Source organism: Vigna radiata, unplaced genomic scaffold (assembly GCF_000741045.1).
Source record: "Vigna radiata var. radiata cultivar VC1973A unplaced genomic scaffold, Vradiata_ver6 scaffold_442, whole genome shotgun sequence".
Classification (NCBI taxonomy): Eukaryota; Viridiplantae; Streptophyta; class Magnoliopsida; order Fabales; family Fabaceae; genus Vigna; species Vigna radiata.
The window spans coordinates 11,837-65,819 of record NW_014543601.1 but is presented as its reverse complement, the minus strand read 5'-3'; the positions used below and the strand labels follow the sequence as shown (position 1 = coordinate 65,819).

General features: G+C 36.3%; 3 protein-coding genes across 3 annotated transcripts; 1 reads left to right on the top strand and 2 right to left on the bottom strand.

The window, feature by feature from the left end:
* Positions 1-4,870: 4,870 nt before the first annotated feature.
* Positions 4,871-45,688, bottom strand: LOC106754589 (probable acyl-activating enzyme 16, chloroplastic). The gene is made up of 18 exons (XM_014636628.2): positions 45,319-45,688; positions 44,790-44,981; positions 44,413-44,527; positions 43,780-43,867; positions 35,343-35,545; positions 27,644-27,762; positions 25,906-26,055; positions 25,576-25,643; positions 22,493-22,598; positions 21,931-22,089; positions 20,891-20,944; positions 20,721-20,801; positions 20,233-20,370; positions 19,880-20,039; positions 5,971-6,050; positions 5,730-5,875; positions 5,282-5,339; positions 4,871-5,190 (listed from the first exon to the last, which is right to left on the bottom strand). The coding sequence occupies exons 1-18, from the start codon at positions 45,532-45,534 to the stop codon at positions 5,098-5,100; spliced, it is 2,226 nt and encodes a 741-aa protein (XP_014492114.1). The 5' UTR covers positions 45,535-45,688; the 3' UTR covers positions 4,871-5,097.
* Positions 16,570-19,868, bottom strand: LOC111241148. The gene has a single exon (XM_022777995.1). It carries the CDS (start codon positions 18,223-18,225, stop codon positions 16,702-16,704), a length of 1,524 nt encoding a protein of 507 aa, XP_022633716.1. The 5' UTR covers positions 18,226-19,868; the 3' UTR covers positions 16,570-16,701.
* Positions 28,059-30,068, top strand: LOC111241149. Its single transcript, XM_022777996.1, has one exon. It carries the CDS (start codon positions 29,117-29,119, stop codon positions 29,723-29,725), a length of 609 nt encoding a protein of 202 aa, XP_022633717.1. The 5' UTR covers positions 28,059-29,116; the 3' UTR covers positions 29,726-30,068.
* Positions 45,689-53,983: the final 8,295 nt, after the last annotated feature.

The following is a 53,983-nucleotide window of genomic DNA, read 5'->3' as shown; positions in this document are numbered from 1 at the left end:
TTCTCATCTTTGCTTTAATGCTTTTATTGTTTAACTCATTCATTAAAAGTTATTTGTCTTTATCGATATGGGGACGTACGGTAATGTCATGAACTCGTGAGAAATTCCTTGATTATGCTAATATCGCCTAGGGATAGGGGTAGGACGGCCAATTGTATTTGCTTCCGAGCGCATTGCATTATTGGTTACTAGGGGAGGCTAGGGATAGCAAGCCGGTAATTAAAAATAGGCTTTTTTCATCAAGGGATGGGGTTAAGGGTAGACTAGAAAGTTTGCAAGGAAATTGGATAAATAAGTGAAGTAAATAAGAAGAGTATATATATGAGAGTGGATATGATGAAATTGTAAACCCCAACAACACCATTCATACATAGTTTCTTAAAACCAATTGAATCAACTGCATTTGCATGTTTATTTTTTTTATTTGCATATAACCACCAAACTAATTATTTTCTCATGTCTTACGCGATTTGTTTACATGAAAAGTAAGGCCTGAGAGTCCTTTGGGAAGAACGATATTGGGTTTACCAATTATATTACTTGATAACGATCTGGTACACTTGCCAGTGGCTTAACATTGCCTCCTAGGTAGCGTTTGTTTAACGTCACGAGCCTGACCCAAACTCTTTCTAGCACTCATCAGTAGGGGCAAACCTTACCATCACCCATCAGTAGGTGTACCTTCCTGTATCCTTCAATGAATACATAGTCATCTAGCATCCCTCAGTAGATGCTGAACAACATCCATCAGTAGATGTTGTAATTACTGTAAAACAAAAAAAAAATCAAAACCATACCACACAAATTGAAAAGAAAAAGTTAGAAACTGGGTTGCCTCATAGCAAGCGCTCTTTTAACGTCATTTAGCTTGACCCGGTAAAGCCCAAACACCCATCAGTAGGTGTTGATATTTTGTGTTGGTGTTTTTCCTTCCTTCATGACACCAACAAAAACTCGGAAATTTCCTTGTCACCAACTGTAAGGATCCTCAATCTCAAGAACTTTGTTTTCTTTTATAGTCTTGACAACCTATAACTTATTTTTTCGAATTTCACTAGTATGTCAGGTTTAGGTTTGTCACTTTTCACATTAGGGTGTTGGTGAACCAATTTTCCTTTCTTACTGCCTCCTGATGATCTTTTGCTCCTAGTACAAATTTTATCCTGCACACACTAAAGAACACTGCATTAGAGCACAAAATTAGCCCAAAAATAAAAACAGTAAAAGATATTTTTTTTCAAAAAACATAAAAACAGTAAAAGATATTATTTTTTTCATTTTTTTTAGAAAGATAAAGATAAAAAGATAAAAATAAAAAGATAGAAAGATAAAAAGAAAGATAGAAAGAAAAATAGATAGAAAGATAGAGAGATAGAAAGATAGATAGATAGAAAGATAAAAAGCATAATTAGTTAAGAATCACACACATAGAATAGTTATACCATGAGTCCCCGGCAACGACGCCAAAAACTTGTTAAGACTCTGGCAAGTGTACCGATCGTATCAAGTAATAATAAGTGGTAAGACCAAGTATCATTTTCCCAAGAGGCTCACGACACTAAACAATTGTGCTTTTGCTTAACCAATCAAGACTATAAGAACAATATTTTGAGGTTTTTGAATGCAAAACAATAAAAATAAATATGCATGCAATTTGATCCATTGAGGTTAAACACAAAAGTGAATGGATGATGTTGATAATATGAGATGAATATGGTATTAGGGTTCAGATTTCACCTAATCACTCTCATGCATAAACGAATTCATCTTCTTCATTATTGTTAATGCAACTTTCTAAATTACCCTAAACCCGATGTCTCGACGAAGAGAGCCTACTCCCAATTACTAGTTTACTATGTCTAGTCTCCCTAGCAATTAGTCATGCATTTCAGTGCACAGAAGCTTAAAGAAATTGACCGTCCTATTCCTATGTCTAGGTAATATTGCTAATCAAGAGAATTCCCCATATCGTGATTTGTAGGTATCTCATGATACCAATCTTAGGGAGAGAAGAGGAGAGTTGTCACCTTCCCCAAATCCACCAACCCTAAGAGTACGATATCTCCTCATGATACTTACAAATCATAAGATTTATTCCAAGCATTTGAGTAAAGAAGAATGTCTCTAATAATTAATTAAAGAAGCATATATATATATATATATATATATATATATATATATATATATATATATATAATAATCAATTCAAATACAAAAGAGTTTAGAGGTTACATCTTCCCCAATAACAAATGAGATTAGTTCTCCATCGTCATGGTAGAACTAGGTGTGCAATGGAACGGAAGAGATAGAAACCCTAGAAAGAGAAAATGAGAGTTGTCAATTCTTCAAATTTGCCCCCAAAGGGGTGAAAAATATGTTTATGTGCTTAAGCCATCAAAAGATAACTTCTCTAGGGTATCTAGGTCTTTAAATAGGTTGAAAAATAACAGAAAACGGGTCCAGGCCCAAAACAGATCATAAAAATAACAGAAAAAATGGCCTAGGTCCACGAAAATGGCGCTCAGTGCTACAGTACTACTCAGCGCTAGGTACGGCACTTAGAATGGCCCTCAGCGGTGTCGCCCAGGCGAAAAACAGTGAAAAACTAGTCTAGAGACTGGCGCTCAGCGCCACCTGCGATACTAAAACTGCACTCTGGTTGACTTTTCAACATCCTGGTTGACTGGTTGACTTTCCTGATTGACTGGTTAACTTTTCTAATTGACTGATTGACTTTTCTACATTTTGGTTGACTTTTCTGTAATATAACTCCTTGATACTTCAACCCTTCTCTCAAATCATTCAAAAAACCTACAAAATCAAGGGAATTTAGTAATAAAATCATTAAGTATATCCTCAACTCTCTTATTCACAAAACTAAAGCAAAATCATGAGTCCAAATTAGTTTCTAAGTCAAAAAGGATGCATTAAATATCAAAATTAAGTATCAAAATAACGGTTTTTGAACCGTTGTCATGCACACCCTAGATTTATTCCTAACATCTAGAAGCCCACAAGAAAACTGATTGGATCATAACTTTAAAGTAGTTTCCACTAAATCTCAAGCCAATTATACAATATGAGTGATAAGTTCATCCAACAACAAGTATAAACTAATTGACAAACAAATTGAATGAAGTCATAAATAAATATCTAAAAGGTATAAGTACACAAAGTTATGTTGAGTACATCTAACCTCAACACGAGATAGTTCAAATACTCATATAATATTGAAATGCAACCCTAACAACATCTAAACATAATATTTATAATGAAAACATCTCTTGCAAGCCTCAGACCCATTCTTACTCTATTACTACATATTTGGTTCTCCACTTAATGCTTAAAATGAAGACATGAGGTCTATATTTATAATTGTCGAAGGTGTGGGTCGAGTTGCAACTTTTGGCACTTAAGCCATAGAGGATTTACTTTAAATCTTTCTGAATCTCCTTTTTGCAACTTCAACTCATGGAAACAAAACTCTTAAGGGAAGGTTTTTCATCTTTAACTTTTCTCCATCTATCATTGAATTTACAAATTTTAACTTGCTTTTCAAAGAAATTGTCATTCCATATTTTCAACAATTACAACTTTCAGCACATGGCAATTCACAACTTGAGTTATGGATATCTTTAAGGATATCACTAACTCAAGGCAAAAATAAAAATTTCAAAAGAAACAAGGTTTCTTTGCAGTATTAAATTTGAAAATTGCAAAACTAGGAAGCCTTCCTCATCTACACATTATTTTTTACATTTTCATGGTCAAATAAAACTAATTAGAGATATGTTTGATGTCTACTGTAGATTGATATTTGATCCACGAGAAATTCTTGTAAGACCAACAAAAATAAGTCTTCATAATAAAGGCGACCCATTAGATTTGATAAAATAAAAAAGTATTATCATTTAAAACACTTTTGAAGCGTCTTAAAAAAAAGTTCATAATACTAAAGACTAGTTATTTGAATCAATGTTATTCAAAATTTAGGAGTTCATTTCTCTCGCTCAGTAAAAAATAATTATCATACGAACTATTTTCCTTAAACTTGTCAAATTTAACAAAATAAAACAAATTAGATGGTAAACTAGAACTAGAGAATTGTTGTTTTCAAACTCGTCTCCATTAGCCATTCTGTACATAAAATTAAAAGTAACAATACACATTGATAAAAAATCAATTTAAGATTTAAGTTTACGTAAATTTGAATGCTTTTAAATATTTTTTGTTGTGCAGAGTGTTAAAAAATGTTACACTTGTTGTTTGAGTATTTGCATAATTTTATACACATTTATCTTGACTATTTGTATTCAAGTGGTAAGAAAGGTTAGTCTTGTAGTTAATATAAAGATAATGATATTTAGAGAACATTTTTTTTTACAACATTTGAACATTGATTACGTGTCAATCTGTGATTAGTCAAAAATCACTCTACAATAATGTTTATGATTATTATTATTGATTGTGGAGTAATTTTTGACCAATCACAAATTAACACGTAATCAATCTTTAAATGTTGTCAAAAAAATGTTGTCTAAATATCATTATTCTAATATAAAATAATATTATAATGAATGTAAAATGACAACCTTGTTACATTACATTACCTATAATACTATTTTATATTAATAATAAAATCTCACATTTAACCAGTGAAAATTCAAAGTAACAGTCATGTTACCTAGTTATTGAATAAATTAAACATCACATGTTCCATTAAATATTATAAAATTTTTGAGTATTCATAAAAATATTAATAAAACCTTAATTAAAAATATTGAAAATTAAGATAGTGTAACTGACAAATACTGATTCTTTATTCAAAAGAAATATGCATTTTATCATATTCAATATCTAAGGCAAAAACATTTTGCGCAATTTAACTTTAATTTAATAAACAATCATCTTAGTTCAAGCCAAAAACTTCTTAACAATCAGCTTCAATGTATTGTTGACAATTGTATGTTCCATTTTCCAAGGTACCAAAAACCATATATAAAGTTTGCGATCCTAGGATTAGGACTTTGCATCTAGCCTTACAACTGTTAGAGCTCTCTTGTCTCTGTATATATGATGTCATTGACACTCAGTAGGTCACTTGTATAGGTTGTCTATTTGATCCTTGTATTGAGTCACAACTCTATCTCTTCTAATTTTCATGGTGGGTGTCATTAAACCATTATCAATCTGCCATTGTAGAAAAGGAATAACCAAATATCAGTTTTCTTATCTGAATAACAAAAAACATACAAACTTTGAATTCGATTCAAAATCTGACCGTGAAGGGTTCATTTACAAGAAGGATTGGTCCAATTTGAAATGGAGATTGAGACATCCTGCATGATGAATAGGAAACAAAGAATGGGAAAAATGCAAATTATCAAGATTAGGGTATAGAAAATAAAATGAAATGAATGAACACCAATTCGGGAACATGTAAACTCTTTCTTTTATCTCTATTCTATTTCGGTTATCAACAAAATTAGCATGTGATATCCTACTTAATGAACTAGCTATAGGATTAATGAACTCGATTTTCTCTTTCTGTGTGCATCAAGGATATTATTCCCCACCGATAGTGTGAAACCAATTTCTTTCAAAGCAACTCTCCTTGAATCTTCTCAAAACTTTTGTTTAAAGATATAGTTGACACCGTCTTTCCATAACATAATAAGCAGAAACTTTATCACACATTCAAGAGAAACAGAAGTGAAACCAAGTCTTACCAGGTTTGTAATTCTTTATAAATTAGGCTCTTCACTTTTTCCTCACTGACATATGAATTCTCGGAATTTACAATTGAAAACTTCCTTGCTACCTTCAAGACTTCTTCTTTGTTAGGAACTATTACAGCTCCTAGACGTCGCTTATCCTTACAGTTATTAACAAGTTAAATCACTACATTATAACTGTCTGAAATACATTTTATACGTAGTGCTTGATCCATAAGAAATTGAAAGAGTTTACCTGGCCAACAACAACAATTTGTTCAATTAAGCTACTCCTCATTGCAGCTTCTTCAAGTTCCCCCGGTTCAACATTTTCACCTTCTCTTATTAGAACAAGTGGTTAATACTTGAAAAGAAAAAAAAAAAAAGTAAAAATCTGGTATCATAAGGGATTTGTGCATAGGAAGAAATTAAAATTGAGGCTTAAAAAATATATTTTAAGATTACATGGTTATGTTAACAAATTAAAGAGCTTCTTGTTTTTGAGCCTAAAAACATTATTTGATAGTGAATTTTACATTTATAAAACAAAATTCAATTTGTTTTTATAAGGGTGCGTGTGCCCTTGTACGTGCATACATGTGCGTGTGTCTGTGAGTGAGGATATATGTAAAGAATAATTAATTCACCTTTCTTATGTAAACTAATGGGCTCTCGGGTTGGGTAAATGGATAAATTAGCTGCAGAGTTTAGGCTTTATATTGGTTAGATAAAATCGATCTATAAAATAAATTATTTTCTTTTTTACTTATACCACATTCAACGCTTAAAAGATTTTCTACCTATCTTATCATCTTCTTTGTTTGGAAAGCCAAGGGTGCGTGAAGATGAAAAAGAAAAAACGAAGGGAGCTGCCTTCAAATTTGAAACCATAAAGAAAAATAAGATTTCAGATTGCGAGAATCTAAACTTAATGATTAAGATGTTTCACCACTTCGGTCTGCCCATTAGTTTCAGGGTGATATACCGTACTCATTTTCAACTCAGTCCCCTGCCCCTTGAATAACTCTCTCCAGAAAATGCTAAGAAACAATGGATCCTGGTCACTTACGATAGATTGAGGTACCCCATGCAGTCTTACTACCTCCCGTATGAATACTTCTGCCACGGTTCTGGCTGAATATGGATGTTTGAGTGAGATAAAATGAGCGTATTTGCTCAATCGGTCCACAACCACCAAGATAGCATCGAACCATTGCGATTTCGGCAACCTCACAATAAAATCCATGCTCAATTCCTCCTACACAGCATTCGTAATTGGCAATGGTTGTAATAATCCTTGAGGAGAAGAAGCGAGATATTTATGTTGTTGACATACAACGCACCTGGCTACAAACTCCGTGACGTCCTTCTTCATTCCAGCCGATTACAAGGACTGTGCTACGCGTCTATAGGTTCGGTAGACTCCCGAGTGACCCCCCCTCTGTGTTACGTGAAATTCGGCCATCAATTTAGGGATCCACTTTGATTTTGCCAACAGTACCAATCGACCTTTATGGTGCAGCCTCTTAATGTCCTCCTTCACTTTCTGTAAGAATTCATCACCTTCTACTTCTCGTACCACCTCCTCAAAGTCCTGCCAGAAGGGTCTAGCCACCACTCCCAACTCTTTCCATTCTTTCTCTTCTCCTTCATACTTTCTGGACAGGGCATCTGCAGCTTTATTTGCAGCCCCCGATTTGTAAACAATATCGAAGTCATATCCCAACAATTTTGTGATCCAGTCCTGTTGGTTTTGGGTTGTAATTCGCTGCTCCAAAAAATGGCGGAGGCTCTTCTGGTCTGTGTGAACGATGAACTTTTGCCCGACAAGGTAGGGCCTCCAATGTTGTATGGCCAGCACCAGGGCCATCAATTCTTTCTCATATATCGACTTGCCCAGCTTCCCCTCAGATAGCGCTTTGCTGAAATAGGCTACCAGCTTTTTATCCTGCATCAAAACTGCTCCCACTCCCCGTCTGGATGCATCACACTCGATGTGGAAGGGTCGCCCAAAATTTGGCAGCGACAGAACGAGTGTTGTCGTCATAGCCTTCTTCAATGTTGTCCAAGCTTCCTCTGCATTTGCATTCCACGTGAACCCTCCTTTTTTTGATAATTTCGTCAACGGTTTTGCTATTTTCCTGTAATCTCTGACGAATCGTCGGTAGTATCCGGTCAACCCCAAGAACCCCCTCAAGCTTTTTACTGTTTTCGGCCTTTCCCACTCTACTATGGTCGTTATTTTATCTTCATCCATTTCCGAGCCCCTGTTGGATATAACGTGCCCCAAATATTTGACTTGGGTTTGTCCGAATTCACTTTTCTTTATGTTTGCCACCCACCGTTCCCGTTGCAACGTCGAAAATACGCTCTCAACATGCTCAAGATGTTCTTTCCAATCACGGCTGTAAATCAGTATGTCATCGAAGAATACCAAGACATACTTCCGCAAATAGGGTCGGAAAAGCTGTTCATGGTACTCTAGAATGTCGCCGGCGCATTGGTGAGTCCGAACGCCATGACTACGAATTCGTAGTGCCCTTGATGTGTTCAGAAAGTTGTCTTCTCAATGTCCTCCTCGTGCATGCGTATTTGATGGTACCCCGCTTTCAAGTCGATTTTAGAGAAGACAGCTCCCCCTTCAACTCGTCCAGCAACTCTTCTATGACGGGGATGGGAAACTTGCCCGGCACCGTCGCACAGTTGAGAGCCCGGTAGTCTACACAAAAATGCCAACTACCATATTTCTTCTTCACCAGAATCACCGGGCTCGAGTAAGGACTATGACTTGGTCGGACCACCCCCGTTCGAAGCATCTCGGCGATCTGCTGCTCAATCTCGGTCTTCAACACATGCGGGTACCTATATGGTCTGACATTGACTGGGTCGCTCCCTTCTTTAAGCGTTATTCGGTGTTGCATGTCCCTGCTAGGTTGCAAACAGTTGGGCTCAGCAAACACCACGTCATAGCATCTGAGAAGCTTCTCCATTTCTTCTTTTTGCACCATCGTAAGGCCCATAAAGCTTTGTTTGTTGTTCTGGGCCACAATTGGGCCCAATTCCCAGACCAACATCCAAGCTTCTGTATCATTCAACTTTAATAAGGCTTCGAGTCCCACCACCTTACGTTCCAATTGGGGATCCCCTCTCACCGTTATCTGCCTCCCTTCTACCCAATACACCATTGTCAGTTTTCTCCAATCCACCGTCACTTCTCCCAACTTTTTCAACCACTCAATGTCGAGTATGACTTCCACTCCCCCAAGCTCAAACAAGTAAAATTTCTCGACCACCGCGGTGTCCCCCAACTCCAATACAACTTGCTCGCAGCACCTGCTGACCCTTCGCTTCTGACCGTCTCCCAAACTCACGAAATAAGGTTGGGTCTCCTTCACCGTCATACCCAGCTCTTCTACCAAGCCTTTGCTAATGAAGTTGTGGCTCGCGCCACTGTCGATCAACACCAACACTTCTCGGATCCCTATTCGCCCTTTTAATTTCATCGTCTCGGAAGTAGTCAGGCCTCCCGCCGATAAGGTCGATAATTCCATCCCGGCGAGCTCCACTGTTGGTTCCTTTTTGCCCTCTTCTTCCTCCTCCTCATCCACCATGATCAACATGCGAAGTCCTCTTTCCGGGCACCGATGACCGAGACTAAACGGCCCTCCGCACCGGAAGCATTTGCCCTGCTCTCTTCTTTTCAAATATTCCGCATACGAAATATTGCGCGGGCCCCGATCTCTTCCTTCTGTGGTGGTTTTGGCGACACCTCCCCCTTGGGTTGTCTCCCTCCTCACCGAGCCGACACTCTCAATGGATCCCCCCTTATTCGGTGTTTCTCGCGGTGGATCAACTTGCCTAACTACTCCCGTCGAGCGTCCCCATGCACTCTGAGTTCTGAACCTCGATCCTTCTCCCGTCTTTAACAGGCTACACAATTTTTCCACGTCCCTAGCTACCCGCATCGCAGTCATTAGGTCTGGAGGGTCATGCGATCGCACATGGTTGCTCACCTCTTCCTTGAGCCCCGCCATAAAGTAGCCCAATATTTGTTCCTCTGGGATCTGAGTCGTCTGACCCACTAACACCTCAAAGTCCCTAACATAGTCTTCCATCGGCCTCGTCTGTCTGATCGCCGATAATTTCTCATAGACCGTTCCTCTAGTGCCTCCGCCAAATCGAATTCCCAACGTCCTCTTCAACCCTTCCCAAGAATAATTCTTGGTCTTCTCCCGCCAAAATCGGAACCAACTTCCAGCGTACCCCTCCATGCTGATAAACGCCAGTTGCATCTTCTCTACCTCTTCTACTTTCTGTACCTCGAAGAATTTTTCCGCCCGACTCATCCAATTCCATGGTTCGCCCCCTTCAAACACGGGCAATTCCACCCGCTTCCGCCAATTGATCAGCACCCCCATACGTCCTGCTCCGTTTTGTCTATCCTGTTTACAGACGATTCACTACCATCTCGCCGCACCCCTCTATTGTCTATCTTGCGGTCCTTTAAGATCGTCAAGATTGCTTGGATATCTTGGCGCATCATCTCACAGTTCTGTCGCAATGTTCCTGTTTCATGCCGTAAGTAAATTGTCTCCGCCTTCGTTTCTACTAGCGCCACCTCCACTGCTTCAATCTGTTCCACGACAGTCGTCACCACTCTCCCCTCCATCACGATCGATCGACAATTGGATCCAACAGGTCGGACCAATTGATAGGTTTTCAATAGGAAAACTGAGTCAAGCATTCTCCTTACCCTCTCAACAGAAGAACACAGAGAAAGGAAAAGAATAGTTTTGTATTATTCACAAAGAATATGATGTGCAGCAACAATACAAGAGGCTTAACCCTCCTCCACTGGACTTAACCAGTCAATCCAGTAAGTATCCAAAGGTGTCTCAACTAACTAAACAACTACTATTTATACTAATCACCTCTCCAGGCCACTTAACCGACAGTTAAGTGCCTACGCTCCCCCAACTAACCCCTCTAACTAAATCTTTTATTTCTCCTCTCATAAACAATCCACCCCTGTTTATCTTTAGGCCTATCAGGTTAGTTCTTGAACAATACCATTATGAGACAAAAAAAAATTGAGAAATTCATGTTTCACATATTCAGTATCATTATCAGACCTAATTCTTTTGATATTTTTTCCAAATTGATTTTGGACAAGACTGAAAAAATTAACAAAAATTTGAAAGACTTCGGATTTATTTTTCATAAGGTATGTCCACGTGACACGGGTACAATTGTCAATAAAAGTAACGAACCATTTGGCTCAGGAAATAGGATCTACGAGAAGACCCCAAACATCAGCATGAATTAAATCAAAAGGAGAAATACTCTTTTTATTAGTAATCTCACAATTAAAAGACTCAACAGACTCCTTGGTAAACAAATGGGAAAACAAGGACTTAATAAGACTAAATGACCCGATGCCCAAGCCTTTGGAGACGTAACAATATTTGGGATTTTGCCCATGCCTCAGATGTAGCTTGTTGAATCATGATTTGTGTGTTGCTTTGGTCATCAAACTCTAAAATATACAACCCAATCTACTCCTTAGCAGTTAAAATTGTCTTCCCTTGACAAGGTCTTGAAAAACACAATAAATTGGAAAAAATGTTACTCAACAATTTAAATACTTTGTGAGTTTTGCACAGAGATAAGACTATTAGCTAATTTAGGAACATGTAAAACATACTTCAATATAATATATGAGTCCACAAGTGTATTCCCAAAGTCGCATATAAGTATACCCTGACCATTTGCAACTGTAATAAGTTGTTCTTTATTGTTTTTTCCATATGAGTCGAAATACCCACTAAAATGTGTCATATGATCAGTTGAACCCGAATCAAGGATCCAAATACCTTGAGACATATGACCAACAGTATTGAGACAAATCTTACCTTTTATGGACAGAGTACATGATCCAGAGGGCTTACTCATTGATTCAACCATTGCTTCCAAGCGGTCGAGTTTCTCCTTATAAGCTTTCATATCAAGATCTGCTGGTGGTGGTGGTGGTGGATTAGACTGGGAAGGACTAGATTAATTGGTGGCTTCCCATTCTGAGGTAGTATGATTTACCCATCTTTGAGTAGACCCTTTGTTGTTTCACATGCGCTCGAGAACATTCTTTCTTCCATGGAGTTTGAAGCTTGTTTCCTTGGTATGTCCACATCTTTTACAGTATGAACAATAGTCCCCATGAGTACTTCTTTCAAACGTCTTTCCCCCAACATTTGTTCCCTTGTGGACTCCCTTTCCAATTGTCATGGCAAAGCCTGTGTTGGAGATCCCTCCATGAAGTATGATAGTTCTCCGAGTTTCTTCTCCTCTTACCATAAAAAAAAAAAAGAAAGTTCTAATAGGGGTGATAATTTTTCTCTTCCAAAAATTTGAACCCAGATTGAGTCATACTCATGATTCAGGCCCTGAACAAATTTAAAGATTATTTCCCTTTTAATGAATTCTGCAAGAGCGGCAACATCTGTTTTACACATCTTTATTGTTTTGATCTAATCGAGTTCCATCCAAAGACCATTCAGGATTCCGTGACATTCTGATACAGAAAGGGAGCCCTGATTTGTGTTCAATATCCCGTTCTTGATGTCATAGAAAGCAGCAAGATTATTTTTTAAAGAAAAAGTACTCTGTAAATCATCCCATATTTCTTTTGTAGAAGAATGAAACATATAATTTCTCCTTATTTCAGGAGTCATGGATTGCCACATCCTAGTCATAATTAATGAATTTTCATTGTCCCAAATTGAAAAATGAATATTGTCTGGTCCTGGTCCTCCTCCATCTATGTGATCAAGTTTTGAATGGCCCTTGAGAACCCTTCGAATAAATTGGCTCCATTGTAAGTAATCTTGACCATCCAAACAATAGGTACTTCCTATATTTGGTAGGTCATTAGGTACCCCCAAAGGAATACTTTTTACTTCAGACATCCCGTACCCAAGAAAAAGAGCAAAAACTTCAAATTCACATCTACTCAAATAAAGGCAAAACGGGTTGTCACCAACCCTAGGAACGGACTTAGGAGGCTCCGGTGACCCTACGTGTGGTGACGGCCAGTGGGTCTCACCAGAGGTGGGTGCGTGGGCTACACGGGCCGGCAACGATGACGGCGCATGACAACTCCTCTCACGGAGCAACTTCCAGCGTTGTGATCATCGGTGTTGGGCGCACCTTTCTGCCCTATCAACGACCCTAACCGGCAAAGGCGGTAGCGGCGACATGGTCGAACAGCGGTGGCGATGCGACTTGTTGCAGCGGAATCGAGCCCCAAGATCAGGAGCTCTAACACCAAGTTGAAAATAAGACTAATTTATTATTCTCAAAAATGAAAAATGCATTCTCATACCCTCTATTTGTAATAATCTAGTTCTCCTAAAAAGGGAAATAAGGAAACTAGGAATACGAGGAAAAATAAAATAAGAGATTATGTATCGATTTCCTCTAATTAGGAAGATTCTAAAGATATTATCTCAAATTACAACAGGAAGTTACACGTGTTAGAAAGTCGAATGGAAGGGAGGATAATCGCGATCGAAGACAGGATTTGGGCGTTGGAAAATACGAGGGAAGAACTGAAGGCAGAAACGATGGCCATCCATCAAGATTTGAAACAACTAACACAAGTCATTGGGGGGTTGGCTGAAACCTAGAATGAAACTTAGAAGGGAGCCAAGTTTCGGTTAACGAGAATCGAAGAGGGAGAAAGGAGAGCTCAAAAGAAGAATTGGAGGATGACCGAGGAGAAACTCAACCAAATTTGGTGAAACAAGTGGAATTACCCACTTTCAAAGGAATCGATCCAATAGGGTAGGTTGCTAGGGCGAAAAAGTTCTTCAAGATATAGAGAGTTTTCGAAAGGGAGAAACTCTGATTATCCTTTATCTGCATGGAAGGTAGCGCCAACTATTGGTTCAGATTTTGGAAAACCAAGGTCACGAATACTTCTTGGGAGGATATGCAAGAAGCACTAGTACGAACGTTCAGAGGGAAAGAGAGGAGCTGTGTTTGAGAAGCTGGCATCCATGCAACAGAGGGGCGCGATAGAAGACTATGTACAAGAGTTTGAGATGTTAGTAGCCCAGGATGACGGGGGAACAACTAATGGGGTATTTTTTCGCAGGGCTATAGAGTGACATTTGTAGCTAGATTAGGCCACACAACCCAAAGATTTGCTAATAGCAATGGAAGTGGCGTGGGATGTGGAAGAAGCTAGCAAGAACCCAAAAATGAGCAGTAGGTCTACCAACAAAAAGCAACCAATTGTGGAGCAGGTATCAGGGAGTAACAGGGACGGTGGCAAGGTCTGAACCCTTCAAAGGAGGACAAAGTAGGCAGAGCCCATCAGAGGGTCTAAGTATGGTGAAGAAGGAGGGGGCAGTGGGAGTCGTGACTTCCAAGACTGGATGTAACTCCTTAGGCGAGGCGAGAGGCAGAGGGTTAAGAAACTTACCTTATCCAGAGTATATCAAAAGGAGGGAGGGGGAAAGATGCTTCCACTGTGGTGGACCATATAGCCCTAGGCATCGATGTCCTAAGAAGAGTATGCAGGTAACCATACTAGCAGAAGATGAAGAAGAGGAGGAGGTGGAGAAAGCAGAGGAAAAAGAACAAAAGCACATGGAGTTGTCCTATTTTTTAGTAGGGGTCTCACACAACCTAAGACCATGAAGTTACAAGGATGGTTAATGGAAGAAGGGTGTTGGTACTGATTGACAGTGGCACCAAGCACAATTTCATAGCTAGGGAAGTAGTCACCTGAGGCTTTCATAAAGGTAAAGGAAATAGAGGCAGTTACTCTTGTTGAGATTGTTGATAGGGGGAGCACTAGTTTAGCTGAACCTTCAATCTCAGAGTTTCTGGTTTTTGATGATGACATCATAATTAATAACACATGTGTATTATGTGTTACATGTTCATTGCTTTCATGTTTATGATTATACGAGAACATGTCTGTGTTGTTTCTGTGATGATCATTGCGATTCACTATGTTATATATGAGATTTTATCTGTGAATGCATGACAAATGTTTTGGAAAAGAAAAACCACATGCACTTTTATTGAACTTTAATTGTGTGACAACAACAGTTTTAAGTCGACTTCATTATGAAGTAAGTCGATTAAAACTCGTTTCTTTGCACAAACTTTTTCAAAGTGTGTTGTGAGATATTTTGAAGAGAAAGTTTTTCAAAACTATGCATTATATTGTTACTAAGTCGACTATGTGCGCAAGCCATTCGACTAAGTTTCTTATGTTTGAAATTTTGTTAATGCTTGACAGGTGTGACAGTCATATTTTAATTTTGGTTGACCAAGCCTTAAATGAGAATCAACTGCATTAATTGTGTAATGATAGGTTCTTTTAATCAAGAACCTATGAAAAACACTCGAAACACAACACAGAACAATTCCTCTGAATGGTACAACCTCCTTTTATTGCAAAAGAATCAAGAAAGTGGTGAATACAAGGTACTCAGAGAGCTTAACCTCTCCCCAAAGAACTCCAAGAGTTCCCGCACAACAATAAGACTCCAAAACTAACTACTCCCAAAGCACCCCAACCCCTTTTATACAGACTTCTTCCTAACTACAAGTAGTTTCCTAACATTACTCCCCTCTCCTTTAACAACCTTGTCCTCAAGGTTGAACCCAGTATATTAATCCTGGATAGTCACCAGTATATAACTCCAATCCTCCCAGACCCAAATGGTTGTTCCAGGCAAATTCCAATGAAAACCAGACTCAACATGCTAGCAAGCAAATGCATAATTCCAGCGTATAACCTAGGGATGGCAAAAAAACCCGTACCCGTGGGTATCCGCGGGTAAAATCCGCTTCGGGTATTTAATACCCGCGGGTAAGAGGTACCCGCGGGTAGCGGGTATTTTAATACCCGCTTGTTAATGGGTCGGGTTCGGGTATCACATTATCCGTACCCGCGGATACCCGTTACCCGTTTAAAAATAAATTTTTAGTTTTAATTAATAGGTTTTCTATTTAAAATATAAAATTATAATTTAATTATTCTAACATCTAAGATCTTCTGTGATAATGGGCCAAAGCCCAAATATTTTTAGGATTTTCATCAGATCAGAAAAAAGAGGTGTCTCATTTTGAGTTGCAGTGCCGCCTTGTAAGGTTTTCTTCCTCAGAGTAAGGAAAAAAGAGGTGCTCCATTTCTTCTTCTTCTTGTTAGTTGCAACGTTGCCGTAAATCTTTGCTCGATCATGTGTGGTTGCCAGCCTCAATGGCCACCGAAAAGCGGAGGCGTCCGGATCGGAAGCGGAGAGACTCAGCGTCTGGCAGCCGAAACGTGGCGACGTCGAGGAGGATCGGAAGCGGAGAGGTTGGCGGCCTGAGGCAACGAGTGAGTCCCTTAGGGAAGTGAAGACGAGGATGAAGAAGCAGAAGACGAGGTTGATGGCAGAGGCGCGATGACGGAGGCGCGATGCGGGGCTAAGGTTCAGTGAATGAGATGACGGCAAGCTTCGTTGTCGTGGGGAGGCTAACGCATTCAGAGAGCCGACGTTCATGGGCGATGGTAACTGAATGGAGCTGAACAGAGGAAATCTCGGTGGCAGAGGTACCGGAGAAGAGGGCAGAGCGAAAGAAGCAGTTGGCTTGGCTACTGCGACTGCGGAGAAGAAAAGAAGAAACCCTAAAAGTTTAGGTATGGGCTTATTGTGAAAGATTTGAATTTTTGGCCCGTTTGTATAAAATAAGTAATTTAAATATTGATTATGAGAAAATAATGTTTTTTTTTAATTTAATTTAAACATTTTTTAAATTTTTAAAAAACTTGGTGGTTGGAACGGGTATCCGCGGGTTGAAAAAAATCCGCGGATTTTTTGTGTGCGGGTATCCGGCGGGTAACGGGGCGGGTACGGGTACATTTTTTTACATTCGGGTCGGGTTCGGGTATCACACTATCCGACCCGAACCCGACCCGTTGTCATCCCTAGTATAACATGCAAGTGTCCAGTCTCCATCCTTGATGCCCGTTCCCAGCACTGTCCCACCCAAGGGCTCCCATCTCAGTCAATGATAGCAATGAGTTCTCCTGCATAGCTTCAAAAGAGAACCAATTCTCCTGCATAGGTTCGAAAGAGAATCCTCCAAGGAACTTAGCCACGCAGCCACATTGGGGACCGAAGTTATTTTTGAGACAATTGTTGAGGTCCATGGAAATAACAAAAAACAACAATATTAGCAACCACCACATAGGAACCAGCCATGATGTCCAATGGGTATCAACTTCATGAATATTCGAAGACTCATGCGCAATGTAGTTTTCCTCTGTTGGGTTGTTCTTGGGTCTCCCACCGCCAGTCTCAAGATATCTTCTGGCCATACTTCTTTTTCTCTCTATCAAACCCAATTTCCAAGTCTTGAATTTTTTTCTGTAAACATGCTTTATATTAGGAAGTGGGGGTAAGCTTTCTCTCTCCCGAAACCCAAGATAGTGGGTCTGCAACACTGACCATAATTCCACTTTCTGTTTCGCTGTCAAATCTCCCCTCCACTCATCGCATTCCTCCTGCTCCACTTTCCCCCAATCCCAAACAAGTACCCATGACTCAACCTCCACTAACTTCAACAATGCCTTGGGTTCCTCCAGCTGGTGGGAAAGTGCTGGATCCTCCTTTATTGTTACCTTCTTACCCTTCAACATATATTCCATGGACATTTCCCCCCAATTAATCATGAGCTTCCCAACCTTCGCTAGCCATGCAATTCCCAAGATTACATCTACTCCCGCAAGCTCAAAAACATATAGTTCTTCCTCCACCGTGGCGTCTCCCAAACGTATTTGAATTTTCTCCCATCGTCCGCTCGTCACCATTTTATGTCCATCACCGAGGCTCACTGTATGCGACGGTGTGACAACGACTGGAAGCTCCAATTCCTCTACCACTTTTCGACTAATGAAGTTGTGGCTGGCCCCGCTATCGATGAGGACCACCACTCGACTTTCCCCAATTAATCCTGTCCATTTCATGGTTTTGGGAGGCGTCAGCCCTTCCACCGACCACACCAAAAACTCCATGGGTTTTGTCTCCTGTTCTTCCCCGTCACCTATGTCATCTTCCTCATCTTCCGCTAGAAGCTTAACGCGTAAACTCCATCTTTTCAGAAATTTTGGGTAAGGTAAATTCCTCACCGTTCGGTTTCTGTTGTCCAGACCGTTCGGTCTAAGACTGGCCTCTGACCCATTCATATCGTTCGGTCTTCCAATACCGTTCGGTCCTGCTCCACTCTCTACCAACAGCTGCTCATCCGCCACCTTCTTCGTTCGGTCCTCCAAAATATTGGGGTCTTGTACAAACTCATCCACCGCCCCATTCCGTTTGAATATCGTCGATCGCTCATTGACTGTTTCGAACCTTATTACCATGGCTTCCTTCAAACCATCCCAAGAACGATCGTTGGCTTTCTCCTTCCAGACTCTGACCCAGAAACCCGCACTGCCCTCCATGCTCATGCACGCGAGTCACACTTTCTCCTCCTCCGCTGCTCCTCGAAGTTCGAAAAATATCTCTGCGTGATGGATCCAGTTCAGGGGATCGATCCCCTCGAAGATGGGTAGCGTCACCTGTTTCTGCCACTGTTTCTGCCCCTCTGGTTGATTTCCAACCCCTCTTCCTCTGTCTTCCTCCTCTCCCCGCCGCTGATTCTTATTAACAGAGCTATCGTCGAATTGCCCGTCGTGGTGGTTCGACTGCGTCCCGAGAACCCTCATTATTTGCTGCATGTCCCGTCGTATCGCAGCGGTTTCAGCCTTAATCCCTTCTACCGTAATTTCAAGATTCTCCAACCTTCCCTCGGTGTTGCTCGTCATTTCTGTCAACCTCCCTTTCGATTCGGCAGGTCGAACCAAATGATAGGTTCTTTTAATCAAGAACCTATGAAAAACACTCGAAACACAACACAGAACAATTCCTCTGAATTGTACAACCTCCTTTTATTGCAAAAGAATCAAGAAAGTGGTGAATACAAGGTACTCAGAGAGCTTAACCTCTCCCTAAAGGACTCCAAGAGTTCCCGCACAACAATAAGACTCCAAAACTAACTACTCCCAAAGCACCCCAACCCCTTTTATATAGACTTCTTCCTAACTACAAGTAGTTTCCTAACATGTAATCAATTATTTGCTTTGACTGCTACTATTTGTTATAACTGTCATAGTACATTCGACTGCATTAGTAACTAAGTTGACTTGAGAGCGTCAGAATTGTGAAAAACTATAAATAGACGCGAATTTGAATTCTATAAGAAGTGATAGTGATTCTAACGGTTTGTGTAATTTCTTTCAGACTTGTGATCTCTTACAGAACGTGGTAAAGCTCCAAGAATCAAAAAGAAGATCATGGTGTTCATCTTTTGTGGTTTCTTGAAGGACAAGAATTGTGTGCTTTGATAGTCTGATCAATCTGCACTTTAAGATGTCTACTTCGTGATGAGGATTTCAATCTTTTGAAGATTGGTGTGTTGCCCTGTTGTGATTACAGGAAGAAGGACATGTGGTGTTCTTGACTTTGGGGGATTGCTCAAAGGGTTGAAGACAGTAGGAGAGGGGATTCTTGTTGCTGGTCTTTGTTGTTATATGCCTATATTTTGATTAGAGGGTTAGAGAAGTGTTTTATATTTTTGACATGTGGTCGCTATAAAAGCCTTGTTGTAAAAACCTTGATCATTATTGTGCATTTGCGTCCTGTGATTGGATGGACACTGGATGTAGCCAGGTTGGCCGAACCAATATAAAGATTAGTATTTGATTTCTCTATCCATGCACTTTTATATTCAAACACGACTTTATTCTATAATTAGTCAACTTTATTCCACTGCACTTAATAATGTTTTTCCTTGCATTTCAAGAAAGTTTTCAAAAAACATCCTTTTGTGGAAAAAACTTTAAAAAAACTCTGATTTTGTGTTTCACCCTTGCAATTTTGGGGAGGGCTAGATGATTTAAGATATAAAGTAACTTTACGCGTATAAATTATAAAGAACTTTTCTTCAAGTTGCTATGATTGGCTATGTCCTTTGTTTGACATCTCTAATGGATGAAAATAATTATAAATTCGTTCTAAGATTCAATGATAAATAGATTACATTTTATTGAAACTTCTACTTACCCGTCGAAAGTACGATTGTGTCTTTAGCACGGCCTTCCACAATAATCATACCACTAGACTGACGACTCCGCCCAGTTGAATGATGGGGAACAATCCACCCTATATCACCAGTATTCAACCATCCATCACCGTCTAATGCCTGAATTGTAGCTAAAGGATTCTAATACAGAGACATATAACTATCATTAATTTCATCCAAAAAAGATCACTATGAATTTAACTGCAAAGGTATCTCCCATATATTTGCTGTAAGAAACTAAACTAATATGAATGCATTTTCTCTCTGCCCTCCCCCTACACCCCAACACAGTATATTTGCAAACAAATGTTCGCACTCTAACATAACAAATTACCTTGAAGTATCCTTTCATCACTTGTGGACCCCTGACTTTTAAAATTCCCTTTGAACCAGGTGGAAGAACTTCATCAGTTTCAGAATCTACGACTTTGAATTCCGTTTCACGAATTGGATGCCCAATAGATCCAAGAACCTTCAGAAGAATGTATCTGTAACATTCTCAGATAAATGTACCACAGGATGGACACTGTTCTCTTAACATATTAAGCGAAAAATTTCATTAAAAATGTAAAAGATCAAACATAAACTACAGAATTTTCAAAAAAAATACTAACTGATAAATATGAACAATTTGCATTTGAAGTGTGCTTCCTCATTGGAATGTACGGGTGCAAATTTTCAAACACGCTACTTTAAGTCACTTTAATATTGAGAGAATTTGTCCCATTAAGAAATGAGTAAGTCACACATGAATTTCACCAAATAATAAATAGAAATTTGTCAACATTCTTCAATTTTCAATGCATTAAGTAATTTGCTTACATTACATCCAGGTCGTCGAGCTGCTACAACTGGTGAAGTTTCTGTTAAACCATATCCATTTTGTACTTTCACACCAATTGCCTGCATGGCATAATAGAAGCACCAATGTGAAATGGCCAAGTAGATTCAAAAAAATTTGTTACAAGTTTCACATGATTGAAATATCAGACCTCAAAAAACTTATCGACTTCCCACGGCAAACTACCACCTCCACTTATTCCAGCCTGTACAAAACCAAGAAATTTCTCCCGTCAAACCACAATTTCCAAAATCATGAACAATGGCACAATATGGTGCATAGTTTAAATGACCAACATCTCTGTCTCCAAACTCGGCGATCAAGGTTATTCTTAAGAAAGGCAAAAGAGAGAATGTCAAAATACCACCAAGAATATGATAAAAGAAGAAACAAAAACAAGTAGGAGCCTTGCCATTCTCCATTAGGATGTCTCCTTCATTTGCAAAGTAAGACTTAATGCACAATTATATTCTTTCAGAAATAAAAAATGCTTGGGATATTGAATTGCATAAACTCCTTGCTTATGAGTTATGTTGTTTTCATCTAACCAACAGGACCGTAGTACACATATGGAAGGAACCGTCTTCCACTTTCTACTTGACTTATAATGCTGATTCAGCCCAGATGGTGACTGACGAGGTATCAGAAAGAGAAACGGGGGAGATCACTAGAAATTATTTTAGATACAATAATTTTTTTAAAATAACGTTTATTATTTTTATATTTTTTTCGAAATATTATTTCATTTGTACACAATTTTTTTAAAAAGTAATTTATATTTTTTTTTTAATTTATACATATTTGACTATGATGAAGAAGGTTAACGTTAGTTCGGTTAGTTTAATGTTCATGATTTTATAAACAAATAATTACAATTTCTAGAACACTATATCATAAGAATAAAAACCGAGTACAATTTTTTTTTTAAATAATAACATTAAATAGACTAATAGTTGAAATCTATACATAAACATTAACTTTCTTTCATATTTCAGTATAAAATGCTACAAACACGAGGCCACATTTTCAAATCACGAGGAGTTCCAGCAGCAGAGACCAAAAATTTTATATACAGGGACCAAGATGATAAAAACAATTAGAGAACAAAATAATAAAATAATTACATTACACGTACCACTGACATATTTAGGTGAAATAAGTATGATAAGATAATGTAGAAGAGGACAAAACCTTTGATATTCCAATAGCAGCATGGATTTTATTGTACACAAGTTTCTTAGCCAAAATATGAATCGGAAGTAATAATGTCGCCATAATTCTGGCCCACAGCCAGTCCAACATTGAATTCACGTAGGAGACTTGCTTCTTGTTCCTTGTTAGACATTTACCCTAAAAACATAATTTGAAAACTAGTAAAAGAAATATCTTTTTCTGAGAAACAGTATTGCTATACTAGAAAGTGTGTTGCTGCTCCTCCTCATTTAAGCAATTTGCTTCACAAGTCTTGAGTGACTAAGGAACAATAAACCAGTTCACTCATCAATGAACTAAAATACCTGCAACCTTAAAGACACTCAGATGACAACATATCCAAATCATCATGTTGTTGTTATCCTTTTCACTTATTTCGGATAAAATAAGAACTTGATAAGATAGAATACTCCAAAAGCAAGAAAAGACAATGAAAAGAAAACACATATTTTACAGAGTAAGGCAATTAAGAATCACAGTATCCTGATGAAAAAAAAAAATGACACTTTGAAGATCAGATAAAAAGGAGAGATACACAAACCTCATAAATGCGCTTACATTCCATGTATGCTAAGCTGACCCTAATGAATGTTAGTGCGACAAGCTTTCTAACAGCAGAACTCGTAGATATCTGCTTCATGATTCCACTGCCGAGGAAACAATCAACAAAACCAATGAAAGTTAATTACGTTCCCAATAGTGTAAACTTGTTTGTTCCTATTAGTTTTATGCAACTTATTGTTAGTTTATTAAGTTCAAGTGGTTGCTTTCAAGAAACATATTCTTTTACAGCACACTGCTACAGATTGCAGGAATTTTCCAGTCAAATCTTCAAATACCTGCCAGTCATTTACTCAGCTCAATATTAGTCAGAAACCAAATTCAAGCATTACACAGAGGAATTGATGGCAACTCCTTTAGGACTTCCCATCCAAAGAAGTATCAACTTCACACTAAGACTAAGAAAGGGACATTGAGAAAAGACCTTTAAACTAAAACATCTTTTCTTTCTAAGTCTTAGGATGTTCTTCTTTAATTAAATACCTTTACTTTGTTTTGTAGGTCACCAATAAAGGTGGGAAACCATGCCTACACATCCTAGGAAGCTCGCCAATCAAGGGAGCACAAAGGAAGCAAGTAGGAGTGCATGTTGCAGCCAACCGTGAAGCATATTTTCCATATTTCCCACGTGGAAAACAGCCAGCCGTGTAGTTCTACACTTTGAAGCATGTTTTAAATATTTTTCACGTGAAACATACATTTTCCAATATGTTCCACGTGAAACATGCAGCTAGCTGAGTAGCTTCTCTTACACACCTCTCTTAGGAGCTTCATACATGTTGTAAACATGGCAGTAGTTTCCTAGGCACGTTTCTCTTCCTCTATAAAAGAGAAGCCAAATCCTTTGTAATGGCAACTGAAATGCTGGTGAAATCCAACCATTACTTTCGTGTTCACCCTTGTATTTTGTTATCTTGCACTTCCTCTAGCTTCTTTCCCCTTTGGAAAGCCTACTGAGTTAGAACTTCATCCCTCATACACATCCAAGCCCATTCACGCATTCTGTCAAACACCTATCGTGCATCAGAACAGTCATCAACTTCTACCATTCCACTGCCACTTCCGAGACGAGGAACCACTCCATTCTTGAAGGTGGAGGTCGCTTCTATCATTTGGCATCAAGAGCCAGTCGAATCTTGCGGTGCTTCAAGAGCTAAGTGCTCTTTTCTTTCGTTTCTACATTTCCGCCATCTTGTTTTGTTCTTCTACTGTTAGTGTTACATTGATTTTCTATTTTAAGTTCGTGTTGGAGTGAATGTTGGCGTTCGTTCACAGTTCATTAGTGTTTCCTTCTCATTTTAATCAGTGCATTTCAATCATTTTCGGTCAATTCAGCTTTCATCTTCATTTTCCAGTTTGTTCAATGTCATGTGCAATTTTGTTTGCCGTTTTGAACTCTGTCAAGTAATTGATTCTGTTCCAGCTTTAATTCTTTCGGTTTTGATTGAATCTAGTGTACTTGCTAGCTATATGTTGATCTATAAAGCAATGACAGTAAGTCAGCTTTGATCATTTGAGCTTCCAAGCATTGTACACTGTTTTCCAATCCAAACTCTGCATAAAAATTTTCGTTTTTGGTTTGACATGTTGCTACTTGTTTCTGGCTAAAGTTTGTGCTCTTGAATGATTGTAAAGGTTTGTTTCAAGTTTTAAATCACGGTTCAAGTGCTAAACATCTGAAATCAACATTGAATCTCAAAAAGTGTAGTTGAGTTGATTAAATTCTGATTTCCAAAACTGTTACTGTTTCGAACAGCTATGCACCGTGCTGAATTTTCATTGACAGTGTCTTAGACCATTGAACATCTGCTAGTTCATATTAAAATTCTGAAGATAGATCTAGTACATTAGGACATTCTTAAGCATTTGATTGAGCCAGCCAACATTGCTTCCTTTCACTTTTAAATTCTGCTGCTGTTTTGTAAATTTTGCTGCATAATTAGCAACTCAACCTGTGAATTGGAACATCTAACTGTGTCTGTGCATTGTGACTGGTTGAACAAGTTTAATTGACCATTTCAAACGTGTCCACACTGTACAATTGGTTATTTTTAGGTTCATATGCGAATTCATCATTTGAACCATTCAATTTGGTTGAAAATTGCTAGTGAACCAGTCATTTCCTGAGGTGTTAACTGTCTTTACTGTTTCAGCGTTTACACATGTCTAATTACATGATATAAACTTGTTGGAAACCTCAGTCAAGCCTTAGGCACACTGTCATTCATTTTGACCATTGCAGTTCCTTGATTTTTCAGTTTAAGTGCAGTGTTAGTGCATTGTTCCCCCCTTCTATGGAAGAGACAATGTAGAAGAGTACTTTGAGTGGGAGATGAAAGTGGAACAAATTTTTGAATGTTACCACATAGATGATAGGAGGAGAGTGACCTTAACTGCCTTGACCTTTCAAGGTGCAGCCCTCTATTGGTGGACCTCCATCATTAGAGATCAAAAGATGCATGGCAACTACACCATACAGTATTGGAATGAGTTAAAGGCAGCCTTGCATTGAAGGCATGTTCCAGCTTACTATGCTAGAGAAGTCATGGACAAGCTCCATCGACTTCAACAAAGAAACATGAGTGTCAAGGAATATCGACAAAAGTTAGAACCGCTCATGTTAAGAGCTGGAATCAAAGAGGACGAGCGATTCACCATAGCTAGGTTCCAAAGTCGATTGAACTATGAGATCATAAGGTAGAACTCTTACCTTACTTAGATCTGAATGACTTTGTTCAGCTATGTGTGAGAGTGGAAGAGAAAAATAGAAGAAAAGCTTCCACTAGAAGGACTTCCCCTACCACCTCCATGTATAGGATAGATCCTAAGAGGAAGGGTAGTCCTTCGAGGTATTCAAAATCTCGCGACAAAGAAAAAGAAAAAGAGAAAGAGAGAGTGAGAGGAAAAGAAAAAGCGAAAGAGCAAGAAAGAAATACCTCTCACAAAGAGTCTTCAAACAAGGGGTAGAGAGACCAATGTTTAGTATCAACAAAGAGTCTTCAAAAGAAACATACAACATGATATATCATCAATTAATTTAGTATTCATTTGAAGAGGATTTACCTGTACAATGTTTCAAAAACTAAAGGAACAGAAATCAAGTAATGTGGTTGATAGCGTCGCAAATCATCCTAGAAAATTAGAAAGGAGAGTATGTTAATAAATGTGCATATAGATAATTAAGAAAATAACCAACTTAGCATATGTAGCGATGCATTTCCTTATATCATACTACTAATAATAATAATTGTTGAACAGAATCAATAATCCAGCTTTCGAAGAAAAATCTGCTAGTGCATTTTCTTTCCTTTATTAACCCTAATTTTGATGTTACATTATAACTGTGTAAGCCATAATTCTTCAATGTTTATGATCAAATCAATAAAACAATACCTTTAGATTCTTCACGGTTGTGTATACTTGCTGAATTCCGCATGTGAAAATGAAATACTCACAAGCTCTTTCGTATGCATGCCAAGGTGGCAGCATGCTTAGAAATCTATCCCCAACTTTTGCAGGTACTATGTCCCATAAGTTTTTTATCTAGAAATTCATCAATAAATCACGTATCATAAAGTGTATCATAATTGATAAATTATGTTCTGAATCTGTAAAATGGAAAAACCAATAATCAGGAATAGAAATAGGCAGGGCTTAGTTACTGTTAAGTAGAGCCAATTGTGAACTAATAAATTTGAAGGGGTCTGCAAGTTGTGAATATTTAGGTGAAAATAAGGGTTATTTACTTAAATTGGCATAGGATTTTTCTTATAGCGTTTATGCCTTGGACTTTACGGATGAGAGCTAGATTTTTAAAATATAAATATAAGAACATTGTTTTATAAAAGTCATCCTCTATTTGATCTGATATTAATGATTGGTATGATATTATCTTGGATAATACCAATTGGGTTGTTGGTAATAGTGATCAAATTAATTTCTAGAATGATAAACGGGGTTCTAGTAGTTCTATTTCTCTTATGGCTGGTGTTCTTGATGTAGAGAGATTCAAGCTTTTGTCTAAAGTATCACACGCTTCGAGTGGTAATCTCTCCTCTCTCATATGATCTCACTTAGTTTGTAGACATAATTTTTATTTTAACTTTTTAAATTCTGTAAATTAGGACCAGCAGCAGCCAAAATCTCACCAACAAAATGATACGGAGGATGAAAATGCAAATGATGCATTAACTTCTCCTAATCATAAATATTGTTAGACATGTTCTCTAGTGTTGTTAACATTCTCATTCAACCTTTCTTAATTTCTAGATAATATGAATTTGTACATTTAGATATTTGTTTTACACATTACATTTAGATTTAATGCTAATTAAGATAATTTTTTGTTATGCGGGTCTTGTCTTTGGAATTGGATAAATATATGTTGGTTGTAATATAAATCTTGGTTTGGTGGTAGACAGGTTTCTTGGTGGAGTTGTGAAAAACATATGAAAAAAATTTCTTTAATAATTTTTTTTTTTGACAATTTTTTGACCATACATATTTAATAGTTTGTGATTGGTTCGTTTCAAATATTTTTTTAAACATAAATTTAAACAAACTAATAAAATGATAATACGTATCTTGTTATTAAAATATTATTAAAAAAATTTTCAAAATATCATAATCCAAAACATATTGACCAACAAAACAACTTCATGTAACCTACTATATGTGTCACAAATTGTTAACAAAAAAAGTCATTGTAGTTACCCACAAAAAATTTTCTTCAATAATTATCAACAAAAATATTTTATCCATAAATTTCAACACATATTTGTTTCATTTACTGACAAATAACAAAATTCTGGATTTATTGAAAAATATGTTAGTAAATCAGATTTTTCTTCTAGCAAGATTAAGATGAGGTTAAGTTCAAGACTTCACTCATTCCCATGGCCATGTCATACTTCCATTAACCACGTTAACAATAATATGCACAAAAACATGTTTAGGTTTTATAGGCACAAAATAAGAGAAACAATTCTTGAATATCATTTTATTAATTTTCCATTTTACATAAAGAAGACATAAGTTTTCCCCATAATATTTAAAGCCAAGAATGATCTCCAATTGAAACCAAATAAAATGATCTGAAAAAGCTCTAACATAAGGAGGTATGTGATGAAACCTGATGCAGAAGATTCTGATGGGTGAGCATTACACCTTTCGGATTTCCAGTAGTTCCACTTGTGTATATGAGAGTAGCAATACTGTCTGGGTGTTTTTGTTCATTGATATGATGCTGTTCTGCAATTAATATAGAAAAGTACCAAAAATAACATATTCTTCATTAATGATTATGGTTTTCTGCATAATCAAGAGTAGAAGTAGTATTGACATTTTATAATTTATAAACATAATTAAGCCTTAGAATTTATTGTACATATAAGTTTTCTAAAATGTATACTTATATTATAGCTTTAATCATTTTTTTTTACTTTTGTGTATACAGAATCGTCTCAAATAGATACTTGTATTATTTTTTATCTTAATTAGGTCTTTTTGATCCTATCAAAGTGAATTAATTGGATCCTTATCATTTATTGGATTGGACAATACTAAAATTTCTGTTTGGTGGTATGGTGACCGCACAAATGTTAATCACGTGGTAAAGAAAACTCGCATTACGAGTAATTTAGAAATGAAAAAGAATTAGGATTTAATTAAATCTCTAAATTCGAACAGAATGTCTTCTTCCACTATTCTTACCGGACTTCTCCACCTTCAATCACTACCTGCCCTTACCCACCTTGCCGACAAGATAAATCGCTGCCAGACCATCACCATGCTCGCCATCAACAATGGTGCCATGAACGCCCTCCTTGACAAGCACCTCATCCTCCCTAACCTAAAAAACATCCTCTCCCTCCAAGTCCTCACGACTACTTTTCACTCAATAGTTATGGTTTTCTTCATCATTCATGAAATTTACCATTACCAAGGTTTTCACACAAAGAACTTTTCTTTTATAACAGGCAATCAAGTATATAAAGAAGTTGAAGAAAAATCAAGAGCATAAAAAGGTGGCGTCAACGGCACAAGCGTGAGATCCATGGTGTCGCGGTGGCTCTCTGTGTGTGTAGTGGATGATGGAGAAATTGAGTTACCATGAATAATGACGATGCTTCCGACGTGGGTAAGGTCGTCGACAATTTTCATGGCTCTAATAAGTGGCGTGAATAAACCCTAACCCTAATAATGTCGAAACCTACCTCCCTTAAACGGATATAAGCATCCGTCAACGGATGTCAACATCCGTTTAAAGTGAAACGGATGTCAACATCCGTTTAAGGTGAAACGGATGTCAACATCTGTATAAGTGAAATGGATGTCTATAGTCACCATCACTACCATCATTGCCAGAGCTTGGTGTCGATACCACAAAGAAAAAGAAATGGAGCTTCATTTGAAGTAAAAGAGTTACAGGATTTACAAGAGCAAAACGCCAACATAGAAGGTAAGTTCTCCTTCTTAAAGCTTCATCGCTCACAAATTATAAACGCTGGATGTTTGCAATCTACTCGTAATTAGTTTTCTGCTTTGATTTGGTGATGCTTAGCTTTGTTTGCTCGCATTGAACATGTAATTATGTTGAATATATATGATCTGGTTCTTCATACTCTTTGCCACTCATCTATCCCCAATAACACAAACATGGCCTCATCCTAAGCATCTATCCATTGATCCAAGACAGAGCACAAAAACATTGATCATCACCCAAAAATATAATAATAAAAAAAATGATGATGAAGGGAGAAGTAATCAGAAAGAGAAACATAGAACAATGAGAAGAATTGTTCTGAGAAATGCAACTATGTTCACACGCAACCTTCTTCACTCTGCCCCTACACCTTCCGCTTCAACTCCCCTGCGACCAAAACTCTTCTCCTCCAATGGAATTCCCTCGCCGGTTCTACAAAACCGGGACGACGTCGACAATAAAGAGCTCAAGAGGCGGATTGAGGGATACATGAAGGGCGACGAGCAGGTGCTGCCATCGATCATGGAGGCGACTTTGCAGCGGAAGCTGTCGGGGAGGCACGAGGAGATTGATGACGAGTTGATGGGGGAGCTCCGCATGCGCCCCCTTAACAAAGTCGAAGACGAGGACTTCGAGTCTGATTTCGAGGAGTTCCAGGAAACCGATGAGGAGCTCGACGATTTGTGCAACGCCAGGGATGCAGTGATGAAGAGGATGGTGACGTCATGACCGACGGTAGCTCCGATGGCGCTTGGTGTCGTCGGCGACGCAGTGAACCAAGCAGAGAGGCCGTTGTGGTGGTTGGTCAGATGGGAGCGGCGGCACGCCCCTGCTGGGAAGCAAATCTCGCTGCTTTTCTTTTTCTCTCGAAGGAGACTCATCTGGGCTGATTGAAGAATGAGGGGAAAGTGATAGAGTTTGGAGAGTTTGGAGAAGTCGGCCAGGGAAAAAAAGTGTGACGGAGATGGAGAAGAGGAGACGGATCTCAAAAGGGTAGGGTGTAACTGAGGAGAGAGTAAAAGTGAGAAAGAAAGAAGAAAGGAAAAAGTCTCTTTAACAGTTCTTTTTTTACAACGCATACGTGACAGTTTGTGATTGGTCTGTTTCAAATATTTTTTTTAAAATAAATTCAAACAGACCAATAAAATGGTGACATGTGTCCTGTTGTCAAAAAGTTGTTAAAAAAGAATTGTTAAAATATCATTATCCAAGAAGAAAAGCTTAGGGTTGGGTTCTGCTAAATAACATTAAAATAAAAAAGGTAAAAAAGTTAAAAAGAAAAAGAAAAAATGTTACTTTTGTAATAAAAAAAATGAAGAAAGTTACGGAAATAGAAGGTGAAAACGAGGAGGTAGAGGGATCAACTCCCTTTCTCTTTTGATTGAGTACCAAGAATCCTAAAAGATTTGGGTTTAGATTTTTTACTTATTGTATTTCTATTTTCTTTTGTTTTATTTATTTATTTTATTTAGGTTTAATTTTTTGCTTTTAAAATATTTAGGTTTAATTTTTTAATTTTTCATATTTAAAGCTTTTTCTATCACCTGATTAACATTTGTGCATTCATCATATTACAAGACAAATTTTAATATTGTCTATTCCGATTAATAATAAAGTTTCAATTATTTCAATTTTACAGAAATAAAAACGTATTGACATAAAAAAATAATATAAATGATTAAACATATATTATATTTACACAAAATTGGGATACATAACTCCCTTAAAACATTAGAATAGATGTATTATATGTTATTCAATTTTTATGCTGCTACCATTCTCATGTTATGTATTTTATTTTCTCTTTATTAATACACTAACTTTTAACTTTAAAAATTATTTTGAGTTCTGTGTTCATAACATAAATATTTATTTTACATAATTATATTTTATAAGAAATAAATGTTTTAAAAATTTTAAATTATATTATTATTAAAATTCATAATAATTAAACATTTTCAGTATACACATTATATCTTAGATTTTTAATGAATAATTTAACGTGTGATATATGTTATTTAAAATTGAAATGTATAAACAGTTTTAAAAATTAAGTATCTATACTCATATATAAAAAAGTATTCATGTAAATATTTTAATGATTTTTTTATATTTATAAATTAATAATTTTTTACTTTTGATTAGTGGCAAAGGACAAAAATGAAAATGTTCCAAAATCTTTCTTTTAAAGCTTATCTTTGTAAAAATGCAACTGCATAAATAATACATTCTATTCATTATCTCTTTATCAACCCATCTTCCTTGTCAGATTATGATGGAAATATAGGCTCCAAACTCAAACTACCAATTCCCAAAAAAAAAATCCTTGGGGGCTTTCATCTCTATTCTAAAACTCCACAGATGTTATTATAATAAGGTATTAATTAGATATTAGAGAAATTATATATAATTAGCATTTTGTTTCTTTTAAAAGACTAAGGATACTGTTGAAATCGTTATATTGGATTCTAATAACTTTCCGAATTTAGATAAGTAATGTTATTATTAACAAAAAAAATAAAAAATAAAAAATAAAACATAACATGTGAAGGAGAGTTCAGAAGTAAAATGTTGATGGAGAAAAGTCAATATGAGACCTTCCACGGATACATATTGAATTTGTTCTGACAAATGCATACTAATTTTTTGGAAAAATATTTTTAGAAATATGTACCCATTGTCAGAATAAATTCAATTTAATTTTTCTTACAAAATTATAATTTTATTAATCTTTTGAGATAGATTACAACATTTCCAAACGACACTAAATTTAGATAGTCTAAAATAATATAACATGATAAAAATACTCACACGAAAATGCTAATACACACATCTAAAAGTACTACTATATGTATTTTTGCAAGTAGTTGTATAGAAGTGTAAACTGATATTGTTGACAAGATTTGTTTTTACCTAGTTATAAATGAGGTGTGAGAAGTTTCACGAGAGAAAAGAAAGTGTGAAAAATTTTCAATTTAGATAACGAGAAGAGTGAAAAATTTTCAATTTAGTTATAAATGTCTTCATTTAGTTTTTAATATTCTATTCTTAATTGATTTTTGTATTTCAATATAATATTTTAATTAAGATTTGTTATAATTGAATTTATTTAACATGAGATACAATATTGAAAATAGTTTTTTAGTTGCATGTTCTTTAGATATTTTGATGTGTGTTAGTGCAGCTACAACTAAGTAGAGTTCATTGAGGTGTAAAAATAAATTGATTAAAATTTCATGAAAAACCTTAAAGATAAATCCAAGAATGACAAATAATCAAGACCACAAATAGTTAATCCAAGCATAGTATGAAAAAGTGAAGAAATTTGACTAAGCCAAGAAGAGGAAGATGTAACAAAAATTGGATATTGCGGTTTTCTCTAATTTCTTTCTACTAAAAGAGGGCTTTGATAATTGATATGATTAAAATAATTTGGGAAAAATATATTTTAAAATATTTTATTTGATATTGTTAACTAATTATCTTATTTCACTATATCAATAAATATCAAAATATAATATACCAAATCTATTTTAATCTAACATATATCATTTCAAATAATTTTAGATCTCCACAATAATCAAATATATTTTGTAGATATTTGATTATTTAGAAGATAATTGGAGGAAATTACATTATCGTAAAGACAACAAAAGCCTAGTCCAATTTCTATATAAAGAGACTTAGGAAAACACATAAGAGGAGCTTAGGAACCCTTTCGGGGTTCAAATTTCATCCACCCTCTCTTCTCTCATGTTCTCCACCCTCTCTTCTTATATTTTCAAATTATTTGAACATGCCATGGAGTACTAAGCCTTTGGGTTGATTATACTATAATTTCTTAATTGGATTTTGAGGTTAGATGAAAAATTTGTTTGTTCTTTTGATTCTTGTTGTGATTTTTTTTTTATCTATGTCTTTTGCTTCTTAATGAAGTAAAAATAATGATTTTTACATTATAGCAATTTAGCACGGTGTCAAATCTACATAACATATCAATCATATGCATCTAAGGGTTTTTAATTTAGAATTTATTTTGATTAAAGTTAGAAACTTTCAGATGATTGAATGAGTTTTTGCCAATAATTAAGAACGTACTTTGATTAGTGGTAAAAATTTTAAGAAGAATTAATCAAGAATGTAAGTTTTTTACTTGATATATTAGGTAAAAGAATACACATGATTAAACATAATAATATTTAATTGAGAATGTACTTTGGTTAAATTTACTATGATTAATCTACAAAGTTCTTGCTTGTTAAGAGTGAGAACTTAAGGGTGTGTTCACTTGGCTCAAGTGAACGCACCCTAAGAGTGAAAATGCCAACAAATTAATTGAAAATTTATTTTGAATAATTTGAAAATCTAAGATAATAATTAATTAAACAATAATCTTTAAATAACTAATGATGAATCCTATTTTGAAAAAGTAGTGAAATTAACCTATTTTCTTTATCATTGTTCTTTAATTTTTTCTTTATCTTTAGCTTCTTTATTATTTTATTAACTCTTTTGTATAGCTTTTATAAAAACTTGTTAAGAATCAATTCAGTGTTCGTTGGGAGAGAACTTAGGTTGAATTTATCCTTTTTATTTTGTTGACTACTATCTTAGCAACAGTGAAGTTGTTATAGTTTAGTAGTATTAATTTGACCGCGTCAATGATAGCATTATCAATTAGTCACATTAAAGAAAACATAATTAAGATATTATTAACATTTATAATCACATATCATATTATAGTTTAAATATAAAAATTACGAGATAAAAAAAAATACCGACTATAGTCTATTTTTAAAAATAATATTAAAGGAGTGATAAAAAAAATTACGTAACTTTCTCATAATTTTTTTTTTTGCCTCTTATTATTTGGCCCGTATCCCCTCTCTCTATATTTTATATTTCTACTTTTCTTCTTTTCTCCTTCACATATCCCTCCTTTGTTTTATTTACTGCTAAAGTAATTTTTAGAAATAAATGTTTTTTATAATTTACATTTTTTGTAATTATGATTAGTATGATATTTGTTTTTCCGCGGAAATGAAATTACTAATATTTGTGAGCATCTTTATTCTCGTATATGATTTATTTAATACTCGAAGTCACACAAGCAAGATTCAAACTTTAGATCATTAGGTTAAAAATATGAACTATTTGTTATGTCAACCAATACTACTAAGTTAAAAATATTGTGAAAAATAATAAAATTAATAAATAAAAAATCATATACACTTATGAATAACATTTTTTTCTTTGTCTAATCGATGTTAAAACAAAACAGAGAGCTAAAAATTTGAATATGATTTTAATCCGTAAAGTTTTGTTAAATTTGATTTTTATCTCTCAAATTAAGAATGATGCTTTAGTCTTTATAACTTGTGAAAAATGTTGTTTTCAAGTTCCCTGCCAAACGTTTTCTTCATTTTGATTAAGAAAACTTGTTGTGATAAGGTTGTGATGTAAAATGATTGTAATTATTATTTTTATATAATTACACTTTTTAACAGTATTTTAGACATTAAGAATATCTAAGGATTGCAAATTTTGAAGTTGATAGAAGATTAGATTTTGAGTGGTTCCCTTTTTTTTTCATTAATATTAGTTTAAAGGTTTTTTTTTATGGATATCAGTTTAAATGTTTTACTGTATTTTTATTATCAGTTTGATTTGGTCTATGTTTTCATTTTAATGAATCATTCATGTGATTATTAAATATGACTATTTACCTCAAATGACAGTATAATTATAAGTAACCTGAGTTTGTAAAAGAAAAGATAGAATATATAAGTTTCTTTTCCTACCACAATATTAAGCTAGATATTTTACACAAGAAACAGAGATAATATAATATAATATTATTCATGACAACCTGAATCTTCACTCCTTCATGCAATCGGTAATATAATTCTCAACTTTTATTTTAAATTTTATTCTATTCATTATTTTTAGAAATAAACATATTTTTAATCCTTAAATTTTAACTTGAAATTAAAATTTTATAATGTCTCAAACTTTAAAAATAAATATAATTTTTTTCATCCTAAGTTAAATTTTGACATATTAATTGACATTTTATATTAACGTTTGAGTGTTTATATTATTTTATAAATTCCAATTCAAATGTGAATCTACAATGTGATTTAATATTTAAGAAAAATTAATATCTTTGATTAAAAAAATTATATTTATTATCTTTTTAAAATTTAAAGACTAAATTATAATATAGTTTAAGAAATAAATAAATTCAGTTTCATATTTAGAATCTAGAAATATATTTAATCTTATTTTTATATATTTGAGTCAACCTTGGGTGAGTAACATTATGAGAGAAAGTGAGTTAACATACCAGCCTTAGATAATGGCCTGCCACTCTCTCGTCCCAAATCTATGACTTCTGTGAAAGTAAACACTGGCACGTGCTTGTTTTCTTGATCAACCAGCTCCGATTTTTCTCCCCAAAGCAAAATAATAAACCTCATGGTAGTGCTTGAATAGAATGTGTTTGCAACCCGGTTGAACATTTCGGGGTTATCCACCACTAGTGCAACGCTGAATAACAATACCATATGCACAAAGTCTTAACAATTCAGATTGAAAAATGAGCACTTAAAAAAACGTGGAAACCAGTAGTAATATTGTTTAGAACAATTCATTTATGACCTTTTTTTAATAGAACACAATCAATCACAAAATGTGAATGTGCAAAGATAAGCCTGAAGTAACATAATCAGATTATCGAAGATGAGACTGATAGGACTCCTAATAAGGATCATAAGATGAGAAGTGCATATGGTCCTGTAACTTAGCAAGGAAAAATTATAGAAGAGATAAATAGGGCCAATATATGGAATGTTTATGTAAGAAGAAAGAATTGGGGTTAGGAAAAGAATTAGTGAGAAGTTAGTTAGGATAGGGAATGACGTGTCAAGAATCCAGGGAGGGAGGAATTCTGTTATAAGAGAAAGAAGGGAGAATGTGGAGGTTTCAAGAATCCAGGGAGGGAGGAATTCTGTTATAGGAGAAAGAAGCGAGAATGTGGACGGGAGTATCGAGAGGAGGTTGTGAGTTGGTTAAGAAGAGAGTAATTCTCTGAAGGTTTTTCCTTGTGGCTGTAGAGCTTTCAGCTCAATAATCTTTTTTACTCCATAATACTCTGAATAATACACAACTTTGATATTCAATTATTGTTTGGTTTTTATCATTCGACCGACGTGTCGAATACCAAGAAGAGCTAGCATTGTTGTCCATGCCACATAAAATGTCCAACCGAGTTGAAGCATTCGAGGAAAGATTGTTGGCGACGGAAGTGTTAGTATGAGAGACGTTGGGAGAATTTCGCCGATTAATGTTGGAAGAGTTTACTAAGTTGCGTAGCGAGAAAGTGGGATATCGTCGAGAATCTCCATTTTCAGATATGGATTCAAGGCAAAGTATAGGATGGCAGTAAAGAAGGTGGAATTGCCATCATTTGATGGTACTGACCTTGTGGGATGGATTACGAGGGTAGAGACACATTTTGAAGTACAAGGCTCAACAAAGGTGAAGGTTTGATTAGTCAAATCGAGTATGGAAGGTGCAACCATTCATTGGTTCAATCTTCTACAAGAAGCAGAAGTGGGGTTGTCGTGGACCAAGTTGAAAAGGGAGTTGATCGGTCGTTATGGTGGGTGTACTAGCAATAATCCTTTCAAGGAGTTGAAAGATTTGTCATAGACAGGTAGCGTAGATGAGTACCTGGCGGAGTTTGAGTACATCTCGTCTCAAGTATCTTGTTTACCAGAGGAGCAATATTTGGGCTATTTTATTGGAGGATTGCGATCGGAGATTCGGCGGAGGGTTCACACCTTCAACTTGGTGAATCGTCTCCAAGTCATGCGCTTGGCTTGAGATGTGGAAGCAGAATTGCAAAGAGAAGGATTTCAGCGTGGAGGAGGAGTACGAGGTTGGAAAAACAATCGAGATTGGGATACGAGTCAGGGAGAGAAGTTTGGATCTGGGTCGGGTCAAGGCCCAAATTTAGGGAGATTAGGAGTTGGGTTAGGCTCAAGCCAGAGCACACAAACTAAACCCTTATAGGTAGGGAGTTCAAGCCCTCACGAGTCACGCTTAGTGACACAACAAAGCAATCGCATTTCCGGTGATTGTTCTTCGGCTGCCAATCGGAATCGTGGCACGAAGCATTTGCCTTATTCTGAATTGATGAAAAGGAAAACTCAGGGGCTTTGTTTTAGATGCGGCAAAAAATACTACCTCTTGCATTGATGTACGAAGCGACAATTGAGAATGGTGGTGTTAGTTGACGACGAAACAGTAAATGAAGCGGGGGAGGTTATCGAGAGTGAGATGCGAGAAGAGGAAGATGACCCTACTGATAACAGTTGAAATTACCGTTATCTATTGCTTAAATTTCATGCTAAATAAACCCTTTTTAACTTAGAAACTGGCTTGAACTCATGATTTTGCTTTATTTGTATGGATAAGAGAGTTGAGGTTGAACTTTATGATTTTATCATTAATTCCCTTGATTTTGTAGAAATTTGGATGATTTGAAAGAGGAGTTGAAGTACCAAGGAGTTGGAACTCAGAAAGAACTGAAAAAGCATTAGAAAGGAGGATCATGGGACGCTTGAGAGCCCTTTTCTGGGGCCCTTAACGCTAGAAGCCATTGTTTCACACCTGGCTGCCCTTTCTAAGGCCCTCAACATTGAAAGCCACTAGCTCACGCCTGGGCGACCTTTCTGGGGCGTTGAGCGCCAATTATCGAGTATCGTTTCACGCTTGGGCGCCTGATAAGGGTTGATAACAGTTTGCCTAAGTTTTTCCCATATAAGCCTATGCATTATTTTTAGCCCAACAAAAAGAACAATGTTTGTTCTACCCTTTGAACCTTAAGCCTGAATATGTGAAAAAAAATCCTTTTTGAAATCTTTACCTTGAGTTAATAGTGAGTATATTCATATTGTTTGGAGAAAGGTTCAAGTTTGGGGTTGTTGGGGGAATTTGCAAAATTGTGAAAATGAAAAAGAAAATTCATTGAGTTGAATAATGAAATTGATTGAAAAAGAAAAAGAAAAGTAGAAAAAGAAAGAAAAAGCTCAATATATGGGAAATTGGGGTTAAGTGAAAAGGGTTTCTCAATTGAAAAGGGGAGAGAGAGTTGGTGTTTAAATGACGAAATTATGAATTGTTCACTCTCTTAACTCAAGGATTTTGTTGTCCAGAAAAAACAATTTTTCTTCTTAGCCCAACCACGCTACAAGCCTAGAAAAGACCTTGTGATGATAACTTGTTTGTGAGTGTGTTTGATGGTGTTTAAATGAAAGGCAAAGTTGATTTATGTGACATTGTGATAGTAGTGAATGAGTCACCTACACCTCACTATACACCTTTGAGCTTGAGTGAAACACTTTTCTTGGTGAGGAATAGTTCCATGCATTCTATGATAGCATCTTTTCTTGGTTGTTGATCAGTAATAATGTTTGAATCTTTTGAATGTTATATGAGTGTGTGAGCACCACAGTGAGCTTGATTGGCTAAGGCATCGGGATATCTTGACTGATATTTTGTATGATAAGCTGATATAAGTGATTACTTGTCCTGGAAGAAAATGTTTTGTGACATGTTGAACCATTGAAATGATTTTAAAGCCAAGTTACATTTTGTTTTTCTTGAGGACAAGCAAAGTTCTAAGTTCGGGGTTGTGATAACGGTTGAAATTACCATTATTAATGACTTAAATTTGATGCTAAATGAACCTTTTTTGACTTAGAAACTGGCTTGAACTCATGATTTTGCTTTATTTGTGTGAATAAGAAAGTTGAGGTTGAACTTTAAGATTTTATCACTAATTCCCTTGATTTTGTAGGAAATTTGGATGATTTGAAAGAGGAGTTGAAGTACCAAGGAGTTGGAACTCAGAAAGAACTGAAAAAGCATTAGAAAGGAAGATCATAGGACGCCTGAGCTCCCTTTCTTGGGGCCCTCAGTGCCAGAAGCCACTGTTTCACACCTGGCTGCCCTTTCTGAGGCCTTCAGCGCTCAAAGCCACTGGCTCACGCTTGGGCGTCCTTTCTAGTGCGCTGAGCGCTAGTTCTCGAGTACCGTTTCGCCCTTGGGCACCTGATAACGGTTGAAAACACCATTATTTTATACTTAATTTTGATACTAAAACCACCCTTAATGATTTAGAAACTAGCTTGAAATCATTTTCTTTTGCTTAAGTTTTGAGAATAAGAGAGTTGAAGGTGGTATTATGGGTTTTATGCTTGTTTTTCCTTGTTTTGATAGGAATTGAGATGAATTGGATGAAGAAGTTGAAGTAGCAAGGATTTGGATTCAGGAAAAGCTGGAAAAGTAGCACAAAGAAGAATCACATATGGCCTTGAGCGCCCTTTTTGGTCGCTGAGCGCCAAAATCTTTTGTCTCGCGCATGAGCGCCACCGCTAAGCGTCAAATTCTTCTGTCTCACGCCTGAGCGCCACCGCTGAGCGTCAATTTCTCTTGTCTCGCGCCTGAGTGCCACCGCTGAGCGCCATTTAAGTGCTGCACCTACCGTTGAATGCCCTTTGTAACGCTGAGCGCCGACGACGTGGGCTTGGGCTTGTTTTCTGCTATTTTTTCATAAACTATATAAGGGTTTGGACGACCTAGAGGGTCTATCTTTTGACATAAAGAGGCTCAGAAACACTCTTTTCACCCCTCAGAGGTGGATTTTGGATGCGGAAACTTTTAGGGTTCTATCTTTCATTTTTTTTCCATATTTTAATCTACTTTCACCATGTCTATAGTGAACTAAACTTTCATTGTTGTAGGGAAAACAATGTAATCATTTGAAACTCTCAGGTATTGAATTAATTTATATTATATACGCTTTACTTCAATAATTGTTAAGGTTTTTCCTTTATACTCTATGCATGTGTTGTTTAAGTCATTCAATTGCATGATCATTGATTTTGTCGATATGGACACATACAGGGAAATCTAGAACTGGAGAAATTCTCCCAAAGGTAGTATTACCTAGACATAGGAATATGAGGGTTGGTTGCATATACACTCTTGTTCTTCAGAATTAATTATTAGGGATTCGAAGGATTGTATGAACTCGTAATTAAGGATAGGTCTTCTTCACCAAGACATCGGGTTTTAGGTATTTTATAGAGTGACATTAACATTAATGAAGAAGACGAATTCATAAATACATGAGAGTGGATAGGATAAGTCGAAAACCCCAACAACATAATCATCTCATATTTTATCATCCATTCACCTGTGCACTCTTTTAGTCAGTTGATCAACACTTGCATTCATGTTTATTTTCTGCATTACAAAACCAAATATTTTTGTTCTCGAGTCTTAAATAATCAATAAATCACATGACTGTTTAGGCCATGAATCTCTATGGGAAAATGATACTTGGTCTTATCAATTATATTACTTGATACAATTCGGTACACTTGCCAGAGTATTAACAAGTTTTTGGCGCCGTTGTTGGGGACTCGTGGTTTAACTATTTTATTCGTGTGATTATTGATTAACTTTGACTTGATTTTTCTATTTTATTTCTGTTTTTGTTTTGTGCTAACAATTATTTTCTAGGGTTTTGTTTTCTTGTGTATGTAGGATATAATTCGTACTAGGAGCAATAAAAACTCAGAACCTATTCTTGAAGGACTAGACGAAAGTAAAAGAAGGAGGAGGATCCGAACATCTAGAGAATTATTCCCTCCTCTGGTGATACTTTTGCAACCCTCACCACAAGAATCTAACCAGAGTACTGAGAAAATGGCTGGACAAAATAATGGTAGACGCACTCTAGCGGATTACACAACTGTTGTTGGCCCTCGCCACTTTAATAGAATTGCAAGTTTGAGGGTCAATGCTACAAATATGGAGGTGAAACCAACATTGATACAATTGGTGAAGGGACATTGAAATGGAGACCATTGAAGTGTAAGGAAATTGTAGTGCAACCATACAAAAATTATTACCTCCTAAGTTTAAAGATCCAGGAAGCTTCACCATTTCGTGTACCATAGGAGATTTGGAAGTTGGAAGAGCATTGATTGATTTGGGAGCTAGCATTAATTTAATGTCGCTTTCTATGTTCAAAAGGATTGAAGGCTTGGAACTCAAGCCTACTAGAATGACGCTTCAATTGGCGGACAGGTCTCTTAAATATCCTTATGGGGTGGTTGAAGATGTGCTGGTGAAGGTTGACAAACTTTTATTTCCAGTAGATTTTGTCATAATGGAGATGGAGGAAAATGGAGATGTGCCTCTCATTCTATGGAGATTTTGCACTCTAACGACTATATTTTTGAAAGTTAGTTGAGCATTGATGACTTGGTCAACTATATTAAATGTGTTTTGTTTTTGGTTGACTATAAGCTACTTGGTTGACTGATCTGTTATAACTGTCATAATACAGTCGACTGAATTAGTAGTGTATTCGACTGAGAATCTGACTATATAACAGAAATCTATAAATAGGCTGAACACAGGTTTGTTTAGAAGACTTTTGATGAACTGATAATTTTCATTTATGTTTCAGATTTCTCTTAGCTCCAAGAATTCTCCAAGAAGACGGTGGTGATCTTTCTTGAACGAGATTCAAACAGGAGATTTTTTGCGCTTACATTTGCTAATCATTATGTGCACAAGAAAGATGCTTCTTGATAACCGTCTGAAAACCGTTATTTTTATACTTAAATTTGATATCAAAACACACCCTTTACGGCTTAGAATGAGCTTAGAATCATGCAAAACACTTAGTTTAGTCACAAGAGAGTCAAAAGTGGTTTTTAGAGATATTAAGCTTGTTTCACATTGTTTTGGTAGGATTTGATGAGAATTGAAGGATGGAAGTGAAGAAGGGCTCTCAACGCCCATTTGACCGCTCAGCGGTGGAACCTAGCACTCAACGCTGGGTCTCTAGAATCGCAGGACACTCAGCGTCGCCGCTTAGGCGAGAAATAGTGGCTTCCTCCTCAAAGCTGGCGCTCAGTGCTAAAATTGGTGTTGAGCGGTGGACCTTACTCTTATCTTGTTTCTTTTCTCATCCTTTCTTAAGTCTTTAAACCCCAACAACATATTCATCTCATATTTTCAATATCATTCGTTCACCTTTGTGCTTCTGTTCAATTGATCACACTGCATACATATTTACTTTTTCTGTATTGCATTTAAAACCTAAAATTTGTACATCAAAGTCTTGATTAGTTAAGAAATATCACAACTGTTTACTGTCATGTGTCTCTTGGGAAACGATATTGTTCTTACCATTATTATTACTTGATACGATTTGGGACACTTGTCGGAGTCTTCACACCTACCTTGGAGTATGGTTCTATGGAGTTGTTCGCAGAGGTTGAAGTGTCGTGGGATGGTTGGAATCGCCCTTCAACTTTGTGCATAAAGGGTCGTCTCAATGGAGTAACCCTGAGAATGCTGATTGATAGTGGGGCTAGTCAAAATTTCATCTCTCCTCATGTAATGGCTGCTCTGGAGTTGAAAGTGGACAAAAGAAAATTGATTGGGGTGCGTCTAGGATATGGGCACCAGGTATCTACTATGGGGAAATGTGAGAAGTTGGACGTTCAACTAGGAGAATTCTCTGCTACGTTAGAGCCATATGTGTTGGAGTTGGAATACATAGACATGATTTTGGGAGTTTCGTGGTTGCGAAGATTTGGGAAGGTGACTTTTGATTGGGAAGAGATGACTCTATGTTTTCTTTGGCAAGACAAATATCTAGAATTACAAGTCAGAAATTGAAAAAATATGAAGCAATGTCTCCAATAGGATTACTTCAGCCCTTGCCTATTCTGGATCGAATTTGGGAAGATATTTCTTTAGACTTCATTACGGGTTTACCAAAATCGAATGGGTTTGAAGCTATATTTGTAGTGGTGGATGGGTTGTCTAAATATGGTCACTTAATTTTGCTGAAAGATCCTTACACTACAAGGAAGATTGCTGAATTGCTTGCTAAGGAAATTGAATTATTTCAGTTATAGGGAACAACTCTGAAAATGAGTTCTTCTTATACCGATGGTCAAATAGAAGTGGTAAACCAATGTTTAGAAGCTTATTTATGATGTTTTGTGTCGAAACAGCCCAAGAATTTGTCATATTGGTTACCTTGGACAAAATTATGGTATAATACTACCTTTCATGGATCGACTGGAAAGACACCTTTCGAAATCGTTTATGGGAGAACACCACCTACATTAATGCACTTAACACAATGGCTGGTGAAATGGAAGGGAAGAATAGAGGAAGAGACAACTTGGGAAGATGAGGTGCCACTACAGAGTCAATCTCTTTCTTTTAGCCTTGAGGACAAGGCTATTGTTTCAGGAGGGAGTAATGATAGGTCTCCTAATAAGGATCATAAGATGAGAAGTGCATATGGGCTTGTTACTCAGCAAGAAAAAAATATAGAAGGGATAGATAGGCCCAAAATATGGAATGTTTATGTAAGAAGAAAGAAAGTGGGGTTAGGAAAAGAATTAGTGAGAAGTTAGTTAGGATGAGGAATGACGTGTCAAGAATCGACGGAGGGAGGAATTTTGTTATAGGAGAGAGAAGGGAGAATGTGGAAGGGGGTATCGAGAGAAAGTTGTGAGTTGGTTAGGAGGAGAGTAATCCTCTGGAGGAGTCTAGTACTCAGGTTTTTCCTTGTGGCGGTAGAGCTTTTAGCTCAATAATCTTTTTTACTGCATAATATTCTGAATAATACAATTTTGATATTCAGTTATTGTTGGTTTCTATCAGAGACAAACCTTTCAGAGTGGTTGTATATTTGCAAAAGTTCTGCAACAGATGACCTTGAGCCTCTTACCACATTTATTGCTCCACTTGCCATCATACCTAGATTAAAAATATAACTTTGATATGATAAAAAGCACAATATCGCAGACATAGTAGTAATGTGAAACAGTTTACATCAGAATATCACTTCTATAGTATTAGAACACTCAAATTTTTCAAACTAATTTAGAACTTCTACGACTACTCATATGAACATATAAACACTGTAAATCTGTCACCAAGTTCGGCACCTCCGATACGTGCAATGTGATTATTCTTTTCACTAAATGGAGGTAACTTCAGAAAAACAATTGGTGAAGAGAATGGAGATAACTTTCAAGAAACATAACATTATAGTAAAAGTTCCTTCTCACATCGAATTCATAAAGACTACACATAGTTCTCAAAATTTACACTTGAGTTGGTTTAGATAAATGGTGTGAAGGATCCTCTCATTGTTGTGATTTTTGAAATGGTACAATCATATTGTATGGTTGTTAATTGTTCTTAATCGTAAATTAGTAAACATAAGATTTGTGCAAATGGTACCTCCTAGACTGAATACACTGAAAGTGGAGGAAGTGAAAAGTGAAATTTCAACGCACCTTGATCTGCTACAAGCCAATGACATGAATTGTCCGCAAAAAGTGCAAGCTTCTCATCAGGCTTTACCCCTATAACTCTCAAGCCTTCTGCAAAATACAAAATTGCCTGCTCCACCTGAAATTTTGATGCAGAACATAAGATATCAGAATATGATTAAGCTCTCCAGCACCAAGTTTGGCATGTTCTGCACCTGCTAAATTTCTAAATAAAAAAATTTGACTCACTAATTCTTCCTTCACATGAACATTTCAACAAGCAAAACTTCTGCATTTACCATACTTATTCCTTAGAACTTTTTCTATTTATTTATTATGAGCATGCATGATAATTTAAAACAATTTGGCAAGAGGCACAGAACAACAGAGAACAAATTTACCTGTTTATACGTCATAGTTGTAGGAGGATGATGACACGTATCTACTAAGGCTACATTGTCACCATATTTCTCCGCAGAAGATCGCCAAATATCTGGAACTACTTTCCACTCATCTGAGGCCACACCACCATTATCAACAAGTGTTGAACTTTCTAGAAAAGGGGCGCCCCTTCTTATCTCAATTGTCTCTCTCTACATGCACAAGAATATCATAAAAATATAAAATAGTATGTTTTGCACTCTCTAAACAGACTTGCTAAATTGATTTTTCTAGTTGTTTGACACACCCTAGAGATATCTCAGCCAATGCTTTATGTGTCTCATGAAAAAACGGATGAACAATTTAGGGAGAGATGATTGGATTGAATCAATTTCATTAGTTTAGTGCTCTAAACTAATGACATTCTAAGACATTCATAACTCTCTTTTTTGCATGTATGCATGATAATGTCAGTAGAATTTTTTATGCTCAATTTAAAAAGTGGAATCCAAATGAACAAGTTGGAGCAAAAGGGTAGCAAAGAATTACCTCAGATCGGCAAAATACTCGGAAATGAGAGAGGGGTGAAGAGGGGGAGAGTCCATCACCATACTTTGTGGGAGAAAATTTGATCCTGGTGAAATTGGTGCATGAGTGGAAGAGGGGAAATGCATAATGAGGATAAGAGAAGGTCCATGTGTGGCTGTAGGTGATGGGAACTATGGCCATTTGGTGATTTTCTGGAGAAGGAAAACACAGAACCATAAAAATGCAGATGAGTGGCCTAAGACATTGTAGAATGAAAATGATTAACTGTTAAGGAGAAAATAGTTATGGTGGCTCCTTTGTAGATGTCGAAGGGAAACTAAATAGTCAAACTGGCAGTTACTAAGAGCCGCTTTGTTCGGTGGTAGGTTGGTGGGTGGTATCGACCATGAATAGGACAACTCATTCGTATCGCATCACACAACACAACAACTTAAAACATAGTTACGATGTTTGATTTGTTTTTATTAGACTTATATTAAATTAAAATGATCTAATTTTACTTAAAATATATTGTTATTGGTGATAAATAAATGTTGGAGAAGTTAAAATATATATTTTAATTGATCAATGTTATGTTAAAAGGTGAGGTTGGAATTTTATACTTTTATAGGAAAATTAATGTGAGTTCAAAGTATTGAAATTTCATTTAATGACATGTATCAATGAAGAATATTATTTTATATTATTTTAGAAGATTAAAGATGTATTTGTATTTTCGAAGTAGATGATTACTGGAGTGATCTCAAAAGTTTCTCTTGTATCATCCAAAAGTGAAAGTTATAAAAGTGATGAGCATGGCTTTACAGGGACGAGAATCCCTCCGTATGTGAACCATGTGTTCAACTTCAGATCCACTATCTATTCACAGTTCATGTGCCAAGTGAAATACCAGGTTTCAAACACAATTATGTGAAGAATGATAAAAAGAACATTTGTTCACATTGGAACGATCTCGTTAAGCGGACGGTGCTAAACGTTGGGCGCCTATCATGCGAGAAGACTCTAGAGAAGCTTTGGATACTTGAAGCTAGGCGCGTGAGGGTTTGGGCTGAGCTGGACGAGCAACAAGGGGCTATGGGCGAGCAGCGAGGGGCGCTAGGCTCATGGTTGCTCAATTTCCTTTGATTTTAAACTTCCTTGCTTCTTGTTAATGGATTTTGGCAACCATGCTTCTTGTTGATGGGTCTTGGTAACTTTTTGTTGAGTTATTTTTCGTTTGATAGGTCTATGACTTGTGAAGTATATAGAAAAACACTAAAAGAAGATTGAATACTGTTATAAAAAAATTTTCTTAAAGAAGACAATATAGTACTTTTGTCGAAGATTAAAAAGTTTACGTAAGTTGTTAAACACTCGACTTTAAAGATTAGTTTAAGCAATGAATTGTTTTTAGTAAATGATTTTCAATTGTTGAGAAATGTTTATTGCAACGTTTTGATAAGGCTTCCTTTTTAATAAAGAGTCGTTGAATAACAAGAGTTTTTATATCATTTAAAATAAAGTGCAACGGTAGGATTTGTAAGAGAAACATTTGAAGAGAATAAAGCAATAAGCACACGATCGTTTTTACACTGGTTCGCTCTATCGAGCTACGTCCAGTTTTCTCTAACACCTTAGAGGGTTCCACTGTAATCTTCAAGAAGGTTACTAGTGAGTATTCTCACCACTCCTAATATCCCTAGTCACTCCAAGTAACCACTGGTACTCTGACTAGTACCGAGTTTCACCTACTCCTGATTGCACAGTATTCATTGTAATACCCAATATTTTTTACGGAATGAATGTTATGATCAAGGAACACAGATAGAGGACTTAATGATGGAAGCGACCTCCACCTTCAAGAATGGAGAGGCTTCTCAATTCAAAAATGGCAGCGGAATGAAGAAATGGTTGGTGAAAGCAGTGCATGCCAAGTGTTTGTGAAATGGTTCGGTGGAGGTTTGGTGAGTGTGTGTGAGGTTTCTCCAGCTCAGGAAGCCTTCCAAGAGGGAAGGAAGCTAGAGGATGATGGTGTTAAATCAGCACAAGGTTGAACTCGAAGCAAAGGTGTTATGCTAATTTCAGCAGCAATTCCTTATGTCATTCAAGTTAAGTTTTACAATGGATTGATGCTTTTTTTTTTATAGATGAAGAGGAGCTTGGAAACGTGCAAGGGAAGCTACATAAGTTGCATATTAAACACGTGCATGAATCTAGAAGAAGTGTGCAGGAGAAGTGTCACGGTTGGCCACATGTTCCAATGGTAAACATTGAAAACGTGCTAAAAAATAGAAGAGAAATTTGTCCCGTTGCCGCTGAGGGATACATCGCGTGCGCTGAGTGCCAGCTGCACTACTTGCACTCTTCTTAGCCTCCTTTGTTCCCTCTTGCTTGGCGGCTTCCTAGGATATGTAGGTATACATCTCAATCTTTATTAGTGTCCTACAAAACAATGTATTTAGTTAAGAAAGAATCTATCTAAGACTTAGGTAAGGAAAAAGCTTTAGCAATCTTTATTCTATTTCCCTTTCTTTAGTTTTAGTTTTAGTTTTAGTTGATACTTCTTTGGATGGAAAGTCCCTAAAGGGGTTGCCATCATTCCCTCCCTCTTTAAAAATGATTTGTCCTCAAATTGGGAAGAAAGAAGAAGCACAACTTTAGTGTTTATTTTCCACCTGGGTCAAAGATATATGTACAAAAAATAGCAAAAATTAGTATGATGAATGAGATATTTGCAAAGATAAGAAGACAAAAGGAAAGTCTTGTATTTTTGAAAAAGATTTTATGAGAATTAGTCTTGGAAAAGTGGAGAATTCCATATTCCCAAGTTATTTGATTTCTATCTTGAGTTACTTGTGTACACAAGGGTAACATTAATTCAAGATTTGAGTTGCCATCTTTTGAAAAGTATTGCAAAGAATATGGAATGGCAATTGTTTTAAAAGAAAAAATAATAATGGAAGAGTGCACAAGAATTGGAAAAGAAGTAAAGAATGAGAACCCTTCCCTTTTAGGTGTCTTGATTTTTGGAAGAGTTAAATTTGCCATCAGTAGCAATTCATCTTTTTCTCTATTGTCCTCTTCTTTCTTCTTTTCTACTTCTCTTCTCTTTTCCTTTTCTCTTCTTTGTCTTTCTCGTCTCTCTTCTTCTTTCTCTCTTCTCTCTTTTTCTCTTCTCTCTTATTCTCTTCTCTCTCTTCTCTTCTTCTTATCTTATTTCCTCTTTTTGTCTCTCAACATCTCTTTTTAGTTTCAACTTTAAGATTAATCTCAAATTCTAGTTCTCTAATAAGAAAACCATTGTCATTTAAGCTTTCAAGAAATTTTTTTCCATCTTCAATGTAAGCTCTTAGTAATTGTAGGTTTCTCTTAATAGGGGAAGGCACAAACTCTTTTCTAATGAAAGATTTTAATTCATACCAATCACGAATGAGAGACTTTCTACCTATCCTAACATGATATTGTCTTTCATCCCACCTCTCTCTTGCATGTACTTCAAAGCTAGATGCGTAGAGACTAAGGACATAAGATGCACTATTGCTAACGTAGAAATAGGATTTAGGTTTACTTTTTCTAGCAATGAACAGATGCATGTCATCAATTTCCCTTTCCCAAGCTAGGTATGTTAATGCACCAATATCCTCACCAAAAAATGGAATATTTTGCCTAGCTTGATGATATAAATCATCCTTAATCCTCTCAAATTCATAAAATGAACAAGTCTTCCTTCTAACTTTGTCAAGTGCTCTTTTAATGTCTTTGTAACCAATTGGCTTATCAAAACTAGAAGACCAAGAGGACCTATATGAAGAAGAAGACCTATAGGAATTATAACAAGACATCAAACTCTTTAGATATTTTTGTGAAAGATTTCTAGAAAGATTCTAGAGGTAAAATGAACCAAATAGCTCCCAGGAAGGAGAGGTGAGTCACAATGGACAAGCTTAAGAACCTTGTCCTTCCTTAGCCAGAGTTTTTTTGGTTGTTTCTTACCTTAGTTTCTAGGTAGAAATCTTTCAAAAGCTTTTTGAATGCAAAATGAAATGCACATAGAAACGAAACAAAGGTTTATTTAATGAAACGCGCTCCTATGTATCATGGAGACTTAAAACAAAAAAGTCAAGCAACAAAGTAAAGTAAACAATGCCAATGAAAAATGATATGCGGTCCTAAGTGAAAGTGCAAGTGACACTTTGAGCCCCTTAACACACTCGCACACTAAGAAGTGGAAACTAAGATATTACAATGTTTGATTGTGCACTTGAAATTGCTTAAAAGCATTTTTCCAAGCCACTTTAAATTGCAAAATAAAAGCCAAATAAACCGCAAAGGTTCCATGATGCAATGAATAAAAAATACATGAAAATATGCTTACAAGTGAACAAAGCCAAGTGTGGCTGTTGGCTCAGAGTTGTGCAGGTCCAAAATTGGGAGAAAAAAAGTGTGGTGTTTGCTGCAAAATTGTTGTTGTATGAGAAAGGAAAAAGTGGCACTTTGAGTTGCAAGCTTGTAGCCAATTTAACACATCTTCCACTTCCTAAGATGCTACACCCTTTGAGCAAGGATTCTGGACCTTGGAAGCCTCACCAAAACATCACAGCACCCTGCTACACACCAAACCAGTCACAACAACTCTGCACTACACCAAATTTTTAATTTCGGGTAAGAAACTTTATGGCACGATTTGGAGTCCAAACAAGTTGATTTCAAAGGATTTTAAGTTTTGAATCAATGGAGGCACACAAAAGGAACCTAGGAGAGGCACTAGATCAGATTAAACACGCAAGGAAAAGGAAAAACGAAAAGCCAAAAGTAGTGCAGTAAACTGTTTGATAATTTTGCAAATTGTTTGATGAAAGTCCCCAAAGAAGTGCAGATTTTTGGAATTTTTGGTTTTAGGGTTCAAAACTGGATTGCTTGGTTTTCTTTTTCTTTTTATGGATGTTTTATATTGTTTTGATCATATAATTTCATTTGGAAACATCATACCAACTCTTGCCAATCCAGAAATGAGTTTTAAAGATTGGAAAATTTTCAAAAAGCAACAAAATAGCCTACTACACCAGAAAAGTGGCTTCAAAAGTGTGTTTTCAAACCCAAAAATGACTGGCAGTGTTTCTAAAGCTCAAGTGATGCTTCAAGCAACTTTATATCATCAATTTGAAGGTGTTTAAACACTGAAACAAGGAATCACACTGCACTCGAAAATCATTTTTCACTTCCAAATTTAAGCAAAATTTGGTGGTTTAATGGGTTATTCTGTATAAAGACGTTTGGAAACATAAATTGATGCTTTGAGCAACTTTTTATCATCAATTTGAAGGTGTTTAGGCACTGAGACAACAAAGAAATACATTGCACTCGAAATTCACTAGTTAACTTCCACATTTAAGCAAAATTGATGGTTTAGGAAGTGATTTTGCACATTGGCTCAAAATTGAACAATGAATAGTACACACAACTTTCAAATGGTAAAATGCATGTGCACAAACGTTGAAATAGCACAAAAATACACATAATCAACAATTGACAGTAGCAGTTGCTTAAAATGCAGAAAAATGTATTGAAAATTGTTGTAGAGTTGATAAAACAGTGGATGCAAAGCTAGTTGGTTCATTCAAAGCAGAAGAAAGTCCTAAATGACTAGATCTAGTTGTAGAATATAAGCTAGCAGAATTTAAAGGACCTAAACTCAAGCAAGGACGACAAGCACGGTGCATACACTTTGATAAAAAACAGTGATAGTTTTAAAACCAGAGTTTTGATCAACTCAACTACTGATTTTGAGATTCAGTGGTGAATTCAGATTTCTAGCACTTGAAACATGTTTAAATTCATCAAATAAACTTGTCTCAAGCATTAGGATCAATAAATATGGACAGAACAACGTGACATGATTAAACCAGAAATGAGTTTTGATGCAAAAATTTTGAAACCATATTTTAATGAACTCAACCACTCATTTTGCAATTCTGTGATTAATATGAGTTGCTACACCTTAAGTAATGCTTACCAATGTTAAACAAACATGCACAAAGGTTTAGAAGCACAAAATATGGACAAAAACAGATTGCACCAGATCAAACTGAAATCAATTTTTTTTTATGCAGCTTTTGTAACTGGAAACAAAGATTGCATTGCTTTATCTCAAATGATCAAAGTTGGACATGATGCCATTGCTTTATATGATGAACATAGAGTTAGCAAATGCATTGGACACAATCAAAACCGAAAGAATTAAAGCTGGAACAAAATCAATTACTTGACAAAGTTCAAAACGGCAAACAAAATTGCACATCATAGTGGACAATGCGAAACTGAAAATAAAGCTGGAATTGAAATAAAATGAATGAATTGCACCAATTAAAATGATAAAGAAACACTAAGGAATAGTGAACGAAAGCAATTATGCACTCAAACACAAAATGAAGCAAGAAAAACAATCAAACAGTGACAAATATAGAACAACACAATTCGAAAGTGTAGAAAATGAAAGAACTAGCAACTTAGCTATTGAAGCAAGGCGTGGACGTGTTGGCTCTTGATGCCAAATGATGCAAGCGACCTCCACCCTCAAGAATGAAGTGGCTTCTGGATTCAGAAATGCCAGCGGAATGAAGAAATGTTGGTGAAAGCAGTGCATGCCAAGTGTTTGTGAAATGGTTCAGTGGAGGTTTGGTGAGTGTGTGTGAGGTTTCTCTAGCTCAGGAGGCCTTCCAAGAGGGAAGGAAGCTAGAGGATGATGGTGCTAAATCAGCACAAGGTTGAACTCAAAGCAAAGGTGATATGCTAATTTCAGCAGCAATTCCTTATGTCATTCAAGTTAAGTTTTACAATGGATCGAAGCTCTCTTTTATAGATGAAGAGGAGCTTGGAAACGTGCAAGGGAAGCTACATAAGTTGCATATTAAACACGTGCATGAATCTAGAAGAAGTGTGCAGGAGAAGTGTCACGGCTGGTCACATGTTCCACATGGTAAACATTGAAAACATGCTCAAAAATAGAGGGAAATTTGTCCTGCTGCCGCTAGATGGTACATCGCGTGCGTTGAGCGCCAACTGCATTAGTTGTACTCTTCTTAGCCTCCTTTGTTCCCTCTTGCTTGGCAGCTTCCTAGGATATGTAGGTATACATCTCAATCTTTATTATCTTTATTAGTGTCCTACAAAACAATGTATTTAGTTAAGAAATAATCTATCTAAGACTTAGGTAAGGAAAAAGCTTTAGCAATCTTTATTCTACTTCCTTTTCTTTAGTCTTAGTTTTAGTTGATAGTTCTTTGGATGGGAAGTCTCTAAAGGGGTTGCCATACTTAAGAACCCTTAAAATGAGAACAAATGCAAGTTTCATATGTTTAGAGTGGAATATATTCATTTCGGAAAGTACTATTCACTATTCACGTAAATAGTGTAACGCTGAGCGGTGAATAGTGACGCTCAATGCCAGAAATAAAAGAATATGGAGTTTGATTTCGGTGTAAAACATCGTTATTTGTGTAAATACCCAATTTCGTCCGGGTAGGCAAATAAAAATATCTAGAGTCAAGAAAGAAGAATAATAAGATGCAGAGACCAATTTCATTTAAGTTTATTTTCTTTTTTAGAAAAAAAGGTTTTTATTTTATTTTCCTTTCTTTTTCGGTTATTTTTATTTGATGCCTTCATGATTTTTATTTTTCCTTTTTTTTTATTTTATTTCTATTTTATTGTGTTTCATTTTTTTTCCTTTATTTATTCCTTTTATCTCTGATTCACCTTTTTGTTTTTCGTTTTTCCAAAGAAAAAAGATGTTCTTAAATATAGATTAAAACATTGTTGTACAGACAAAATCAAAAAATAATAAAAATAAAAAAAAAAGAGAAAAAAAAACATTAGTCAACCAGCGCTTTTCGGAATGTCAGTCTTGTGCTTTCGCCATTTTCGGCCTAGGCAAACACCAGCCGAGCTTTCCATCCAGTAAGGCTTTACACATTACACTGTCCCTCCTGCTGCCTTCCTGCTCACGGAGCCAAAATCCTTTGAACAGATCCGCGATCTTACATCAAAGAGGGATGGAAATTTGAATCTCTTTGGCTGATTAATCCAATTTAAACGCAAAAAGGGAAAAAGACAAAGGATATGTTCGGATGATTCAGAATGCAGAAGAAGACAGCTGAGACAATGAGAGGGATCGATTTTGACCACGCTGCCTGAGAAAAGAGAAAGGGAGGCATTGTTCATTGAGAATCACAAGGGAGACCGAGGAGGAGAGAACACTATCACAACAACGGCACACCATCATAACAGAGAATACAACAAGGCCACAACAAGAACAGAACGAGAGAACATTGAGGAACATTTTTCTTATCCATCGCCTCACCATCAGAGAACATTAGAGAGTGACCACTGTTAACTCATTGGCAAGTGTACCAAATCATTCAAGTAATAAAACTGGTAAGACCAGGTACCGTTTTCCCAAGAGACTTGTGCAACACATGACAATTCTTCCTTTCATAACTCAATTAGACATCAAAGTGCACAAAAATACAAGAAACTCTTTTTGGTATTTTTATCAAACAGTTGGTGTGCAAGGAATTTAACATAGTGTATTTACAATTTGTCAAGACTAGAGTTCATCCACTTCATTCTCATGCATTCACAAACATCTCAATTCCATCCAATAAGTATTCAATTTCAATTCTAGATT

Excerpts from the sequence above, each read along its gene's own strand:
- LOC111241148 (XM_022777995.1), bottom strand. The coding sequence starts at position 18,225 with ATGAGCATGGAGGGCAGTGCGGGTTTCTGGGTCAGAGTCTGGAAGGAG.
- LOC111241149 (XM_022777996.1), top strand. The coding sequence starts at position 29,117 with ATGATCTGGTTCTTCATACTCTTTGCCACTCATCTATCCCCAATAACA.
- LOC106754589 (XM_014636628.2), bottom strand. The coding sequence starts at position 45,534 with ATGGTTCTGTGTTTTCCTTCTCCAGAAAATCACCAAATGGCCATAGTT. Across the intron at positions 25,644-25,905 it reads CAACCGTGAAGAATCTAAAG|GATGATTTGCGACGCTATCA; the intron begins GTATTGTTTTAT and ends CTAATTTTCTAG. Across the intron at positions 20,371-20,720 it reads CTCGACGACCTGGATGTAAT|GTTCTTGGATCTATTGGGCA; the intron begins GTAAGCAAATTA and ends ATTCTTCTGAAG.